The sequence below is a fragment of the Pongo abelii genome, chromosome 5 (assembly GCF_028885655.2).
Source record: "Pongo abelii isolate AG06213 chromosome 5, NHGRI_mPonAbe1-v2.0_pri, whole genome shotgun sequence".
Taxonomy (NCBI): Eukaryota; Metazoa; Chordata; class Mammalia; order Primates; family Hominidae; genus Pongo; species Pongo abelii.
Window position 1 is genome coordinate 622,441 of NC_071990.2, and position 72,089 is coordinate 694,529.

General features: G+C 42.0%; 1 long non-coding RNA gene across 2 annotated transcripts; it reads right to left on the reverse strand.

Moving 5' to 3' along the window:
• Positions 1–19,826: 19,826 nt before the first annotated feature.
• On the reverse strand, positions 19,827–36,617 carry LOC129059843 (uncharacterized). 2 transcript variants are annotated; one of them, XR_008525905.2, is made up of 3 exons: positions 36,219–36,607; positions 24,502–24,770; positions 19,827–20,122 (listed from the first exon to the last, which is right to left on the reverse strand). It is a non-coding gene; the product is annotated as an uncharacterized LOC129059843 (long non-coding RNA). The 2 variants fall into 2 exon arrangements; XR_008525906.2 differs by having other exon boundaries at positions 19,834–20,122; positions 36,201–36,617.
• Positions 36,618–72,089: the final 35,472 nt, after the last annotated feature.

Below are 72,089 nucleotides of genomic sequence, written 5' to 3' on the forward strand. Positions count from 1 at the left end.
CAGTCTTCCATGGTTGCTCACAAGGCCTTGAGCTTGCTGGAGTGTTGGGGCCGTTGTCTGGCCCAGTCAGGCATACTTCATTATAAGTTAATATCAGTTCAACAACTCACTCCAAAGCCAATTCTTTGTTATTTATTTTAACAACCTGCTGTTTTGAATTATCTCTCTCTCTAGTTTCTGTCATTAATGTAAATAACCATAGACTGCATGACTGACTACATTGATTGTGGAAGAATTGGCCATTAAAATAGCAAAATATAAAAGAAAGATGAAACTAAATCCTACCTTCTCCTCCTCCTAGATGTGCAAATTCTAAAACCAGTTCCTTACCCCAAATACTCAAGCTGTGGGGCTCTAGGTTCTGGGATAAGTGAAGTTTGGAAAACGCTGGTTAAAAAAGGTATTTAACTGGGGATCTCTTATGAGGCAAGTATGCTAACAACCCAAGAAGCTGCTAGGCTTACTTTGCAATGGAACCCTTTTGTTTAGAATGTATTTTAAAACATGTGTTCCTCCAAATGCAATCTGGGACAGGAGGTGAGGAAGAAGAGCGCTCCCCATGGCACTGGGAGGCCTCTTTTTCAGACCTGTTTATGGCTCCAAAAAGCTCAGTGACACGAGTGGGAGGCTTTGAGTTCTGCATCCTCAGTTTCTAGGCTCGGTGAAACTGATTCGTGACCCTTAACGCTGTGATTCTTTAAAATCCACTAGGAATGACCTTGTTTCACATATTAGTGGATACTCACCAATTATTGACTAATTAGTGATTAGGTTTTTCATCAGATTGTTTTGTAGTCAGTCGTGTTATTGCTGCATATGGTTGCTAAGTAATATTACGGCTATCCTAGAACTTGATGCCTAGAATGTGAATGTGGGGTATCTCAACAGGGAGGTTACCTTGGTGGTGGAAACTAGAGCTTGAGATGTCTTCCTATACAGATTCTAATCCTTCTAGCAAACTCAGGACGTTAGAATTGCAGGAAATGTGCCTAAATGACAGTGAGAGACCATAGTCTTGTGGAGATGAACATACTAGACTCACATAGCTAGTCGAGGTTTCTGTGTATAAATCTGCTGATCTTATTAAATCTTGCAACTTTGAATGAAAAATGAATTTTTATTTAATAGTCTGTGGACATCTGTTCTAGAATATGGGTTTTAATACACATTGGATGTTGTGAAGGATCTAATCTCTCCACAAATAAGTAAATTTACAAATAAGTAGAGATAATTGTTGGTGAGAAAAATGAGATCGCTAAACCAGAAATGTAAGGTTTCACGGTGTTTTGGATTATACGTGTGTGCATGTGTGTGTATACCCACATATATTTCTGGATTATATATGTATACATGTAAACATATACAGGCATCTTCAGCAAAGCATACTTGAAAAAATACATTAAAGCGTTAGGAAGGGCTATGTCTGAAGTGGAATTATAAATGATGTTTCTTCTCTTCTTCCTTGCCTTTCTCAAATTGTCTAAAGTAAGCACATTGTTTTTGTAACCAGGGGAAATAAAGATTTGTTTAAAAAGCCAAGTTAAAAAAAATCAGGCCGGGTGCGGTGGCTCATGCCCATAATCCCAGCACTTTCAGAGGCCAAAGCGGGCGGATCACGAGGTCAGGAGATAGAGACCATCCTGGCTAACAAGGTGAAACCCCATCTCTAAAAATACACACACACACACAAATTAGCTGGGCATGGTGGCGAGTGCCTGTAGTCCCAGCTACTTGGGAGGCTGAGGCAGGAGAATTGCTTGAACCCGGGAGGAGGCGGAGGTTGCAGTGAGCCAAGATCGCGCCACTGCACTCCAGCCTGGGTGACAGAGCGAGACCCCGTCTCAAAAAAAAAAAAAAAAAAAAAAACAAAGGTACTTTCCTGTATGTGTGACGCATGCTTTTTTGACTGAGGACAGTCTACCATTGCATATTGGAAAAGAGGGCCTTTCTCTTACCGCTCTTCAATCCACTTACCTATTGAGGCTATAGAAGCCAGGACAGGTTAGTTGTTTGTGTATGTACTATTCTGTTATTTCCATTGTATTTATCTCTGAACTTTGATAGGAAAAGTAATTCTGCTGCCCTGAAATTCACATAATAATTCCATTTTAGGCCAGTCGAATCTTAAAAATAAGTAAAATAATGATCAATAAAACCTAGACAAATGATTTTGATTCTTGGAGGTCTCATTAGATTGGGAATGTGTTGGTTTCATGTGTTAACTTGACTAGATGATAATACCCCATTATTTTATTAGATGCAAATCTAGGTATTGCTGTGAAGGCATTTTATAGATGTGGTTAACTTTTAAGATTCTCCTGGTTGTTGTGGGTAGACCTCACCCAATCAGTTGAAGACCTTGAGAGCAAAACCTGATGTTTCCTGGAGAAGAATTTCTGCATCAAGCCTGCAGCATCAACTCCTTGCTTGAGGTTCCAGCCTGCCAGCCTGTTCTATACATTTTAGATTTGCCAATCCCCACAATAATGTGAGCCAATTTGTTCAAATAAATATCTCCTTCTCTCTCTTTCTTTGTGGGAGTAGGTGTATGTATATTAATAAATAACATACAACACGGTATCCATCCATTTTCACACTGCTATGAAGAAATACTCAAGACTGGGTAATTTATACAGGAAAGAGGTTTAATTGACTCACAGTTCCCTATTGCTGAGGAGGCCTCAGGACATTTATGATCATGGCAGAAGCGGAAGCAGGCACCTTCTTCACAATGCAGCAGGAGAGAGAGCATATGAAGGAGGAACTGTCAAACACTTATAGAATCATCAGCTCTTGTGAGAACTCACTGATTATCACGAGAACAGCATGGAGAAAACTGCGCCCATGATCTAATCACCTCCCTCCCTTCACATGTGGGGATTACAGCTCCCTCCCTGGACAGGTGGGGATTACAGGTCCCTCCCTCCACATGTGCGGATTACAGGTCCCTCCCTGGACAAGCGGGGGTTATATTTTGAGATGAGATTTGAGTGGGGACACAGAGCCAAATGATATCAAACACACAACATATATAACATATAGCATATATAATATTTGGTAAGATTTTTACCTATATTATATACATGTGCATAGGTATCTATGTATACTCTTGATTGATTCTGTTTTTCTGAGAACCCTGACTAACACACATTTTGATACTGGGAAGTTGGGTTCTACTGTAGCAAATTTCTAAAAAGGCAGAAGTGGCTTTGGAATTGGGTAATGGGAAGTGACTGGAAGAAACTTGAGGTACATGCTTTTAAAAGCCTAGAAGAGACTTGGTAGAAGTACGGATATTAAAGGCAATGTTGGGGATAAGAAATTACCTGTTGGGGGCCGGGTGCGGTGGCTCACGCCTGTAATCCCAGCACTTTGGGAGGCCGAGAAGGGCGGATCACAAGGTCAGGAGATCGAGACCATCCTGGCTAACACGGTGAAACCCCGTCTCTACTAAAAATACAAAAAATTAGCCGGGCGTGGTGGCGGTTGCCGTAGTCCCAGCTACTCTGGAGGCTGAGGCGGGAGAATGGCGTGAACCCGGGAGGCGGAGCAGATTGGAGCGACGCATCTGCAAAGCAGGAAACATCGAGCAATGCTGGCAACACCACGAGAAAAGGCAAGGGAGAATTCTGCCCTAGCGCTTCAGAGGGCAGGCAGCCCTTCTGGCACTGTGACTTTGGACTTCTAGCTTCCAGAACCCCGAGAGAATATGCCTGTGGTTTGAGGTCACCCGCTCTGTGCTAGTTCCAGCAGCTCTAAGAAACCAGCCCAGCTGGTTATGCATTTTCCTGAAGCCCAGATCTTGGCTAACAGATAGGAAGCGGTGAGAAGAGAGGGAAAGGCCAGCTCTCTCTGTCTCTGGCCGGGATGGGTGTCTTCCCCCGTGGGGAAGGAGAGCTGCTCCTTCTGTCATTACTGCGCTGCTGATGAAAAGTGAAATGACAAGAGTGAGAAAATCCGATGGCCCCTGGTGGTCCCGCGCTGCAGGACTCGCGAGCTGGTGCAGGGAGCTGGGGAAGCTGTGACAGCGCTCCCCGGAGAGGACAGGGCTCTAGATTTTGAGAAAGGCACGTCTTCTCCAGTCTAGTTTCAGACCCAGAGAAAAGCCCGGTTCTTGGCTGGTATTGAAGCTCCTGATTTGTGTCCTGTGCTTTCTCACTTTAATTGTCTTGATCAAGTTTTCACCCTGTGAGATCCACACACAGGCGGAATGGGATGGAGCTCTCAGCCGTTCATAGATCCCAGCCCCACCTCGCTCTGCTCAGTGGACCTACTCCTGGCAACATGCAACGTCCTGTTCAGAGAAAAAGGACTTAAGAAGGATCGTAAAATGGGCTCCCAAGCCTCCTTGAATAGCAAATAGCTTTTAAAAGACAACACTTTAATGGCCTATGAGTAACCAACTCAAAAACAAAAGTATTGAATATCCTTTTAAATATATATGTGTTTAAAAAGCAAGATGGGAATAGATCTGGCAAAGTTTCTTCTGGATTTTATAGAATTCAAAATGCTCGAAAAATTTTTACCTATACGCCCACACACAACTGCAAAACTTTTATAAACGACGTGGGGAGATAACAAAAACGATACTGTGCAAATCCAAACAGTATGCAGCTTCCGCATTGCTGTGCCTGATGGAAATATTTCTCTCTTTTATGAGCTTCTCTTTGCAGATGGAGACGGAAGAAAGATGGGCGTATGAGGCAGGGAGGGGAGAAAGGGGGAAGAGACGCCTATTCTGGGGCTCCATGGCTGTTCGCAATACTCACTCGTGTTGCTCTCTAAATGGAACCATTTGCTGCACATTTTGAATTGTTAACATTTGGTAGAATAGGGGACAATGGATTTTCATGTAAACTATGAATTTTATGACAATGAATTAGCATGTTCATTGAACAGAAAGTAAACAAAGCTTAGTACCAAATTGGTTCAGTATATAACCTAACTCTTCTGCTGCTTAATGAAGTGATGGGATGAAACCAAAACAAATAGCTTGATGCTTTGTAAAGCACAGGGAAACATACTTCCGTGTGTAATTACCGTGTGCTTATCACAAGGCTGGTACCTGCCTGAACCATAAGTTACAAAGTTTGCAGCAACCCCTCCTGCTTTAGCAGACTGGGTGTTGAACTAACAAATTACAACACTGGCATTAGAACAGAGAGGAAAATATACATGCAAATATAGTCAGTTCTGACGAACCTCCAACATCTGTTAAGCACCTACTGTGTGTGTGCCAGGCACTGGGGATATGGCACAATGAGATGGGGGCATTTACATTGTCCAGAACTCTAGGGAGGGTAGGGAGGATGAGGCATGGTTGTCTTAGTTGTTTTGTGATTATTAATTTCGTGTCATCTTGACCGGACCAGGTTAGTTCAGATGTTTGGCTAACCTTTATTCTGGGTGTTTCTGTGAGGGTGTTTTGGATGAGATGGGCATTTAAACTGGTAGACTGTGTAAAACAGATGGCCCTCCCTTAACTGGGCGAGCACCATCCAATCTGAGGAGGCCCTGAACAGAACAAAAAGGCAGAGGAGGGGGAATTTGTTCTCTCTGCCTGACTCCTTGAGCTGGGGCATGGTTCTTTTCCTGCCATCTTTTTATGCCATCAGCTCTCCTGGTTCTCAGGCCTTCAGACTCAGACTGGACCCACACCACTGGCTCTGTTGGGCCTCCAGCTTTGCAGATGCCGTGGCTTCTACAATTGTGTGAGACAATTTCTTATCATCTCCCCACACGTCTCCCACCTGGGTTCTGATTCTCTGGAGAACCCTAATTAATACAGATTTCCAAGAAGGAGACACTGAGGCAAGAATCTGAGGACTACTAGTTGAATAAGAATGATCCAGGAAGGATGGGTAGGAAGGAGAGTGACAGATGTGAGACAGGGAAAGGAAGGAAGCCAGCCAAGGCTCACTGGCACTGTGGGCAACTGTCCATACTGGGAAATGGTATGGAACGGAAGCTGGTGTTAGTCTGCCTGAGGGTGAGGGAGAAGGGCTAGTCATCTTCCAGCTCTCTCCCCCTTCATTGCCTGAGAGCTGCTCCTGGGAGCATTAACTCCTCAGCCCTTCTGGCCTCTGCTGTGCAGATCATGAGAAGCCTTTAGAGGGAGCACAGCAGGTTCTTGTAGATGGATGCTCTCCGCAGGTCCTGGAAGCTGAGGACCGAGGGCATAAGGGTGAGCGTTGAATGGCATCCACTATCATGACTGAGGGGATGGAGACTGGGCTGGCAACAAGGGCAAAATGAGTTCAGGGGAGGAAGAGTATTATGGGATATAGTAAGAAGGGAGAAATTTATGGAGGAGTTGGGGCATTGACTCAGCCCCTGTAAGAGGGGAAGAGGCACGGTGAGTCAGGGTTGTGGAATGTGTAGTTTTGGAGGCTGTGGAAAGCCTGACCTGGTGATGAAAGCTGGATCGTTGAGTACCATCTGCTCTGGAATGGCTGCAGTGCAAGCGGATGTTGGCCCTAGTGTGCCACATGGACAGGACATTTTGAGCAGAGACACATGAAGTATTTTGGTATGGCAGAGACTCTCTCTTGCTCCCCAGCATCCATTCTTTTTTTAAAAAATTTTTTTAAATTTTTTTTTTTTTGAGTCTGAGTCTTGCTCTGTTGCCCAGGTTGGAGTGCAGTGGCACGAGCTTGGCTCACTGCAACCTCCGCCTCCTGGGTTCAAGTGATTCTCCTGCCTCAGTCTCCTGAGTAGCTGGGATTACAGGTGCCTGCCAACATGCCTGGCTAATTGTTGTATTTTTAGTAGAGATGGGGTTTCACTATAACGGCCAGGCTGGTCTCAAACTCCTGACCTCAAGCGATCCACATGCCTCAGCCTGCCAAAGTGCTGGGATTACAGGAGTGAGCTACCATGTCTGGCCCCCGGCATCCATTCTTTCAGCTTCCATAACAATAGAATTTTCATCTGGGCACATAGCTGAACAAAATGCAGACTTTATTCCCAGCCTCTCTTGTAGCAAGGTGTGACCATGTGACTAAGTTCCCTGGAAGTAACTGTGAACAGAAATGATGTGAGCACATCTATGCTTTGCCCTTAAAGAAATAGGACCGGCTCTCCAGATCCCCACCCTTCCTTCTGGTGGCTCAGATGTGCGGATGGTGCAGAGGGCTGTGAATGAAGCAGCACTTTGAAGGGGGCAGAAAATCAACACAGAAGGAATCTGAGTCCCTTGACACTTTATGGAGTAGAAGCGCAGGCTGTTGTCAACATAACTAAACCCATATTCTAACTAACAGATTAGGGAAATTAACCTGGCTGTGATATTCCGGGTAAGCTTGGAGCGGGAAGGATACAGAACTCATGTGGATGATTCTGTCATTGGCATTCTCCCTTACATAGAGCTTGTTCACGGTTCTAAGGCTTAGCTCTCAGATGGTCTTTCAGACCTCAATTCTGGTATTTACAAACTGGCTTATGGTGACTCAGTGGGGTTGCTGTTGATGGAGGGTATGGGGTGGAGGTGGCTTCAGCGAGGGGAAGACACTGAGATACTTCCTGGGAAAATTCTGAAGGAGGAATGGGGTGTGACCCTGAGCGAGCACATCGGAGGTTTGTGTGCTTATATTTCAATGAATGTTTGAACATCTGGTTATGGAGGGACATCTGGTTGGGAAAATGAATTGTGTTGGGGTGCCCTAGTAGAGTGGCAGTAGCAATCCAATATAGCTGATATTCTGCAAGTAAATTGTCATATTGTATTGACCATTTACAATCTAACCAGATAAAATAGTATTTGTGGCGTGTACCCAATCAGGGATTAAAATTGAATACACGTTTACTCTGAGTAACAGGGCAATGCTTATGCCAATGTGAGTTTACAACTTAGGACTGGGGGTACCAGCTGTGCTTGGGACTCACTTCTTGAACAGAGGCAACCAAAGGGTGTTATCTGTCTGGTTCCTAAGGTTGGTTCCAGGCCAGCAAACAACAGGGGGTGCCCCAAAAGGTGCCCCCAGAAACCTAGGCTCCTCTATTAGGGTGCATCGTGTGAGCAGCCCCCTCTTGTGCACACTTCTCTTGAATGTTCAGAGAAAGGGCGTTTGTGCTGAGAATTTGGCTACATTTCATCACAGCTTCCCAGGGACTGTGATGCTGGGCGTGTGCCTGGACCAGGGTCGGCGCTCAATAAGTGTGTGTGTGTGGAATAAACGCACAAGTAATTGACTTGGAGCTCGCCGTCAACACCTAAGTCATATATTGTTGACCATCCCAGAACTTTAGTAACCGTGTGCTTATTAAAAACCAGGTTCCCCCAGGAAGAAGTCGGTCCCTAATTTTGTTCGAGGTTTTATTTTTTAGCTTGAGCATTCAGAGATGGTCTGCGCTCTGTCCCTGGCCCTAGTCAGCCCCTCTCTGTAGATCAGTATGGACATTCGTATCTTTAGCTAATATTGGGCAGTGGTTTTGCAACCCATATGTAATTCATTAGTATGTAAAATGCTATCTGAGCCAAGATAATATGCAAGCTGTCTGAAAAGTCTGGAAACAGGATAAATTTATTTAAAAGGGCTTATTAGTTAACATTCAATAATATACTGATTCTATTTTTCCTCAACCTCCAGACACCTTTGTAGGTAAAGTAAGTCTAAACTTAAAGCAATACGTTCACTCTTTAGTCAGAAAAAGTACAATAAATACATGATATTTCCCTTGTTTCCAGAATATTTGGACACTATAATGTTCTTATTGTAATTTTGTTTTGGATTAATGATAGGATTATTGCTTTAAATTTAGTGATACTTCACCTGAAAAGCTATCTGGCTGTTCAAGAAAAACGTATTGAATATGTATTTTTTTGATGATGTAAATAACATAATATTTAAAAGTAAGATTTTCATGTGTTGAAAAGTTTCTGTACATCTTGAAATTGATAAGTGCCTTGGAAAGTTTATTTTAAATTCTTTGTTCTGGATTAGTTAAAAGAGAACAAGTGCTTTAAAATTTACTTTCAAGTGTCTACTTACAATATGTTCTGAAATAAAATATAAAGATTGAGGTTTTGGCTTAATCCAAACTTTACTCGGCAAAAAATATTTTAAAAGGAGAAAATAATAAATTTGAAGTATGAAATAGGGAAAAGTGCATAATGTTCTCCATCAGAAATCTGTCTTTGCAATATCCCAAGAAGCCAGCAAGTTCCACATGTTCCATAACCACTTTACAGGGGAACTTAATGGGCTGGATTTGCAGCAAGTTAAATGAGACTTCTTTTTTTTAAAACTGATGTAGTTTTCACAGGCTGATGCCCTTCACTGTTTGAGCGAAACCATCTTGGTTGAACACATGGGTACATATCACCATCAGCCTTGTGTCAAATAACCCTGGATTTGAAAATGAAAGCACCCTTCAGATCTTTGCTTTGGGGTGGTGTCATAAACAAATCTGGGTTTTGTTCTCACGGCTTGCCATGATCTCTTCCAAACCTTTGATGTATTTATGTCCAAGTTCAAGGATTATATGAGCAGCTCTGAACATTTAATTTTTCGTTCCTTTACAGATGGGGTGAGGCTGAGTCCCTGCCTCTAGTTACCATGCTGTATGCATAGCCATGATGGTTGAGAGCTAGATTCTTCCTCTGGGAGCCCTTTAGATAAAAGCTGTTGACTTCGCATGTGCAAACCTATCATAGGTACACAGAGATAGTGAGAATATACTGAGAGGGTGCACAGTTATTAACACGAAAGTCACATTTCTGAAAAGTATCAAGGTTGGCAAATCTGAGGTCTCAGCAAAAAGTGGAGATCAGAGAAAACTAATAGAAATGACAATAATCCACTAAAAAAGAAAGCCTGGGAGAAATTTGCTTCCCTAACAAATTAGGTTTGTTAATGGAAAAGTCTGCTGGCCCAGTTGATCCTCTCCCGAACCACTCTTTCCATTTTCGAAACACTGTTTTCTCCCAAGGCCGACTCACTTACCAGTTTCAGTTGTGCAGCCAGCACCTCTTTAAAAGTTTTGAGGCAAGCCTTACTGGCTTGAAATGTAATATATTTTATACTTGCATTTTTCTCTAGTTTTGTCTACATAAACCTCAGGGGGAAAAATGCTTATATGTCTTCTTGACCTTTTAATTAATTATTACTGGGCTTAGAGACACATTTTTCTCTGCACTTAGTTTCCCTACCCGATGTGTGGCAATTCTGGGGTTGAATTGCTTCTCTTTGTTTGCATTATCATAGACACCTGCCAACATGTGTGTGTGTTGGAGGGGGCTATGACAACAATGGGATTTTCCTATTTTAAGGGACTGATCTGTGTAAACCGAGAAGTGTCTTTCTTCAGATATGAAGCCTGATTATCTCAAAGTAATTGCCTGTGAGGATTACTTTAACTCTTCACACTGCTATAGAGCTTTATAATTTATAAACCAGTGTCATATACAGTGTAGCATTTCATGTGACTGACCGTAATTCCTTCTTTGGGATGGCATGCCCATTGTGACTGCTAATATCCCCCCTTTCTCCCTTCTTTTCTTCCTTCCCCCTTTCCTCCTTCCCTTTTTACTTTTCTTTCCTTCTTTTCTTCCTTCCTTCCATTTTTTGCCTGCCTGTCTTTCTTCCCTCCCTCCTTCCCTCTCTCTTTCCTTTCTCCTTCCTTTCCTCTTTCCTTCTCTTTCTGTACTTTCTTCCCTCCTTTTCTCCTTCCTTCCTGCCTCCCTTCTTCCTTCTTTCCCTCATTCTTTCCCTTTTTTTCTTTCCTTCCCTACTGTCCTCCTTTCTTCTTTCTTTCCCTCCCTCCCTTTATTCTTCCTTCTCTTCCTTTCTTCCTCCCTTTCTCCCTCCCTCTCCGTCTTCCCCCACCTTCTTTCTTTATAACACAAATATACTTTTATTACAAATGCAAATATTTGTAATATAAAGTACAGTTTTAAAGTACAGTTTATGAGAACTGCATTTTAAAGTGCAGTGTTTGAGAACTGGTACATTAATTCAGCAAACTTTCAGGATACACAATATATACAAATCAATAGCTCTGCTATATACCAACAGCAACGAAGCTGATAATCAAATCAAGAACTCAACCCCTTTTACTACAGCTGCAAAAAACATAAAATGCTTAGGAATATACCTAACCAAGGAGTTGGAAAACTTTTACAAGGAAAACTACAAAATGCTTCTGAAAGGAATCGTAGATGACACAAGCAAATGGAAACACATCCCATGCTCATGGATGGGTAGAATCAATATTGTGAAAATGACCATACTGCCAAAAGCAATCTATAAATTCAAGGTAATTCACATCAAAATACCACCATCATTCTTCATAGAACTAGAAAAAGCAATCTTAAAATTCATATGGAACCAAAAAAGAACCCGCATAGCCAAAGCAAGACTAAGCAAAAACAACAAATCTGGAGGCATCACATTACCTGACTTCAAACTATACTACGAGGCCATAGTCACCCAAACAGCATGGCACTGGTATAAAAATAGGCACATAGACCAGTGGAACTGGAACAGAATAGAGAACCCAGAAATAAAGCCAAATTCTTACAGCCAGCTGATCTTTGACAAAGCAAACAAAAACAAAGTGGAGAATGGATACCCTATTCAACAAACGATACTGGGACAATTGGCAAGCCACATGTAGCAGTGTAACTGGATCCTTATCGCTCATCTTGTACAAAAATCAACTCAAGATGGATCAAAGACTTAAATCTAAGACCTGAAACAATAAAAATTCTAGAAGATAACATCAGAAAAACCCTTCTAGACATTGTCTTAGGCAAAGACTTCGTGACCAAGAACCCAAAAGCAAACGCAATAAAAAGAAAAGATAAATAGATGAAACTCAATTAAACTAAAAAGCTTCTGCGCAGCAAAAGAAATAATCAGCAGAGTTAACAGACAACTCACAGAGTGGGAGAAAATCTTCATAATCTATATGTCCGACAAAGGACTAACATCCGCAGTCTACTAAGAACTCAAGCAAATCAGCAAGGAAAAACCAAACAATCCCATCAGAAAGTGGGCTAAAGACATGAATAGACAATTCTCAAAAGAAGATATACAAATGGCCAACAAGCATATGGAAGAATGCTCAGCATCACTAATTATCAGGGAAGTGCAAATCAAAACCATAATGCAATATCACCTTTCTCCTGCAAGAATGGCCATAATAAAAAAAATTTTTTTTAAATAGATGTTGGCGTGGATGTGGTGAAAAGGGAACACTTTTACATTGTTGGTGGAATGTAAACTAGTACAACGACTATGGAAAACAGTGTGGAGATTCCTTAAAGAACTAAAAGTAGGTCTACAGTTTTATCCAGCAATCCCACTACTGGGTATCTACCCAGAGGAAAAGAAGTCATTATACAAAAAAGATACTTGCACAGGCATGTTTATAGCAGCAAAATTTGCAATTGCAATTGCAAAATGTGGAATCAGACCAAATGGCTATCAATTAATGAGTGAATAAAGAACATGTGATATATATATACATATATATCATCTATATACATATGTATATACACATATACACATATGTATGCATATATATACATACATGTGTATATATACACATATACACATGTGTATATATACACATATACACATGTGTATATATACACATATACACATGTGTATATATACACATATACACATGTGTATATATACACATATACACATGTGTATATATACACATATACACGTGTATATATATACATACACATGTGTATGTATATATACACATATACACGTGTATATATATAGAAAGGAAAGGAAATATACCATATTCACATCCATGTACCATGGAATACCACTCCTCTATAAAAAGGAACAAAGTAATGGCATTCACAGCAACCTGGATGGAATTGGAGACTATTATTCTAAGTGAACTAACTCAGGAATAGAAAACCAAACATTGTATGTTCTTACTGATAAGTAGGAGCTAAGCTATGAGGATGCAAAAGCATAGGAATTACGCAATGGACTTTGGGGCTTGGGGAGAAAGGGTGGGAGAGGGGTGAGGAATAAAAGACTATACTTTGGGTACAGTGTACACTGCTTGGGTGATTGGTCCACCAAAATCTTAGAAATCACCACTGAAGAACTTAATTCATGTAACCAAACACCATCTGCTCCCTAAAAACCTATTAAAATAAAAAATAAATAAAAATAATAAAAAAGTGGTTACCTACAGCTTTGGCTTCCCCACATTTTGCTTTGTTAAGAAGAGCTCTTCAAACAAGCATAATTTCCTGACCAGAGGCAAGGTGATAAAATAAAATGAGTATCAGATTGAGTTGGGAATGCTGGGACTTAGTCTTGAGTCTGCTGCTTCCTGTAATCATCTCTGAGCTTTAGTTTTCTCATTTTAAGATTAGCCTCAAATGAACACCCTTTATTTGCTTCAGAGCAGTATTGTGAAGATTCAGTTAACACCAGTTATAAAATACCACCGCTATCACTCTCTATCCCCCTCACATAAGCTGTTAATTCTTATAGTTATTATTGTACCTGACCTTTTACTGGGTTATTCCGATTCTGAGGTACAGAGACTTTGTACATTTTGTTAACTTCTTTATTTCAAAAGCACATGGCAGTGCCTGACACAGAGTATGCACTAAATATAATTTAGTTAACAAAGAATGAAACTCTTTCTTTTTTCTCCTCCCTCCCTCCCTTCCTCCCTCCTTCCTTCCTTCCTTTCTCTCTTTCTCTCTCTCTCTCACTTACTCACTCACCTTTCTTGGGAGGCTTGTTACAGATTGAAAGTTAGGCCCAAAATTCTGGATTCAAGGAAGCCTTCTCATATTTGATTGATGATCTTTGTTTGTATCTTTCCCATTGCACCTCAGTTATTCCACATTATCTCAAGACAAGATCAGTTGCATTCTCCTAAAATTTTCATTCAAGCTACTTGCTGTAACTATTGCTTTAAATATGTATCTCAATGTCATGCATGCCTCGGTTATGTACATTTGCTAATATTGATGCCTCGTAGAGGAGTGTTTTCCTTATCAGTAAAGAAATGTGCAGAAATTTTTGCTTGAACCTAAGAGAGTCTAAATTTTACAACACAAGTCATAAATAAAGCTACATCTTAGTATTACTATTTTTTAAATTTTATTTTAAGTTGTAGGGTACATGTGAAGGATATGCAGGTTTGTTACATAGGTAAATGTGTGCCATGGTGGTTTTCTGCACCTATCAACCCATCACCTAGGTATTAAGCCCCACATGCATTAGCTCTTTATCCTGATGCTTTTCTTCCCTCACATCCATGACAGGCCCCAGTGTGCATTGTTCCCCTCCCTGTGTCCATGTGTTCTCATTGTTCAGCTCCCACTTATAAGTGAGAACATGCAGTGTTTGGTTTTCTGTTCCTGTGTTAGTTTTCTGAGGATAATGACTTCTGGCTCCATCCATGTCCCTGCAAAGGACATTATCTCATTCCTTTTTATGGCTGCATAGTATTCCATGGTATATATGTACCACATTTTCTTTATCCAGTCTTTTATTAATGGGCATTTGGGTTGATTCTCTGTCTTTGCTACTGTGAATAGTGCTGCAGTGAACATATGCATCATGTATTTTTGTAATGGAATGATTTATATTCCTTTGGATATATACCCAGTAATGGATTGCTGGGTCAAATGGTATTTCTGGTTCTAGGTCTTTGAGGAATTGCCATACTGTGTTCCACAATGGTTGAACTAATTTACATTCCCACCAACAGTATAGAAAGTGTTCCTATTTCTCCACAGCCTCACTAGCATCTGTTGTTTCTTGACTTTTTAATAATTGCCATTCTGACTGGCGTGAGATGGTACTTATTGTGGCTTTGATTTGCATTTCTCTAATGACAATGGTGTTGAGCTTTTTTTCATATGTTTGTTGGCCACATAAATATCTTCTCTTGAGAAGTGTCTGTTCATGTCCTTTGCCCACTTTTTAATGGAGTTGTTTGTTTTTCCTTGTAAATTTGTTTAAGTTCCTTGTAGATTCTGGATATTAGCCCTTTGTCAGGTGGATAGATTGCAAAAATTTTCTCCCATTCTGTAGGTCGTCTGTTCAGCCTGCTGATAGTTTCTTTTCCTGTGCAGAAGCTCTTTAGTTTAATAAGATCCCATTTGTCAATTTTTGCTTTCGTTGCAATTGCTTTTGACATTTTCTTCATGAAATCTTTGCCCGTGCCTATGCACTGAATGGTATTGCCTAGATTTTCTTCTAGGGTTTTTATAGTTTTGGGTTTTACATTTAAGTCTTTAATCCATCTTGAGTTAACTTTTGTATAAGGTATAAGGAAGGGGTCCATATTCAATTTTCTGCATATGACTAGCCAGTTCTCCCAGCACCATTTATTAAATAAGGAATCCTTTATCCATTGCTTGTTTTTGTCAGGTTTGTTGAAGATCAGATGGTTGTAGATGTACAGTCTTATTTCTGAGTTTTCTATTCTGTTCCATTAGTCTATGTGTCTGTTTTTATACTAGTACAGTGCTCTTTTGGTTACTGTAGCCTTGTAGTATAGTTTGAAGTTGGGTAACATGATGCCTCCAGCTTTGTTCTTTTTGCTTAGGATTGTCTTGGCTATATGGGCTCTTTGTTGGCTCCATATGAATTTTAAAATAGTTTTTTTCTAATTCTGTGAAGAATGTCATTGGTAGTTTAATGGGAATAGCATGAATCTATACATTACTTTGAGCAGTATGACCATTTTCACAATAATGATTCTTCCTGTCCATAAGCATGAGATGTTTTTCCATTTGTTTGTGTCCTGATTTCCTTGAGCAATCGTTTGTAGTCTCCTTGAAGAGGTCCCACACTTCCTTTGTTAGTTGTATTCCTACGTATTTTGTTCTCTTTGTAGCAATTGTGAATGGGAGTTCATTTATGATTTGGCTCTCTGCTTGTCTGTTGTTAGTGTATAGGAATGCTTGTGATTTTTGCACACTGATTTTGTATCCTGAGACTTTGCTGAAGTTGGTTATTAGCTTAAGAAGCTTTTGAGGCCAGGCACAGTGGCTCACACCTGTAATCCTAGCACTTTGGGAGGCTGGGGCAGGCGGAGTGCCTGAGCTCAGGAGTTCGAGACCAGCCTGGGCAACACAGTGAAACCCTGTCTCTACTAAATTACAAAAAATTAGCTGGGCGCGGCAGCATGTGCCTGTAGTCCCAGCTACTTGGGAGGCTGAGGCAGGAGAATTGCTTGAACCCAGGAGGCGGAGGTCGCAGTGAGCTGAGATTGCGCTGCTGCCCTCCAGCCTGGGTGACAGAGGGAGGCTCCATCTCAAAAAAAAAAAAAAAAAAAGCAGCTTTTGGGCTGAGATGATGAGGTTTTCTAGATATAGGATAATGTCATCTGCAAACAGAGACAATTTGACTTCCTCTCTTCCTATTTGAATACGCTTTATTTCTTTCTCTTGTCTGATTTTCCTGGCCAGAACTTCCAATACTGTGTTGAATAGAAGTGGTGAGAGAGGGCATCCTTGTCTTGTGCCGGTTTTCAAGGGGAATGCTTTCAGCTTGTGCCCATTCAATATGATATTGGCTGTGGGTTTGTCATAAATGGCTGTTATTATTTTGAGGTATGTTCCTTCAATACCTAGTTTATTGACAGAAAGCTACATCTTAAATAGAATCTTTATAAAAGTACGGTTGATGTCCTCTGTCGCCTAAGAAATGACTTAGGATGCTCTGAAATGTACCAACTCTCACAGAAGATAATAGTGCATGTGATAAGGCTGGTAAGAGTCCTAAGGACCATGGCCATTAGGTTCACCAGCCCCTGGAGGAAGACCAGGTCATTTCTGTTGGTGAGGAAGAGGAACGCCACACTGAGAAGGTAGGATTCAAGCTGGGCCTTCAAAGTTGAGCATGGGTATTATGTTTTTAATAGATGAAAGATGAGAGAATACATTGAAGGCAAGTAACGCTTGTTAGTTCAACCAGTAACTAGGTCAAAGAATAGAACAACAGGGAGGGGAAAATGAGTCTCACAGGAAAGCCTGACAAGTCAAGAAATGTGGGAGGAAGTCTGGGGACAGTGTGGTTAATGGCCTCTTCTGACACAAGTGCACGAAGCTAGCAGAAAGGGTCCTGGGGAAACTGAGGCACATCCTAATTACCTGCCTTGATAGGGACTCTATGCTTCTATGAATGAAGACTGAGCCCACCTGCACTTTTCCTTTTTAGTGCTCTTACAACTCATCTTCAAGACCTTTTTCTCAAAACCCACTCCCAAGCTAGATGTTATCTCTGCCAAAATTATGAAATTATTTGTGGGAATCTAAAATCAGAATTTCACATTTTAAAAAACTTTTGTTTTTAATGAATTGTTTGTATTTGCTTTTGTCTCTTCCTCTGGGCCTTGAAATCATCTTGAATATGGATTCTGTTGCGTGGTAGATGAACTGTCCCCACCAGCCGGGGCTCAGGGGACTTTCCTCCAGGTTAACAGCAGTGGACTCCTCAGCACCTTTTAGGTCACTGTTGTTTAATCAACTATCAATGTTTCCTTACACTTTAATTCCTCCCTCCTTTGTCAAGTCAAACACTTTGAGGAAATCACACTGCCTGTGTTCTTCTGATCTACAGGTCTCACGGCCCCATCAAAAATTCAATGAACTTGTTTGGTTGGATGCATCCTTCATTACTTTTAAAATACAACAAATCTGTCAATAAATTATTCCAACATCACTTTTCAAGGTATCCATATTAAATGTAGCAGTCTAGAACTCTAAATTCATTGCCTTGCCCTTTCTTATATAAAATACGGACATTTGTGTGTCTCCAGTGTTCAGGCATCCCTCTTTCTTTAGTAGAATTCCTCAGATATTACTAAAACTGGTGATTATATGAAATATATCAATTAAAGGTACCAGGTAAAGGATTTTCAGGTGTCCAAGCACACGAATGAGGTTGTGGGCACCTTGCAGTGCATCTGAGGTTTTGGCTCTCTGTGCCCACATTCCTGGGAGCAGCGCCCAGTGGCAGCAGTAAGATCCAAGCTGCCTCATGGTCGGTTCCCAGGATGTCCCTCTGCCTGCTCCTGGGGACTCGTGGCCGGTTCCCAGGATGTCCCTCTGCCTGCTCCTGGGGACTCGTGGCCGGTTCCCAGGATGTCCCTCTGCCTGCTCCTGGGGACTCGTGGCCGGTTCCCAGGATGTCCCTCTGCCTGCTCCTGGGGACTCGTGGCCGGTTCCCAGGATGTCCCTCTGCCTGCTCCTGGGGACTCGTGGCCGGTTCCCAGGATGTCCCTCTGCCTGCTCCTGGGGACTCGTGGCCGGTTCCCAGGATGTCCCTCTGCCTGCTCCTGGGGACTCGTGGCCGGTTCCCAGGATGTCCCTCTGCCTGCTCCTGGGGACTCGTGGCCGGTTCCCAGGATGTCCCTCTGCCTGCTCCTGGGGACTCGTGGCCGGTTCCCAGGATGTCCCTCTGCCTGCTCCTGGGGACTCGTGGCCGGTTCCCAGGATGTCCCTCTGCCTGCTCCTGGGGACTCGTGGCCGGTTCCCAGGATGTCCCTCTGCCTGCTCCTGGGGACTCGTGGCCGGTTCCCAGGATGTCCCTCTGCCTGCTCCTGGGGACTCGTGGCCGGTTCCCAGGATGTCCCTCTGCCTGCTCCTGGGGACTCGTGGCCGGTTCCCAGGATGTCCCTCTGCCTGCTCCTGGGGACTCGTGGTCGGTTCCCAGGATGTCCCTCTGCCTGCTCCTGGGGACTCGATCATGGGAAACGAAGGGCAATTGAAGGCGTCACACCCTGGTAGGAATTTTCCAATATAAATCCAGTAACTATTTCCATGATGTCCTAAAAAAGAAGAGTCTGGAATCAATTTGTCACTTTTTCTGTGCCTCCCCTACTCTGACTCATTTTTTTGATGGGTCGTTTTTCATGATTTATTGATGGAGGATTTGCCTTTGTAGGGCAGCGCTGCATTAGGCCAGTGTACCCTGAGGCAAATGTGTACCTGTAGAGAGATCAGTCCCTGCGTTTCAGGTGTACAAATTATGAAGTCAGGCCCCTCCCATGCTAACAAGGGTCTCATCCTCCTGTAAGCACTAGACTTTATTTATGATATGTATAGCTTTACCTGCATGGCGATTGTGTTTTGTAATTAGTATCGCTCCAAGTTTTAGCTAAATTTTTGAGGAACTGGGGACCTTACAGCATTATCTCATTACTAGGAGAAGCCCAAGGAATTTATACAAACACACCTACGTGGCAACCTTACTATACCCAAATAATGACATCATTTCTATTTTTTTCTCTGTCTGATTAAATGCCTCTTCTCTTTTGTCCAACTCTTCTGCACACACTTTAAGGGGCTTTCCCTGGTGTGTGTCTTCTTTTGTTTAGCCACCCGGAAATTGAAGTGCTTCAGGCCCTTTTCATTCTTACATAAAACCTTGGCTGCTTTTTCTCCCCAATATTTGGAAAAGTCAAGGTATCATGTGAGCTGCCAAGAGCACTGGGGTGGGAATTGGAAAGGATCCAAGGCCCTATTATTTCTTCCCACTCCTTCCCAGCTCACTGTGAACTTCTTGCACCAACTCCTAATATTTGTAGAAGTTCTCTGAGATGCTTTCCCTTTGTACCCTATCCCTTATACACTCAAAGAGTCGAATTCCAAAATTAATCACCAATATGGATTCAGATTAGCAAACAACTACCATAGACCGACCTCAGGGAAGCCTTTGGAAATACCACGTCCCTGGTTGGGCACTGGACATAGACACAGCTCTGCAGACCTTGGTCTCACACTGACTGGCTGTTAGGTGAAGGGCGGAGACCTACCTTCCTGTTTTGATTTACTGGGAACAGGTCAAAGGGCCCCTGAAAAGTACACAACACTTCCTGTTTAAAATAGATCTTGGAAGACATTGAAACAAGAAGGAAGAATGTGGGAATGCAATGGGACAGCTTTCTTTGATCCTAAACCCAGTCAGAATCTTAATTAGCTGTACATGGAAGACCACAAAGAGCACCCTCCACTAGAGCAGGCCTCTCCAAGTGAAATGCAAGTTCCAGGAAATGATTGAGTTGTCCCATGTCCAGCTGAGTCCATCATGAGGTTCAGGGAGATTCTGAATGAGGAGCCTCGTCTCTGTGTATTCTGAGTGAGTGAAATCGCTGGTAATTCAGAGCGTGTCTGTAACAGAGAGGATTTTTAGCTGTGAATGATATACCATGTGCTATATATATATATAATCGAATGGGAGAGACTGGCCTCCCTGCCTTCCCTTCTTGCTCTCCCCGTTTCCCACCCAAGAGGTCCAGATAGGATCACTGATGAGGATGGTGTAGATGAGGAGGGCACTCAGGAAAGAATCCAGGGACCTTCCAGCCTTGGTGGTTGAGCCAAGATAAAGGACTAGCAAAGAAGCATTGAGCAGCAGCTGCAAAGGGAGGGGAAACACGGAGAAAAGGAGTACAACCCAAGCCAGGCCATGAAAGCGTCTCTGATGGTCATTGCTGTCTAAACTATCGAGAAGTTGTGTGAGATGAAGATAGAAAATTAACTGCTGTGTTTGACCAGAGGCAGGTCCTTGCTGAATTTAACAAGAGTAATTTCTGTAACGCACTGGAAATCTCCATTTGACAGACATTACATGAAAGGCTCAGTTATTCAAAAAATAGGCATGCTCGTTTTTTGCAATGGTGAGAAATTTAGAAAAAATAAATCTGATGTGGCCTGCGAGTGCATGCTAGATCATGGGGCAGGATCTCTGGCTGCCATACCTGCCTCCCGCCCCCATGGACTTGGATAGAGCATGACCAAATGCCAGGGCAAACCCTGAGGCACCTAGGAGAGGAGACCACACAGAGTAAGGTGACCTGGGGCAGGAGAGTACGTCCAGGGGGTGCGATCCTGTCCCAGGCACGAAGCCAGGGTGTGTGGAGGGATGGGAGAGGGGACTTCCCCTGGGACACTGTGTGATAATTCCCTGGTGTGATTTGTCCCAATTCTTTCATTCCTTCTTTCATTCAAAGAGCATTTTGAAGCCCCCATTATTGATTACTGTTACAGATTCTGGGGATAAGGGGATAAATAAACCCACCAAAGCCCTTGCCTTAATCATAGTCACATCGAGCTCTCTGTGTATACCCATGTCGTGATGCAAATGAAGACACAGGAAGATGAAGGGGAACAGAGACTCATCTGGGTGCTGGAGTGGTGATTCTCCACCTGGGATGTGTATTAGAATTACTTGGGTGCTCAGCCCATGCTCTGACTGATCAAATCATTTTGTATTGGAGGCGGGACCCAGACATCAGCAATAATCCTCCCAGGTGATTTCAATGTGCACCCAAATTTGGGGACGGCATTAGAGCTGGGTTCTAGAAGTGTGCCCCTAACCAGAGCATCAGCGTCTGTTGGAACTGTTGGAAATGAGTTCTACCCCAGACCACCCCAGACCCGCTGAATTAGGAACTCTGAGGGTGAGGTCAGGCAGTTTGTGTTACCAAACTCCCCAGGTGATCTAATGTGCATGGAAGTTTGAGAATCCCTGCCTTAGGGAAGCCAACTTTCCAAAAGCCAGAAGGAGGGGAGGCTGGGCACGGAGGTGTCTGTGGCACCTCTGTATTTACGACACTGGGTAGAGTATTGATGACAGCCTGGTGCTGTGAAGAGCAAAAGAGAAATGTCTCTGCCCTCAGGGGATTTATAGTCCAGGTTTGGAAATAATAACATGCAGGACCACCAGAAAGCAAGAAGCAGTGCAGAATGATGTGTGAATGGTGTGATTCTCTGGTGACAGAGGAGATGCTACAGAGACGATTTTTAAAACTTCACTGCAGCTTTTAAACTATTCAGTGATGAGAATGTAATATTCCACAGCCACACTTTCTTTCCCACAAAGTTTTGCAGGCTTCCATTATTTTCTAGCATTGCCTGCTGTAAAAACCTGAGCCTAAAAGGAATTTTCCCCTTTGTAGGTGTCTTCCTTTTTCTGCTGCGATATTGGAAGAAAATGTTCATGATCCTCACAGTTTCAGTGAAGTGCAACAATCTAACCAGGATGTGTCTCAGTGACTGGCCTCTATTTTCTTTTCTGGGTAAAGGGATGCTGTTTTCATTTGCAGATACAATACTTTAGTCATTTCAGAGTAATTTCTGTATTGTATCACATCTCTGATTAAAAAAATAGAACTCAAAAATTCTTACGAGGGCTGGTCCTAGCCTTTTGTAACTATTAAAAGTTACTGGAGGTGTGGCCAGGCGCGGTGGCTCAGGCCTGTAATCCCAGCACTTTGGGAGGCTGAGGCGGGTGGATCACAAGGTCAGGAGATCGAGACAATCCTGGCTAACACGGGGAAACCTCGTCTCTACTAAAAACACAAAAAAATTAGCCGGGTGTGGTGGCGGGCGCCTGTAGTCCCAGCTACTCTGGAGGCTGAGGCAGGAGAATGGCGTGAACCCAGGAGGTGGAGCTTGCAGTGAGCAGAGATCACGCCACTGCACTCCAGCCTGGGCGACAGAGCGAGACTCCGTCTCATAAAAAAAATAAATAAATAAAAGTAAAAATAAAAAGTTACTGGAGGTATATAGAGTGGGAAATTACCACAGGCCGGAATTGGTTTCTTAGCTCTGACACCAAAAACACAAGCCGCCAAAGAAAACACAGATAAATTGGACTTGATCCAAATTGTAAAATTTTGTGTTTCAAAGTACACTATCAAGAAAGTGAAAAGACAGCCCGTAGAATGACAGGAATATTTGTAAATCGTATGTCTGATAAGGGTCTAATTCAGGATATATCCCTCTTGCAATTCAACAATAAAAACATGACCCAATTTAAAAATGGGCAAAGAATTTGAAGAGAAATTTCTTCTAAGAAGGTATACCAAAGGCCAGCAGTTACATGCAAAGATGCTCAACCTCATTAGCCATCTGGGAAATGCAATCATAACTACAGTAAGATAGAGTTTCACACCCACTGAGATGGTTATTATAAAAAAGATGGACAAAAATGTGTCAGTGAGGACGTGGAGAAATCAGAGCCCTCACAGACTGCTGATGGGGATGGGAAATGGTGCAGCCACTTTGGCAAACAGTCTGGCAGTTCTTCAAAGTTAAACACAGAATTACCATATGACCTGGCAAATTCTACTCCTAGGTCCATACCCAGGAAAATCAAAACATACGTCCCTACAAAAATGTGTGCTGGAATGATCACAACAGTCATGCAATAGTCAAAAAGTGGAGACAATCCAAATGTCCATGAACTGAGGAAAAGATAAACAAGTGTGGCATATCCATATCCATGTAATAGAGTGTTATCAGCTGTAAGGAGGAATGAAGTTCTGATAGATGCTACAACATGGACCAGCCTTGAAAACATTAGACTACGTGAAAGAAGCCAGATGCAAAGGCCACCTGTGTCATTCCACGCATATGAAGTTTCCGCGATAGGCAGATCTACGGACACAGCACATGGATTCCTGGTTGCCTAGGGCGGGGGCGGGGTGACTGGGGGGAAGTGAGGAGTGACTGCTATGAGTAGAGGGCGTTTCTGGGAGGTGAGAAAGGTCTCTGAAAATTGCTTGTGAAGGTGGTTGCACAACTTTGAGAATAAACTAAAATTCATTGAATTATATACACTAAATGGGTGAACTTTCTCGTTGAATTATATACACTAAATGGCTGAACTTTATGGCACATGGATTGTATCTCAATAAAGCTGTTGAAAACTTTAAAGGAGACTTCTGGTCTGTTTGTTTCCAGTCAGTTCCATGTGCCATTAACTACATCCAAAGGCTATTTCAAGAAAATTCCTCAAGTTGTTTAATTTCTCTACTTTCTTGTCCCATTGCCCCTAGCTTCCCCTGTCTGTGTGTCTGTCTGTCTGTCTGTTGTCTGTCTCTCCTTCTTGCTCTGGCTCTGGCTCGCACTCTCTGTTTCATCGCTGGCCTCCTGGCAATCACTGTGAAAGCCACATACCTCCCATCTGTTCTTTGCCCTTAGTGATTTTACCAAAGTGAAAGGTCTTATGTGCTTTTGCTCACATTGCTGCTTTTAGTCCCATCTGTTAAACCTTGGAATCTAGAAACAGTTCATGTTTCCTGTACTTTAAGACTTGGAAGTTTTGGACTTTCTCTGTTCATTTTTATGTCTGCTTGTTTCACACTGAATGACTCTTTCCTGAGACCATTTCTTCCTTGAAATACCTTGACCAGTGCAGCCAACACGCCCAAGTAACATCCAGTGACACCCAGTTCTCCTATGTCCTGCCCTAGAGCTACAAGGATAGGTGGCACTTGGCCTGCCTTCCATGTATTATAAGCAGTAGCTTTCCCAAACCTCCTCCTGCAGAGTATGGTAGTAGTTTGCCTTTCCTGCCTCCTCTAACAGATTCCTTGCCATAGGCTACTCAAAGCCACATATTTTAGATCTAGGTTAGGGCAGCTCCCCCCTTTTACGTCTCATTTCTGCATTAGTCAGGGCAATTACTGCAGCTGGTACACAAACCCTGAGATCTCAGCAGCTTAACACAACAAAGCTTTCTCCCTCACCCCAAATCCTACCTGGGCTGCCCAGGGCTCACATTCCGGCAGTGACTCAGGGATTCTGACTCCTTTCATGTCATCAAAGCTGTAGCCTCCCAGGTCACTCTGGGGGGGGAAGTGAGGAGTGCAGATGGAACTTATCTTAATTGGCTCAGCCTGGAAGGGTCACGCACCGCTTATGTTACCACTGGCCAGAACGTGTCTTGTGACTCCAGTGAGTGCTCGGTGTCCGCCACAGGTGAGTTGGAGTACACCGGGCCGAGAGCTTTCAGCAGAACACGAGGTACCTGTGGGAAGGAGAAGATGGAAATAGAGGCTTCTTGTTTAACCATAAGGATAGAGGAGGGTTGGACAGATCTGAGGAAGGAGAATGGAGGTGTCTCCATGACTCAGCACTCCCTGTGCCCTGCAGCTTGTGTGAGGAGTGAGTGCCAAAATTATTAGCATAGTTGAGGCGCAGCTGGTCCTGAGTGGACACTGGTCAGGTCAGCTCCACATCCCCCTTTGTCTCTTGTCTCAATAGGCAATATTTGGGCAGTTTTAATTACAAGTTCCAAATGAAGAGCTGTAAAGAAGCAAGTTAGCTAGAGGGAATGAGAAGAAACATGTTGCAAATCTTTTCCCATTGGAAGGACATCATTCTGAGGGTGTCAGAAGTTTGAGATGGGGATGGGATGAGCATGAGATCCTTCATGCTGTTTTGACCTAACAGTGGAAAGGACAGGGAGCAGAACGGAGCCGCCCGGTGTTTGCAGATTAGAAAAGGCAGGGAGGTTGCTGCAGGGAAAGTGATAAAATGCTTTTTTGTTTTCAGTCTTTTTTAAAGCCACGTTTCCTGACTGCTTCCTTATGTCATTAGCTATGCACTGCTTTTCAGTCCATCCTATGACTACACTACATTGACTGAGTCAAACTCCGATGGTCACACACTCTCATTGGTACCACCTATTTTTGTTTTTAAAGTGAGTTTTATTTGTCTTTAGAACACTTTTATTTGAGGGAAAGAAAGGCAAAAATTGCACAACCAATTCCTTTACCCTACAACTAGTCTTCACACTTCTTATCATTCTGTCCTATTTACTTCATAATTATATATTATGGCATTTTTGAAAGAAAAGGTCATAGTACAGATGGTTTCCAACTTACGATGGTTCGACTTAATTCTTCAACTTTATGATGGTGCAAAAGTGATACGCGTTCAGTAGAAACCAGCACTCCAAGTTTTGAATTTTGATCTTTTCCTGGGGAAGCCATGTGCAGTGTGATGTGCCCTCTGCATGTGGACAGGGCCGCCAGCCGCAGCTGCACCATCAGAAGGGCAGACAACCCATACGCTACAGTGTGCCCTGTTGCCAGCGTTTTCTGGATATTTTGTGTTTTTGCATCTCATCATGTCTGCAAAATGATATTTTCAACTTACAATGGGTTGATTGGGACATAACCCATTGTAATTTCTGTGCTAGGTAACCCCAGTAGCAACATCAATCTGCTAATCCACCAGTCACTTAACACAGCAGGTCCTCAAATGATGCCACTCTGTTCAATGTCATTTTTTTTTTTTTTTTTTTTTTGAGATGAAGTCTCACTCTGTCGCCAAGGCTGGAGTGCAATGGTTCCCTGCAACCTCTGCCCCCTGAGTTCAAGTGATTCTCCTGCCTCAGCCTCCCGAGTAGCTGGGACTACAGGCATGCACCACCACGCCCAGCTAATTTTTTGGTATTTTTAGTAGAGAAGGGGTTTCATCATGTTGGCCAGGCTGGTCTCGAGCTCCTGACCGCAGGTGATCCACCTGCCTTGGCCTCCCAAAGTACTGGGATTCCAGATGTGAGCCACCGCGCCTGGGCTGTTCAGTATCATTTCATCACAGTGTTGGCGAGGAGAAAGCTGATTCCCGTCAAGGGCCACCGTGTGTGGGGCTTGCACTTTCTCCCCATGACTCTGTGGGTTTTCTCCGGTGCTCTGGTTTTCTCCCGCATCTCAAAGATGTGCCTGTTCATGAATGGGTGTGTCTACAGGGCGTCCTGGGAGTGAGCGTGGGTGTGAGGATGAGGGGCCCTGCCGTGGCCTGAGGGCTGCTTCCCGCCTGGTGCCCAGAGCTGCTGCCAGGATGGGCTCTGATCACCTGTGACCCTGAACTGGAATAAGCGGGTTGGAAAACGAATACATAAAAACAAATTATTGTAAAATAACAATTTGTAAAGTCTACTATCCCCTATAAATGCATGGCAATGACCCGAGTGGTTGGAGAGGGCTCAGGGAGCCCACCCTCTTTGTTTGTTAACTTTGTAGGAGTAGAAGGTGCTCCTTCAATTTTTGCTTTGATTTCACCCCCCACCACAATGACTGCCATCACTCACTGATTCACCAGAAATTGGATAAATAATGATCTTACTTGTTTTAATTAATCTTTCTTAAATGTATGCACGGCTCATTTATTTCAGTGTTTAATATTAGAAATGTTTTGGGTCTATATTTAGAAGACTGGTGATGTTTTTGTGACCAGAAATATGTTGTTAGGAACTTAAGTCTTGTCTGTATCAACTGGCCTATGGTAAAGTTGGTTTCTGTATTTGTTGTTTCACTTAAAGTCACAGTTTCCAAGCACCTCTTGCTGACGTTAAGTGAGAACTTACCATACAGAGCCAGTTCCCATGTTGTGTTCAAGATTCTGGGGATACAAAAAGAAAATAAAGGCAGGCCCCTGTTCTCAGGAAGCACACTGTCTATGCAGAGGCCTCTGTACTGACTCACAGGGCACCGACAGCAAGTACGCAGAGACCTGAAAGCAATACAAGTTCATGGAAGGCTGAAAGAATTAAAGAATCACAGTTCAAAAACCATAGAAATCATCCTCTCTGACTCCCTTTTAATTCTTGAATCCTCTCTACATCATTTCTTGTGAGTGATCCTGTGGTATTGGTTAAAATATCTCCAGTGGTGAAGATAGTAACTGAATAGTGCGGCACACACTCAGCTAACAAGAGGTTCGCTCTCACACTCTCCTCGTGGTCTCTGCATAGCCCTGTAAGCCACATTTGGCTAATGCCGTAAGATATTCTTGGGTGGAGGTTGAATGCAAAAGGCTATAGCCTCTGGGGATGGGGCGGTACCCCAAGGTGTCACCCAACAACCCCTTGCTCCAGCTGCCTGAAACTTCTGGATTCTCCCTGTCATTTCTGAGACTTGATTTTTAACCAGAAGATAGTGGGCACTAGAGGAAGGCACAGGCCAGGTCTCTCCTGGAGAATGCTATGGGGGTTTCTAAATGCACAATGTCATCATTTTCTGGAGTGGATAGAACCTGCTGTGCTAAGCTCGCCCCGTCCCACCCTCCAGCCAGGTGGCATACCCATCTCCAGTTCACACAGACAGGTCTTACTGCAGGCAAGACCACCCTCATCCTGGGCCTCTCCACTTCCCTTGGCAACAGGAGTTAACATGAAGCCAGAAGTATTCAGGTGTTTCAGGGCTTAAGATGGAGTCCTGATAACCTGGATGCTGTAGCTAAAACCTCCCCTCACTACTTCTAGAACAAAAAGGTGGCCGGGCTCTGAGTACCATCCCTCTGTTGACAACTTCCCATGGCCCAAGTCCTATCCTGATGCTTGCCAGAGACCCCTAGGCTCTGCATCCTGGCTCACCTCCATCTCCACAAGAAGCCCAGGGCTTCAAGGTCACCACCCCCATTCCCACATGATTTTCCCCTTCCCTGTTCTGCTCCGGAAAGCAGAGGTGGATCTGCCACAGCACGGAGGAAGCTTAGGCTACGGGCCCCTCATGTTCACATGTGCCTGCCAAGGCCAGGCCTTTTCTCTTCCAGGGCACAAAAAAGGAAGAAGTTGTGTGGGTGCTGGAGGCTGCTGAGCCTCTCAACAGCGTGAAGTCTGTGCTCCACCATGACAATTCATCCTTTGCACACCCTCAGCTCCCTTCCCCTGCTCTTGTCATCAAAATCACTTGACTTAAGCCAACTCCAGCCTAATGTGTACCATCTAGCTGAAGATAGCTGGAGGACACTCAGCTAGTGGATGAGTCTTGCTTAGATGTATGACTGCTGCTCTCCAGCGGACCCCAGATAGCCTCATCCACCCCACTCCCTTAGTTCCACCCAAACTTTGCTCCAAAGTCACCTTGTCAGCGAGACCTTTCTTGATGGCCTTCCTGAAAATGCAGACCTCCCATCCTGGACATTCTCACCTTCTTACTGCCTTGCCTTTTTTCCCTGTGTTCAACATTTGCATCCTTTTTTCTTGTACTTATTCATTTTATTTCCCCCACTGAATTACAGGCCATAGTTTGTTTAATACTGTTTGCTCAGTGCCTGGACGGGTTCCTGCTACGTATTAGGTGCTCAAACAAAGGATTTTGGAGAAAATGGATGAATGACAGAATTGTGCTAAAGAGACCACCAGAGATGAAATGGCAAGCAAAGGCTCTGCAGTGCACCCTCCCGTTCAGACAGACAGAGGGACAGGAGTTGGCCTCGGATGCAGGCAGGGAGCCACTGGGCCACCTGAGCAGCAGATGACTGCAGGAGCCCCAGGACTTCAGGGAGGCAGGGTGTCCTCTAGACACGGGGAGGGAGGGCCTGAAGCCGTGTTAGGCCACAAGGGCAGTGATGTATTGTGAATGACATTTCAGCCTCTCTGACTGCTGAGATTCTTCTTCTCTCTCTTGCTTTCCTACATCTACTACATTTGATAGAACAAAAGATGCATTATTTTTCCCAGAAAGAACTATAACAGAGAATGACTTTGCATCCAGGGCCTGTGTGATGGGTGGCATGTTAAAAATTGAAGGCAGTTGGCTGGGCGCGGTGACTCACGCCTGTAATCCCAGCACTTTGGGAGGCCGAGGCGGGTGGATCACGAGGTCAAGATATCGAGACCATCCTGGCTAACACAGTGAAACCCTGTCTCTACTAAAAATACAAAAAATTAGCCGGGCGTGGTGGCAGGCGCTTGTAGTCCCAGCTCCTCAGGAGGCTGAGGCAGGAGAATGGTGTCAACCTGGGAGGCGGAGCTTGCAGTGAGCGGAGATCGCCACACTGCACTCTAGCCTGGGCGACAGAGCCAGATTCCGTCTCAAAAAAAAAAAAAAAAAAAAAAAATTGAAGGCAGTAAAGAATGGACTGACTTAAAGGCAGATGGAATTTCACATCCTCCCACTGTTGGTTGCTACTTAACGGCACACATAACTCGCATCAGAATAGGTTTTTGAATGATTTCCTTTGTTAATGCTAAGCAACACTTATGCATGGTGTGATAAGGAAGACACAAGGTTAAGGAAATGCTGGTAGAAAAGACCACACATCGGGTACAGTGTACATTGCTTGAGTGACGAGTGCATCAAAATCTCGGAAATTACCACTATCCATGTAACAACAAACCACCCGTTTCCCAAGAACTATTGAAAAGACAAGAAGAACAAGAAGGCAGGTCCCTAAGTCTACCATTGGCAAGAGTGGATTATAGGCGCAGCCATACTGCTGCCTTCTAGCGGTGGAGTGAAGAATCACACACAATTTAACAAAGATGGGGCCTTATATTTGTTGTGGCCTTTTTTTTTTTTTTTTTTTAAGAAAAAGAGCAAACCACTTGTTGATAGGTGGGACATTATATTTTAGTTTTAAGTTTATTGCTAACATAACCTATGGCTCGAAGTCAATGGAGATATTGGCATATTGGCATTATATTAGGCAGATGCCCCCTGTTAATGGATTCAGTAAAGGAAATCAGCAACCAGGCTGCTGAGTGGAATTGTGTCCCCGCCCACCTGAATACATAATAAAGATTCTAGAAATCAAAAAGAGAAGCAAAATGCTGGGAGCTATAATCAAACAAGACAAAGAATCTTCACACTGGCCACAACCACAACATTCTACACATGTGAATATGAGATAAGAGAAACCTGGAGAATCTAGTAACTGTCGAAATGAAAACGTATTGGAAACAATTGGTAGCAATTTACAGATGGAGCCACCCTTTTGTTGCTACAGATTAGTAAGGAGAATTGAGCTATACTGAGCACAAAATATGCCAGGTACATAGTAAGCTAAAATTATCAACTTTAACAACAAAAATATATGATGCTAGGACCTGCATTTTTGCCTTTCACAGATAGTAAACATGGCCAAAGTTCTTTTGCTGCTTACTTACATCCTAAAAGGAAGAAAGTGAAAAAAGTGAACTCCAAGAGACCCCAGTCTGTGCAGTTAAAAACTGCGGGGCATGAGGACGCACGCTGCAGAGGTGTGTTAGTGTGTTGTTCTGATTTCTTGAAAGACTATCATTTCTAATTATGAGAAGAAATATTGTACCAAAAAAGAACCTCACATGAAACATATGCTCATGCTCATGTGAAATGGGGGGAGAATGAGGATGGAATGAAATATTTAATAGACAAAGAGAGGCCCAGGCAACCTGTTGGGTTTTCTAAGACCTCAGCTCTGGTAGTCTGTGCCAAGTGTGTGGCGGATACACGATAATTCAGGACAAGCTGAAGCCAGTTGTAAGCATCAGATGTGATTCTCCAAATGCGATTTAAGGGACTCAGGAAGGAGTGGAACAAGTGGGTGCAAGCCTGGGCTTGTGGGGTGCCCCCGACAGGAAGAAGGAAGTGGCCGTCTTTGTCAGGCATGTGGGTGAGCGGTTACGACGTCATGGAATGCTGAAGATCTAGAGGTAGCGGTGAAATCCCTTCAACGTGTGGAATTAGCAACGTCCCCAGCTCTATGGAGAAAGATTTATTGTGAGAAGGTAGTGATGGCTAAGGATACAATCAAGAGAAGCCCATGATGATGAAAGGGAGTCATCTGGAGTCTCACAGCAAGAGCGGATTTCCAGGAGGGTGGGTCCCCTGCTTTTGAAGAGGACTGTTTTCCATTCTTTTGGCATAAAGATAGAAACTTGTACAACTTTAAGAAACACATTTATTCTGCATATTGCATACGCAGCTGTGATCGTAACTGAAATACCAGTTTCTGTTGGAATACAGGATTTTTTATTCTCTTTCCCCATTTTGTATTAATTTTAGGGTTGCATTTGCTTTCAGTCGTGCAGAAGCATGACATTATACTTCCTTCAAAACTGTTTTTTTCTTTTGCTGTTTTTTGTAATTTTTTTTTTTTTTTTTTTTTTTTTTTTTTTTGCTTTACATATACTGAATCCTGTCCAGGAATTTGTTCATTCAAAATTTTATTTTGGGGCTTGTTTGTAAAAGTTTTACTGCTATATTTGCCTTTCATGCTTCACACTAAAAGAGTCAAAGTTATTTTATCATATGACTTTTTAGTTCCCAGTATTTGCTAGATATGATGGTGTTGTTTGCTCTCGCAGTGTCAGTGCCTAGCATTAGACCTAATTTTCCAGCAAACATGCTCTATTTTGTTACTCAGTACATGCGAATATGAACCACTATACTTTAGCTTTGTGATTTGACATTTTCCTTTTAGAGTTAATAAATTATATCACATGTGCGGAACTTTAAAATCACTTGCAATACAGGTTGAATGTTTTCAAAAAACTTTCTTGTGCAATTGAAGGGCATTTGAATATGTCTGCACATTTTGTATAAAAGTTAATATGATGATAATAGCAAATAATTGTTAAACTATGAGTATTGATTTCCCTGCAACCTGAAATTATCTAACTAGTGCAAACATAAATCAATTGAATTATATTTATCTCAATGTGACATTATCTTGATGTAGTTGGTTTGGCAATAATGAGATTGACAATGGAGAATTTGAGGGATTACAGACATTTTGTAGCCATTATGGCTGATATGAAAAACCAAAGTATTAATTTATGAACACTACCTTGGGATTTCTGAATTCTTCCTTCTTTTTTCCAGGGAAATATTCACTTTATTGACAAATTTAGAAATGGAGAAAATAAAACACTTAGCTGATTTCAAATTTTCTAAGATTAAGTTTCTCAGGAAATCTTAAATTTCTTGTTTTAATATTGTGTGTTTGAGATCTCTCACTGGCCTTGTGCGGTGGCTCATGCCTGTAATCCCGGCACTTTGGGAGGCCAAGGTGGGCAGATCGCTTGAGCTCAGGAGTTTGAGACCAGCCTGGGCAACATGGCAAAACCCCATCTCTACAAAAAATACCAAAAATTAGCCAGGCGTGGTGATGCGCACTTGTAGTTTCAGCTACTTGGAAATCCGAGGTGGGAGGATTGCTTGATACGGGGAGGCGGAGGTTGCAGTAAGCTGAGATCACGCCTGGGTGACAGAGTGAGACCCCGCCTGAATGAATATTGCTGTCTTTTCTATTGGAAAATTTTTAAAGAATACAAATACTAAAAATAATAAAACCCAAAACTCAAGTGCTCACCTTTGAAGATTAACAAATGTGAATGTGTTAAAAATATTTTCTTCAGATCATTCTTTACATAAAATAAATAAAGCGTTGTCAGTAAAGTCAAAGTCTTTTTCGTATTTTTCCCCTGCTAACCTATTTTAATTGGAGAGGGAAAAGGGTGGAGGGGGAACAGCCCCTGATGCATTTGCAACTTCCAAATGTTCACGGAAGGTGCCGCAGACTGATGGTTATGTTAGAAACTGTCACTCATGTGCTGTCCACTTTAACTCTGCAGACTACTAGAAGAAAATCCGCAAGTGGACGAGTAAGGCCTGGGAACAGCTGAAACGTGGAGATGCTTCACATCTGAGCCAAGCATTTGGATCCAAACCATTTTTCCACTCACTCGCTCTACTTACGGTTTGCTCCGGAGCTGCTGGCAGCCCCACGTGGGTGTCAAACTTGGGCCTGGGATGTTGTTCATCGGAAATCATAAGATTCAGAAATTCAAGTATTGGGATCAACGTAGCAAACCACCTTCATTTTACAAATGAGGAAGCCAAGGGCAGCAGCGTAGAGGAAAATGTTTTCAGGACACACAGCTAACGCAGAAGTGAGCAAGACCTAATTCCATCTGCCCCCTTTTTTTTCCTCTCCTCATCAATTTACCTGTTTTTCAATCAATCTGAACCAGAGCCAGTGATTTTAGTATTCAGGCAGTTTCAAGACCATTCACTTCATAACCATTTTAAGATGGAAGTAAAACAAAAAATGTTTTATTCTGTCTGCTAATAGAACTGGTTCCTTCCAGTGGGTTCGTGGTCTCACTGACTTCAAGAATGGAGCCCCAAACCTTCAGGGTGAGTGATACAGCTCTTAAAAATAGCACGGATCCAAAATGTGAACAGCAACAAGAGTTATTGTGAAAAGAGAAAAGAACAAAGCTTCCACTGTGTAGAAGAGGACCCAGAGAATTGGAGCTGTTGGCTGGGAGTGGCAAGCTTTTATACCCTTATTGGTCCCTGCCCATGTTTTGTTTTTGTCCTATCAGAGTGCCCTTTTTTCAATCCTCCCTGTGATTGGCTACTTTTAGACTCCTGCTGATTGGTGCATTTTACAGAGTGCTGATTGGTGCATTTTACAGAGCGCTGATTGGTGCATTTTACAGAGCACTGATTGGTGCATTTTACAATCCTCTTGCTAGCTACAGAGCACTGATTGGTGTGTTTTTACAGAGCGCTGATTGGTGCATTTTACAATCCCCTTGCTAGCTACAGAACACTGATTGGTGCATTTTACAGTCCTAGCTATAGAGTGCTGATTGGTGCATTTTACAATCCTCTTGTAAGACAGAAAAGTTCTCCAAGTCCCCACTCCACCTAGTAAGTCCAGTTGGCTTCACCTCTCAGAACCTCAGTTCTAAAAGAAGAAGTTTCATAAAACAGCAGAAAGAAGTTATTGGATATGAAATATCTTTTTCCAAGCAAGTATTAGGTGATTAAATTGTTAACAGAGCAAAACTTTTCTGGATGTCATGGATGGCCTGAAAAATGCTCTTGGGGGCTGAAAAACAGTTATTTGTGTGGAAACTGGCTGAATGCTTAATGCTAGAAAAAGAGTTTGTGCGGCTGGGCGCAGTGGCTCACACCTGTAATCCCAGCACTTTGGGAGGCCAAGGCAGGCGGATCACCTGAGGTCGGAAGTTGGAGACCAGCCTGACCAACGTGGAGAAATCCCGTCTCTATCAAAAATACAAAAAATTAGCCAGGTGCAGTGGCGCATGCCTGTAATCCCAGCTACTCGGGAGGCTGAGGTAGGAGAATCTCTTGAACCCAGGAGGCGGAGGTTTTGGTGAGCCGAGATCATGCCACTGCACTCCAGCAGCCTGGCCAACGAGTGAAACTCCATCTCAAAAAAAAAAAAAAAAAGAGAGAAGAAAAACAATTTGTGCTGCTTGCTGATTCTAGAATGTCCCTATGCCCGTGGAAGAGGCTCCTCATGCCGGTCTTCTACGAGAATCCTATGTGCGTCTTCATGCATTTTTCATTGACTTTCTTATCATTAACGTAGCCTTAAAGCAGGCCCTCACAGGCCAGAGGGTGGCTCTTCTGGGTCCTGTCGATATCAGGAGGACACCTGCATTGTCTCACTTACTCTTCTCAACACCCTGAGTGTGTATACTATTTAACAGAGTGCAAGCATTTGACAGACAACAGTCCAAGGGGAGCATTCCTTCAACATTAAAAATGACTCCTGCTCACCCACAACAGGTTTTGCGGTCATGGGTGTGCTATACCCTCTGATTAGGGTTTGCGTGCTATGGATTTGAAACTACTTTATGCTATCGATCTGGGCTACTGCTTATAATTTCACCGCTGGACGATGCAACGTTGCTACAATAGACAGGCTGGGGTGAGCCAGAACTGGCACGATTGTGTGCAATTGAGAAGGCGACTGTCTCATCTGTAAAATGGGACAATGACATCTTGCTTATTGTAAAAATTAGAGTTATTGTATGAAAAGCGTCTAGCAGAGAGGCTGGTCTAAATTGCTGCCAAGACCTGGTAGCTGTTGCTACAATGCATAGAGGAATACAAAGTCTGCATAAAAAGATGTAGATTGTGTGTGTGGCGGAAATCCACAGGTGAGCTATCAACACCCTGCTCCGGAAAGTCTTGGCCTAGTTCTTCACAGGACTGCACTATATTCCACTGACTCCGTTTTCTGCTCAAGGTCTTCCATTGAATTGGACCTACTGATGAGACCTGCTTTTCCTTCGGGTTTTGCACTATTTCCTTGAGAACTACACGACTGCCAAAAATATGGTCATGCAGCTCTTCCCGGCCCTTGTCCTGCTTTGTCTTTCTCCGCTTCAGGCAGGTGCATTGATTTGCTTTCGCTGAGGGCTGACTTGGAAGTTTCAGCTCATTTCAGTTTCTCTCAGCAAATTGGTGGTAACAGAAAGGCTGAGGGTTACCATGGAAATGGTCACAGCCTCACTCAGAACCACCAGAAATACTGTAGTATTTGAAACAGTATGGATTTCACCCACAGGCTTTGGAGAGAAGACGCGTTCTGAAAGCTCTTGACAGAGGCTTAGTGATGGTACAATGAGGAGACACTAATTTGTTTTCATTTAGGAAGGAAGTGCGGCGCTCCTGAACAACGTACCCGCTTACGATATTTTATTTTCTTGGAAAGAAAAATAAGTTATGAGGAAAATCTGTTTTCATCCATTGCAGCACATTATCTCCTTAATTTCTTAACCAAGACAAAAAAAGAAATCACGGTAACAATCCAAAATAATTATGATCCCACACGTATTTATATTTGGCTTTTTGGGATTTGTTTCTGTACGTACATTTTAATAGGTACCTGAAGTTCTGTCTGAAATTTCACTTGTTACCAAATAAAGAAGGCTCACCAGGAAGCTAGGGAAGAACAGGAGAAGCTGAGGGGCCGTCGGACTCCTCTATCCTGCCTCCTTCCAAAGGCTCCCAGCCCCAAGCCGGCGCCGCAGCAGCATCTCCTTCCAGACCCGAACCGAGCACAGGTGCCTGACCTCACGCTCTTCTCTCGCCAATGTCCCAACTCTGCTTCAGAGGAGAACTGGAAGAATAAACAGACTGAGATGCAAGCAGAGAACTAATGTAAACCAAGGCAACGCTGCGAATAAAAACGCAAAAGCAAGATTCGCTGCAGCAATTTCATGCTACAGGATGGTCGACGGCTGGAAACAGGGGTTTTATTTTCCGACCGCCACATCCCGCTTGGAGCATCCCTGTGGGGCATTTTCGTACACGCCACACAGGCTTTAACGAGCGCCAGCACGTGTATAATAAACGGTAGCCCTTTGACATTCGATTTCAACTCGGCTGTTAAAATGGCATTAATGGCAACTGATGTAATTTCTTTCTCACTTCAGTTTTTTTTTTTTTTTGGATTTCATTTGTAAGTTTTACCACTTAAAAATGAGGCATTTATAGATCATAGAATCTAGGAGTTAATGCGAAGTTTGAAAGCCTTTTATGGGTAACATTTACTTAAATATTTCGCCCATTACTCATATTCCATTTTTTGTTCATGTATTTAGATTATTTAATAGAAAGAGTTTATTCAATGTTTACCTCCCATAGTTTACTTTAGAATATCTCAGGACCCTTACATCTGGTCCTATGCTGCTTATTTTCTTTAAAAATGGTATTTCTAACTTATTTTGTTACTTTTAACAAAACTGAAATGAATAAATTGCATCAGCTTTTGCATATATATGCTTATCAATATATATAGTTAGAGGATTATTTATCATATGCGTGGGAGGCATGCAGCAGGAATTTGTGAGGTGCATTCATGAGCTGGAGTGTGTAAACAGAATGTGATGATAGGGCTCTGGGTTTCTATGCCCCAATAACTGAACTTTTCCACAAATTAGTAGCAGATTTGATTAGATGCCTACTGAATGCAGGCAGTTGCCAAATGGTTTTTGGGATGGTGGCTTTATTTGTGTCCCTCTATGATAACCCTTCTTTCTTTGGCAAACTGTGTAGAATTGGGGGCGGGTGATCCACTGGACAGGTGCAGGGTTGGGGGCAGATCCGATTTTAGGAGATGATGGCTTAATCTCCCTGAGGATGACATCTTCACGGGAGCCTCTGCACCAGCCTCAAGGAGTTTTCTTTTTCAAAGGTCCTTTCCTTCACATGGTATTTATCTGTTAAGGGGACAGCAGGGAGGAGAAGTCTCTGAGCCCTGCATTGGACCTATTGCCTGAAGTATTGTCAGTCCCCAATCCTCTGGTGCCATAGAGAGGAAAGGGTAAGATAATGAAACTTTGAGGCTCGAACTTTGCATTTTGTAGGAAAAAATAGGTTTCTTAATATATGTGATTGTAATGGCATACAAGGCTTTTAAATTCATGTGCGTGTAAGATAAATTTTAAATATTCTTAGAGGGTTTTCATGAAATATCACCTTCACATATTTCATCAGTTCAGTACAAAATGCAAAAATGTCTATTGTATAAAATAGGAGATTTAATCATGACCAAGTTAGGAATCTTCCCAGTTACCCCTGGGAACACAGCCCCCCAGAGTGGAGACATGCTTAGACTGCCATCTGTTTCAGCATCCCTGTTTCAATGCTCCTAGTGATGGATTCCTCTCCAAGACATAGAAGCAAGTAACAAATCTAGACTGATAATAAATGGAAGCTGCAACCATAAAACCCCAGTGCAGATACAAGAGACTCTCACTGCGTCTGGCAGTGCCTCATTACCTTGTCAGTGTCAGGATGTGGCTCCAGATTTCCTGCTGCAATGAAATTATATTGGGGCTATCGCTGGAGCACACGGCTGGCCAGCTGCAGGAGAGTGGGGGCTTGAAGGGGGGCACATGCTGCCAGATGTTCCGCTGGAGTCTGTCTCTTTTAAACTTGCTTCACCAAAAACTCTCCCCTACCGATTTCTAACATCCCTACTGCTTTAAGGAAATACGCTTGGAAACTGCTCTTAATTTGGCTATGTTTGTTGCCAACAGTCTTTTGTCTTGTCTTCCTAACCTCTGCATAGGGGAGCTGATGAGCAGAAGGATCCGATTTCAGCCAAACATGTGTTTCACCGTATTGAAATGTGCGCTGCTTAATAAACACCAATATATCTGAGGGCCAGGAGACTGAATTAACTGATTAGTATCAAAGAGTGCTGGGGCCGTAAACGGTAATTGGCCACTTTCTCAGAAAAGGTAGAACTCCTTTAAGACCAGGTCTTCCATTCTCATTAGCCCCTTACAACTAGAAACCATCATTTAGCCTCACCAGGCCAAAAGAGTAAATGATTCTCCAATTTCGTATTCCTTTTCTTTGGATAGGAAAAATGGGTTGATCTAACTGCTTACAAATTGTAAAAAACAAGTAAGAAATGCTTATGACACATTTTGCCTATGTTTTATGTTTTTCTTTGAGTTCTCAACAAGATAAAAGTAGGATCCAATATCACAAAGAGAAAGGTCACCTACAATTAAGTGAATGTTTACAAAAATACAAAAAATGACGGAAGCTAATAGTCTCCATAGGTTTGAAATATATGAGAAATTAAAGCTGTTTTATTTAAGAAGCAAAGCTTGGATCAATCTTCCAGGTAATGATAAAGAAGAGGGACTCTTACTCAGAATTTTTTTTTAATATTAAAATGTGTGAATCTGTACATTCTGCAGAGGTACCTGCAATAGTGAGTATTAAAACATAGTAAATATGGGAGTAATAATCAATATGGGTCCTCCCTCATTTCAGTTTTCCATAGACCACATGAGTTCTGATAATCCTGAAAACGATTAGCTCTCTTCTCCCATGCTGGATGAAGACTGCCTCATCCCTTCCTTCTTGCTTCTAACAGCAGATCAGATCTCCAGGTTCGAAGTCCCTAGATGTGCTTTCTGATCCTGGTTATTCTTTGTCAGCTCTCAAAGCCAATGCCTTACTGACGTGCAGATCCAAGGAAAAGTTTCTTTCCTCACTGTGTGTTGCCTATGTTTATAACCACATACACACATAAACATATAAGCTCTGCATTTCCGAAAGCAATGATTTGTTATCCATATCTTATCTATACATTTCTGCTTTGACATTTTATTAAAAACATAAAAATGAGTACAGTAACCCAATTTGAATCTTTTAACTTAAAAAGTTTATTTATGTATACATAAACTGATTAAAAACCTTTTTTTTTTTGCCTTAGGAGGTACATGAATATGTTTTAAAATCTCCATAAAATAGCACAAGGTACTCTGTGCAAACTTACCCAGGACATACAAATAATTGTAAAATAACTGAAGGGCTAATAAAATAAACTCATTTATCTGCTGTAAATGTTATTTCTTCTTCTTTTTTCTTTTTTTAACCAGTAAATAAATTGACAGTAATGTGTGTTAAATCAAACATTCGCTTTTGAAGAGTTCTCAACGTTTCTGCAAGATAAAAACCATTTCTGGTGACAATGGTTTTAAAAAATAGTTAAATCTCTACGGATAATTTTAAGCATAGATTTTTTAAAGCACTAGTTCTAGGATTATGGAATTTTATTAACAAAGCAGAAATAATGTTAATGTTTATAAAACTGGAAGCACTAATCTGTTGTATTATGAAGGGCATAGAAAACTATTTATGAATTTATTTTCTTTTTCTGTCTCCTTTATTTTAAATTAAAAATAGGAAATTTAAGATTAGGAAAAAATATTTAGTAAATATCCAAGTTTCAATTTTAAACGCAGTTTAAAATTGAGAAATACTCAAAGAGCAATAAATATGTTAAATAATTGTATTAAAAATAATTTTCACAAGCCTCTAAGCCTCAGAGGGACTTTATTGTTATTTATACATGTTTTGTATTTTTATATTTCTTTTTTCTCTTAGTAGTCTTCACACATTGTTTTAATAAAATCTTTATCTCTTGTGTATTTTATTCTTCTAAACAGTAATAAAACAGCTTTCAGATTTTATGGTTTTGTTAGGATTGAGATGAAATGCTATCAGATTAAGCATTTTCCTTGTGAAAAATGGAAAGTGTTAAGTAAGCAGCACTTTGGACAGGGTTTTAATAACAGCTTTAGGAGCAGCCTGCAGCTTTATAATTTCTAGGAAAAGAACAGGATACATACACACAGCAACCAACTTTAATTACATTTTATACCCATTAATAGTCACGTGCTCTATTCATTATTTTAAAATTTAAGATAGGAAAAGAATTTCAAGGAACTGATTTTGAAAGCACACTATTACATCCTGCCAGCAGGGGTCACAAAAGCATACACAATGGCTGTGGAACAGTTCATTTCTTTTCAGAGAGAGCACCTTCCAGTACAGCCAAACGTTTATCCGCTCCGGAGGACAACATTACAACCACATCTTCAAAATTGGGAAACATGAAGTTTGAACTCATTGAAAAGTCAGCTAGATTACTGAAAAATAAAAAAGGAATATAGATTTGAATAAATGCTTGTTTTAGGTCTTTAAAAAATGACTTGAATCAGTTACAAAGGTCAAATATATTGTATGTTCCCATTTATACAAAATGTCCTGAAGAGGCAAGTCGATGGGGATGGGGGTAGTGGGTGCCCAGGGCTGGGGGCTATGGTGGAAAGGAGGTTTGAATGGAGGAGATGGCTGAGGGGGTTAGGGCTTCTTTTGGTTAATAAATATTCCAAAATTGATTGTGGTGATGGATGCACAACTCTGCCAATATACTAAAAGTCACTGAATTGTACGCTTTAAGTGAATTGCGTGTTATAAAAACAACATCTCACTAGAACTGTTTCAACAATGGCTTCACACATACAGCACTTTAGAAATCTGTATGTGGAAATCTCCAGGTTTATCTGCCTATGAGTGTTGATGGGTTTGGGGATAATAAATCACAATATGTCTTAATGATTTATGTTTTTTTCAATGATTTCACTTCAAGTAAAGATAGATTAATTTACCCCAAATAATTTATTGGGAGCTCTGGAAGGGAGAGCAGTCAACCAGGAGAAGAGCCTTGGAGAGGGAGGGGCCTCAGAAGGTGTGGAGCTCCAGGCTCCGACCCCGACCCCGCCAGGGGCCTGCAGGCTGCCACTGGGGAGACACTTCACCTTTCTCCATTCATTTTTCCTGTTTGTAAAATGCGGGGCTGAGCTTTCTCCCTAAGGTGCTGTTTTAGCTCTACAAATTCCATTGACTCTTCTCAGGCTGTTTGCTTATTTGTGACTTACTGGAAACCTAGGAGCCTTCCTGTTCATTTCCAGCAAGCTCTGTACATTTACATGGTATCTGAGTGAGGATGGAGAAACAATTTCATTGTCTAACTTTTGCTAAGCTTGCTTTGGAAGCAGATGTTTGAACCTTTTGCTAAATTACTTGAATTTGGAAGTCTGAATAAAACATTACTTACATTTTAAGGTTTTAATAAAATTAGTTTTTTATTAAAAAGAGCTAATTAAACTTATAAGAATTTCCCAAATTGGAACTTTATATGTTATTACATATAAATGATCTAGCAAGCAGTCAGATTCATATATATTTAATAAATACATAGCTTAACTATGCCCCTTTACTTTTTAAACCAGCATTTTTAAATTTAGAAAAGCAGTGATATGTATTTTTCAGACATAGGAACATTTTTAGAGAAACGTGTTTTGAATTAGAGAGAGAAAAATTCCAAATTGATTAACTTTCTACTCTTTTACCTCTCCCTTTATGAAGAAAGATTTTTTTGTGGTTCACTCTTGAATTCTCTCATTTCGCTGGATCTTTATACAGCCAAAAATTGTAACATACTAAGACATTTGTTTTCTTTTCCTCTTCAAGATGAATACTTTAAAGACATCAAAACAAAAAGTCATCTGTCTGGTTCTCCCAAACCTTGTACAATCCCACAATACTATCTAGCCCTCACAGCATGCTGGTAGGTGAAATTTGTCTTGACGTTTTTTACTTTGCTAGTTTTAACTCAGCTCCATGAAGCATTGATCTTTTCTTTTCGCTGTCTTATTGCTTACTATGGGTATCCAAAAATGCGAAAAGAGGGTTGAAAACCCCCGAAAGTATCACAGTAGAAAACGTGCAAGAGCGTTGGGGAAACAGTCTTCCTTGCTCACGTGTTTGCATATGTGTTGGTTTGCTTTTCTTTAATTCATAGAGTCTGACTGCAGCGGTCATGTCTGCCCATCTCTCTTGAGGCTTATTTCTTTGATGTTAAACATTTCAGCTCATTGAATGTGTGGGGCATCCTCTATTTGTAGGTAGAATCCTGAAACTGGTGAGGTAATTTGAGGCTATATGGTCATCTTCCCACCTAATAAGACAAGTGCTTTTATCACGCTGATTCTGCATGGAAGACATGGTCTCATTTTCCCAGGAACTAATGGCTGCTATACTGCTTTTGAGTGGCAAACTTGTTTCATGTTGTCACAGCTTGATGCCTCTTACAACACAGGGGTGCCTCTCTAGTTGTCCAGGGCCACCCATCCGGAGCTCAGGCCATTTAACTCCCTTACCAAGTGGCTGACATCTCAGAGCCAGGCTGTGTTGGCTTAGGCTGGAAGGGAAGGTCACCACCCAACACTTGTTCCCTGTCCAGGCTACAAACTGCTCATCTGTCTTGTCTAGAGACAAAGCACCCATATTTGCGGGCTCATGGAGAGCAGTGTCTCTGGAGATGGGAAGTCTGCTCTCATAGATCAGGAGGCATCATCTCCAGAGCTATACAACGGAAGCATTTTAGTACAAAGAACAGAGCCACAGGAGGCTGCTTCCTTTAATAATAAGGCCAACAGGATGGCATCTTAAACATATCCTGTTACTTTAGGGTTCCAAGCATATCTGCGTTAGGCACTTGCTGCCTGGGATTCCAGGATACCTTTGTCAGGAACAAGTAATCAAAATGCACTCTTTGAGCAGTTAAAAGCTTATGATGCTCTATGGGTTAAGAATTGAGAATATGCTTAGATTTGAGTTCTAACCTCTGATTCCTGATAGTTCATACAGGAAAGAGACTTGGATTTCTGTCATCATGATGAGGTGGCAAAATAAAAACTTGAAGTTGTGTCTGATTCGTTGGATAGGCATTTGTATAAAGCTCATCTTTGATATGAAGCAGTCTGAGTGGCGATTGATGGTTGCATCCTTTTGTCTTTTTTTTTGCTTTTTTTTTTTTTTTGAGATGGAGTCTCGCTCTTGTTGTCCAGGCTGGAGTGCAATGGTGCGATCTTGGCTTACTGCAACTTCCACCTCCCGGGTTCAAGGGATTCTCCTGCCTCAGCCTCCCAAGTAGCTGGGATTACAGGAGCTCACTACTACGCCTGGCTAATTTTTGTACTTCTAGTAGACATGGGGTTTCACCATGTTGGCCAGGCTGGTCTCAAACTCCTGACCTCAGGTGATCTGCCCACCTCGGCCTCCCAAAGTGCTGGGATTATAGGCGTGAGTCACCGTGCCTGGCTGCATCCTTTCGTCTTCTTATTCTGCCTTCCAGGTTTTGTGAAGTGAGTGGAGCCTAAACCATGAAGGAATGAATTGATGAGTGAATGAGTGAATGAAAGAAAATGTAGGCTGTACACATGCAGATCAATGTGTGCAGACACACGTACACACATACACATTCTACCTCCCATCATGCCTGGGTGGTGAGAGTTAGGGGAACATGCTTGTCTTGAGCCTGAAGTAGGCAAAGAAGCTCCACCCATGGAGCCTAATTGAAAAGGGGATTTAGGAAAAACGAAGTCACTGAGGCATTGGTGCAAGTCAGCTGACCTCTTTAGGCATCAGCCTGAGGTGTCCTTGTTGGCAGAAACAGGATCTATGCTCAGAGAGAGCAAAAAGAATAGACACACTGACATTTTGAAGCCAGGATTAGGAGAACCATTTAGAAGCAGAAATAGTTGAACTATGAATAAGTTCATGAAATAGAACTACAGAAACAATTTTTTCTCACAGGATGTTATGCAGTATGTTTATGTTACAAATTGTAAAACAATTGTGATTTTCAACACTGTCTAATCGTTCATAAGATTCCTCTCACAGTGGCATTCAGCCAGGGCGGTATTATCTGTTTTCTGTTTTATTTTTCAATTCTTAGGGCCACAACTTGCTATAATGTAACTTGGAAGTTGAGATACATACAATACCTGTAGGTGTGATTTTTTTTTTTAAAGGAAGAAAATTGAATTTTTTGGAGCTGCCAGGTGTCCAGTTTCGAACCAGCCTGTCTGGTATTTAGCTTTTATACTATAAAACAACTTGAGACAATTATGCATATACTGATGCCAAATATGTTCTAATTCAGCACTCTTCACCACTGCATATGACCTGGATAAATCTCTCATCCTCTAGGCCCAGTCGACGTCCTCATGTAAGGCCCCGGGTACCAAAACCGAGCTGTCCTGGGTCACACTGGGTGTAACCTGAATTCAAATTCTCTCTACCTTCCCCACCAGGAAACAGGAAGCCCTGAGAAAGAGAAATATATTCTCTTTCTAAAATCGTGATTCACTAGAGAACATTTTCATTTTTGTAGTATATGGCAAGAGTGTTTTTTGGTAAAGAATGAATGATTGCTTAATTTTTTTAAAAAGTTTCCATAAATCAAGTCTTTTTTCTTTTGCCAGAAATTTAAAGTGTTTTCTTTAATTTAAAAACATATTAATGCTCTTTTTAGTATTTTCTTGTAAATGTGAAATGTCTGCCAGTGCCTAGTTAAATTAAATATGCATGTACTCATTTACACAGCAGTTCTGCTCCTGGACTCCTATACCAAAGAAATCACACCTAACTCCATCAGAAACAGGTGTGAGGCTTTTTTTCTTGTGACACTGTTTGAGGAGGTAGGGGGTGGGGACTCAGACATCCGTTCCTGGGTGAGGGGACGGGTAACGTGCAGGGAGCACATGGGCAGTTAGTGGTAATCCACAAGCTGCAGGCATTGCAGTGTGGACAGCAGGAAGGCACAGTGCTGAGTTTGAAAGGCAGAAATTGAGTGTGTAACACAGTACCATTTACATAAACTAAAAACACATCAGCACGGCCGGGTGCGGTGGCTCACGCCTGTAATCCCAGCACTTTGGAAGGCCAAGGTGGGTGGATCACGAGGTCAGGAGATCGAGACCAGCCTGGCCAACATGGTGAAACCCTGTCTATACTAAAAATACAAAGAATAGCCGGGTGTGGTGGTGCACTCCTGTAATCCCAGCTGCTCGGGAGGTTGAGGCAGGAGAATCGCTTGAAACTGGGAGGTGGAGATTGCAGTAAGCAGAGATTGCAGTGAGCTGAAATTGCACCACTGCACTCCAGCCTCGCGATAGAGCAAGACTCTGTCTAAAAAAAAAAGAAAAAAAAAAAGCCAGCACGAGGATGGGTCTATTTTAAACACATTAGAAAAGCCGGCTATAGGGAAGGGTGAATGGGATGACAGACGGACGCAGAAGGCAGTCATGCGTCCATACATCCATGAAGTGAGAGATAAGCCGTACACGGACCAGTATCATCATATGCTATTGCAGGAGGATACTTAACTTTTGGAACTTTAGGCTGAAAAAGTTCAAACACACATGAAGGTATAAGTATATAAAGTTAATTGTGAACATGTTTTGTATACTGGCTTAATTCCAATTTCTAGAGGTAGCAACTGTTCGCAGTTTGAAACCATTTGTTGTATATTGTTCCAGACTCATTTCTGTGCACATAGAAAGTCTAATTTTGTTTTTACAGAAATGATGTCATGCTATGCCTATTGCCCTGCACTTTGTCTTTTTCACTTACAATTTCGTATCTATCCACCTATCTATCCATTATCTATCTATCTATCTGTCATCTACCCATTCATCTTCCATCATCTATGCACCTATGTATCTACATATCTATCACCTAACCATTCATCTTCTATCTATCATCTTTCCATCCATCTTCTATATATTATCTATGTATCTATCCATCCATCATCTATTATCTATCTATCTAATACCTATCTCTTATTGTTGTCCTTCCATTCCTGTAGATATGGACCAACTTCTTCCCTCCTTTTTCTTCTACTTCTTTCTTTCTTTCTTCTTTCTTCCTTCCTTTCTTTCTTTCTTTCCCTCTTTCTTTTTTCTTTCTCTCTCTCTTTCTTTCTCTCTCTCACTCTCTCTTTCTTTCTTTCCTTTTGACCCTGTTTATTGATAATTCAACAGAACCAGTTTGAAATATGGAGAAATTAGGTCAACTCTACACTTTCACGTGGCTTATTTTCAGCTTCCAGTCTTAGCTAGTGACATGACTCTTTCGTCCAAGTTGAGGCCTTGCAGCACTTGCCTTCACTCCCGGAGCTGTAGTTAGACAGCACCTTAGGCTCGGGTCGACCCTCGGTGAACTCTATGCTGCGTCCCACTGCACCACAGCACAGCTTTCTCCTCATTGTCTTCTGGCTCTGACTGTAGATATGGAAAAAGCAGAGTCAACCTGAATCTCCTCCCTTGCATGAGGGTAGCTGCTGCCTGAATCATCATAGGATTCTTTACTTTCTTCTGAAGATAAACAACTTCACCAGAAAATGTCCAAGTATTGATCAGCTATTGAGAGTTTCTTTTGCTGTATTTGTTTTCATCACTTTTACTTCGTACTTTCTTTTTCATTTAATTTTGTGCAGTTTTTCTCAAGGCTGACACGTCACAAACTCTGTTTTCAACAGTCCATATTCCACATTCATTGCTTCCAACATGGAGCTAACTTCTGCAATGATGTGACCACCACTGGAACAGGAAGCTTGCTGTCAGAATCCGGAGAAATTCACGGGAAGTTTAATGCTGCCAGTGAGAGAAACACTCTGTGAGCTGTTCTTAGGGTCTGCTGGTGAGATGGCTCAGGAATGGCAAACATTGGAGGCATGAGAATACCATCGAAGGGACAGACTGCAGTGCTGGGCATTGTGTAGGCCAAAGCCACCAGTGCCTCCATGTTTCGGACCAAATGCTTCAGTGCCGTTTAGTGAGTGTGTCGCAGACGAGGCATTTTTGTATGAGATCCAGGGTTCATACCATGGTGATTCTTAGCCTTCATATTCATAACGCACTGGAAGGGGCGCTGCATGCCAGGTGTTCCAGCCGGCCATCTGCGGGGGAAGGAGGACCATGGCCTGGAGATGCAGAGCTTCTGGGCAGCATGGCGCTGAAGTGCTGCTAGCTAAAAATTACTAAACAACTCAGGTTCAGCCAACTCTAATTTGTGTTTTATTTTCACTAAGCTTTTTGCTTACTTTAGTATAGGCATCCTTGGAGACCCAGCGAGAGGGTTGGTTAGAGGTGCTCACCATGGTGCCAGGACAGATGAGAGGAGTCCTAGGAGTACTGGGCCTGATCAGTCTCCTGAGGCTGAGACTGTTCGTCCACTCCACAGCCAGCCTTCCTCCTTCTTTGTTAACAGAAGTGAACTGTCACAGGGAAGGCAGCACGCCTGGCACCAAGGCATAAGCTATGATTGCTCTATCCTGGCAACTCGGTTTCTCTTTGCCAGCCATGGCTGGGCATTGACCCAGTCCTGCCACCGAGCTCTAGGAGAAGTTGGCTTGGAGAAGGATTTTCCTCAGCGACCCATAGCTGCATGAGAAGAAGCCCTTTGACTCCTCCTGTCTGCCAACGTTGAGTGCTCCATGACACGTCTGGCTCTGTGCCGCATTCAACGCACTGCATTTGCCCCGATTAGCTTCCCTCATGGCGTCAAGATGGCCACCAGTCACAACTGGGCAACAAGTCTCCTTGCTCGTATTAAGAAGAAGTATTGCTTTCTCCTTCCCTGAAGGACCCTCTCAAAGCTTTCCCGTGCATTCATTGGTCCAGATGGAAATATAGGAAGAATATTACCCAAACTGAGTTAGATTATATAGGGGAGAAAGTATGTTCAAAAGTCAAACACATTATCGATTCAACACAAAACTGCCTAAGATTAGCCGGGCGCAGTGGCTCACCCCTGTAATCCCAGCACTTTGGGAGGCCGAGGCGGGTGGATCACAAGGTCGAGAGATCGAGACCATCCTGGCTAACCCCGTGAAACCCTGTCTCTACTAAAAATACAAAAAATCTGCCGGGGGTGGTGACGGGCACCTGTAGTCCCAGCTACTTGGGAGGCTGAGGCAGGAGAATGGCGTGAACCTGGGAGATGGAGCTTGCGGTAAGCAGAGATAGCGCCACTGTACTCCAGCCTGGGCGACAGAGTGAGACTCAGTCTCAAAAAAAAAAAAAAAAAAAAACTGCCTAAGATTTTGGAAGGGCACAGCTTGCAGAAGGAAGGGACTGGGGAGATACTTTTTCTTTCTCTTCTAATCAGAAAAAGAATCTAGAGAGCAAGAGATGGGAATTCCTTGCTGACCTGTTTACTTTTAGGAGAGTGTAAGCCTCAGAATGAGTTTTCTAGAAGAAACATTGACAAAATCAGTCAGTCTTCTCCATGGATTTTGGAGATATAAAATATTTCTTTACATGTTTGAAAGTTATGCATTTTATGTCTTTTTATTTTTAGTGGTCACTTGTACAAACAGTCTTCAATGTATGTTTTTCCAGCAAAGGAAAGGAAACAGTTTTAGATTCTGTTAGAAAAATATCTATTGATGATTTTAAGTTAAAAATATGCTGGTAACCACTACACAGAACCACTGAGTGCCCTGCAAAGCCACATTCTTGAGGTTCTCTTGTGCCACCCAATGATCCAGCAGCCAAAGGGATAACGGCAATCACTGCAGGGGCCCTTCCCAGTGCTAAGATGCTGTCCATTCTGTTGGTCCACACTTGAGTTATGCCTAGTTTAATATATTTGAATTACCACTCCCACACCTCGGTGCATTTTGTTGTTTCTGCTGCTAATGAAGATGGTGGTTATCTTAAAATGTTGTTGTTGTTGTACAGAAATATAGTTGATTTTTTTGTGTAGCAATCTCAGAGCCAGGAATCTGGCTAGTATTCACTTACGTTCTTTTGGCTTTTCCGTGAAAGTAATGTATGATCTACATATGATGACAGTTTTGTTTCCTCCACTCCAGTTGTAAATAGTGTGATAAAATGTATGATTGCTAACAAATATTGATTCCTCCCCACCCAGTGGAACATGAGTGGGCTGGCATTGGCCATGTCCAAGGAGGTGTTACCTCCACTTGCATTGCTGGGCTGAGCTTCTTGAGATCATCAGAGAACCACAGGTCCTCACTGGTGCTACCTCCTTCAGCCTGTGTCCCAGAACCAGGAGACACATGGAGTAGAAACCCTGGGCCCAACTTTCAGCCTGCATCAAACCCAGATGTGCCCAGCTCTACAGATTGGCTTAAAGATTTTTATACTCAACCTGGGATGTTTATTGTTGAGAGTGGGTAAGGGGGATGTAAACATGTGGTCTCTCTGCCATTTTGGTGCCCAGAACCAGATTCATAATCGACCTACAGCCACGGACAAGGGTTGAGCAGTACTAGGGCTTAGAAATAACAGACATTAATTGACATATGATGGTTTTAGACTTGTTCATGCATAAAATAAAACTTAGAGATAAAGGAAATGTATGGATGAAAGTGTGACAAGTGAGAGAGAGTAAGCAGCTGCCTCTCAAGTCTGGCACTGCTACTGAGCCCGGAACAGAACCGGAATAAGAATGAGAGAAAACAAGGCAAAGAGAATTGCATTCTAGGTGAAAGGGAAAAGCATTCAGCAGCCTAAGAACAGATGTATTTGCCGCATCAGAGCATGAAGCATCTCAGAGAAATGGAATAACTATCAGTGAAACCATCCAAGCTCTTGCCAAAAAGCCAGATGTTCTTTATGGAAATATTTACCTACCATAATTGGGCCTTTTGGATACATTAATGCTATTTGTATGGAAGAAATAATATCTAAATGTAGTGAATAAATGTCACACCATACCCTTTTTTGCAAAAATACTTTTGTGATTTAGGAACGGGGCTTTAAAAGGACATTCATAAGCATCTCTCAATTTTTAAAAGCACAGATGTATCTTATTATGGTTTTCGAACTTAAGCTTTGATTTGGCCATTGCTTGAGAGCTGGGAATTTTCATAAGAAAATTAGTGACTAATACCAAAAAATCTTCTTCAGCTCTACAGAATAAAGTTATAAAGGAGTCAGAGTGGATGGTCATACATATTCAATGTTGTGCTTTAAAGTCAAAAGGACAAACTTACTGAAAACTTTAGTTTGACAGGACATACGTAGACTCTGAGAGCTCGATGTGGTGGTCAGATGATTATTGAATCTACTTAGTTTCTTTTTCAGATGATGAACAGAGACCCTAGGGGATTAGGTGATTTATGTAAAGTTATGTAGTCAGTTCGTGTAAACATTTATTACTAGAAATCAAGATCTTCTGTTTACAGATAACCTTATATTAATATAACTTTATATTAATCTATTTTTTCCAGTCTTATCTATTATCCCAGCATCAATTTATCTGATTCTAGGAATGCTGCACATTAATTTTAAAATAATTCTATAAGCGAGAGAGTCCTGAGACTCATTGTCAATGTTTTCGTTTATTTGAAGCATTGAAAGTGCTGTCTTTCCTACCTGAAGCTCTCTTGCCCTTGGGTTCTGGGAAGCCATATGTTCTTACTTCTTCATTTCCGGCCACTTCTTGTGTTTCAGTTGGTGCCTCTGCCTGAGCTACTCTAAATCACAGGCACTGCCCAGCCTTGTGTCGAGTGGATTATCTTTCTGCTCCCCCAGTTTCTCCTCAGGGGAGCACTCACTGCCATCTCCTAATTACCAGCCCTCTGCACTTCCAGCCCCAGCACTGGCCGAGCCTCAGTCTCAGTGCGTCCGCGAGTGATGCCATTATCCTTTAGGATGATTCCTGTTCTCTGGCCTTGATTAACACCACCATCGGCAAGCAAGAAACCCCTGCCTCATCTTCAACTCTTCCCTCTCTCTACACAGAAACCCCTGCCTCATCTTCAACTCTCCCCTCTCTCTACACAAGAAACCCCTGCCTCATCTTCAACTCTTCCCTCTCTCTACACAAGAAACCCCTGCCTCATCTTCAACTCTTCCCTCTCTCTACACAAGAAACTCCTGCCTCATCTTCAACTCTTCCCTCTCTCTACACAAGAAACCCCTGCCTCATCTTCAACTCTTCCCTCTCTCTACACAAGAAACCCCTGCCTCATCTTCAACTCTTCCCTCTCTCTACACAAGAAACCCCTGCCTCATCTTCAACTCTTCCCTCTCTCTACACAAGAAACCCCTGCCTCATCTTCAACTCTTCCCTCTCTCTTTATATAACTAGCTGATGTCTTTAGCTATGTCAATTCTGTATCTTAAATGTATCTTATATCATATCTTCTTTTTAAAAATCTATACTACCAGCCTAGTTTAATGAATGTCTCAGCCTGATGATAGGAACATAATCTTCAGCCAATTCCTTTCCCTATTCATGTCCTTCATTGTCATCAGTGCTCTTTCTAAGATGCAGGATGAAATATGATTTTCCTTGCTCAAAATCTTGGAATGGTATCCCATTGCCTGAAGATGGAAGAACAAACACCTTACCAGGACTTTCATTTGCTCTCTATGAGCAGACCACAACCTCTCATTTCAATTCAACCTCCATTATTTGGCTATCCTACAACCTCCTTGTACTAGAATTAGATACTTCCTTCCCTTCATCCTTCAGGGATTCATGTATTTTACAATAAACATTTACTAATTCCCTAGGCTGGGTGCGGTGGCTCACTCCTGTAATCCCAGCACTTTAGGAGGCTGAGGCGGGCAGATCACAAGGTCAGGAGATCGAGACCATCCTGGCCAACATGGAGAAACCTTGTCTCTACTAAAAATACAAAAATTAGCTGGGCATTGTGGTGTGCACCTGTAGTCCCAGCCACTTGGGAGGCTGAGGCAGGAGAATCGCTTGAACCCAGGAGGCGGAGGTTGCAGTGAGCTGAGGTCACCCCACTGCACTCCAGCCTGGAGACAGAGTAAGACTCTGTCCCAAAACAAAAACAAAAACAAAAAACAGAAAAACAAAATGAAACATTTACTAAGCTCCTATCATTTTCTAGATAATTTGGTAGATACTATCAGTTCGGAGCTTACTCTCTACCGAATATTCTTAATTTTCTCTGAACATGTATTGATGAAAGAATCATGAAAAAAACAGATTAAAACCTACATGTAATATTGAACACAAGCAAGAAGACAGACAATGAGGATAAGGTATGCTAAGTGTTAAGACAAGTTAAGCATAGGATACTGTGGATGATTTCCCACCTGTGTAGGAAACCAGATGCAGACTGAGAATCAGGCAGCTGTTGACAGGTCAGTGTAGACTTTCAGGAAGAGATGGTGACTGATGACACTCAAATGCAAGCGTGGAGGAACCAGTCCAGGGAGAGATGGCAACTGATGGAGAAATGGCCCAAGAAGGTAAGAAGAGAGTGGGCCGGCACATGGAAGCAGGGGCAAGACTCCCCTGCCAGCATGGCAGATGTGAAGGAGGAAGCGGAAAGGCTTAAGTACCAATGACGTTTAATTAATTGTCTCATATATTGCAAATTCTAGAGATAGGCAGTTCAAAGGCTGGAATGGGAGCTTAGCAGTGTCACTAGGGAGCCACACTTCTTCTGCCTCTGAGCTTCTGTCCTTACTGTGTGGGCTCCTCATCTTCAGCCTCATTGCTTTGTATCCAGTCATCCCCCTTTATCCGTGAGGGATACACTCCAAGACCCCCAGTGAATGCCTGAGACCAACAACGCATCAAACCCTGTGTAGACTATGTTTTTTCCTGTACATACATACCTATGATAAAGTTTAGTTTATAAATTAGGCACGCTAAGAAACGAACAGCAACAGCTAAAGATAAAGTAGAACAATTAGGATGGTACATTGTAATAAAAGTTATGTGAATGTTGTATCTCTCTCTCAAAATATCTTTATTTTACTGTACTCACCCTTTGTTTATCTTGGGTAACTGAAGCAACAAAAAGCGAAACTTTGAATAAGAGTGGACTACCATATTAAACTTCTTTAGTTTATTCTGCAGTTAACAATAATATCTAAATTTCAGTGGCTTAAGACAACGAAGATTTATTTCTCACTCACATTACATGTTGTCTGAAGGTTTTCATTCCAGGATGTAAGTTTGGGGAATAGCTTCACTGGAAACATACCATTCTCATGAGAGAAGAAAAGACAGGCAGAGGGGAATCATAGAGCAGTTCTTAGAGTTCACCTCGGATACGATGTATGCCATGCTCTGTTGCCTAAAGCAAATCCTGGGCCATGCCTAAGCATCAAAGGCCACAGGGACGTCCTTCTCTCATAGGAAGGCATCACAAGTTACATGACAGTCACTAAGGATCTATTATTCTCTAATAGGAGGGCCATAAATAATTGGGTGCAAACTATAACTATTACATCTTTCGAGATTGCAGAATTACTGCACACAGTTACCTTTCACAAATGAGATTGGAGTCAGAATAAGGAGCAACTTTTCTCCCCATCCTCTTTATGTCAAGGAGCAATATGTATTTGCAATGAGTGAATGAATGTCACCATAGTTTGATGTAATACCCATTAGCAAATCAACAGATGTTTCTCAAAAAATGCATCAGGAAATACAATACGATTTTGATGCATCAAATTTCTAAGAAAATACAAAAGATAAAGAAATATAAAATTTCACCATTGTAATAGTAGTTATTGCCTAAATTTATTTATAATTTGTATGTGCCAATTTCCAAAGCGGAGAAATCATTGCATTCTCCTAGGGCCTATTCAACTTTCAGCATGCCATTCTTCCCTATAGTCAGCCATTGTTGAGTACTCTGGAAAAACGAAATTCATTTTCATCTTAAGCATGAGGTAACTCTTTCTAAAATGTTGGGCATTGACTAACTTTCAAATTGGTTGTGTTGGTCCATGCTGGAGAATATAAAATCACCCAACATCCATCTTTATTGTGCATACATTTGCTTATTGATGGTTAATAAAGAAGTCTACAGAATAGGTGTAGCATAAATTGGTAGAGACTTTCTCTGGCTACCAGGAAGTTCAACAATGGCCTCTATGACTTTAAAATTTTAAAGTAATTGTAGGCTAATTTGTGAATCTTACTCTATGCAATATGAAGGTATCAGGTGATGGTGTGTTACTTCCTGTAAATATTCTGATGTTACACAACTTCCCAAGTCAAATCACACTCTCCACTCCATGAAGGCCTGAATCCTTGAAATGGAGAAACTTCATGATGACTTTAAGCCATTCCACATGGGAATACTTTGTAGATATATCATTGGTATTTTGGAAAGCAGTCGTCATGTGATTTTGATTACAGCATATGCAGTGTATCTGAGGATTGTTCACGTAAGCATTAAATATAAAACTGTCTTGGAGTGTGTCATGGATTTTGAATCTGAAAAAGTGCGACTGTGTATACCACACATACTGGGCTATTGGACAGCACTTGCCAAATGCCTTTCATTCCACCTTCACCTTTAACTGAGGAAGGCAGCACTTGAATATACTATCTGGTTGGTGTGAGAGCCTGTTTGATCAGGTGTTGATGGCCAGTATCTGAGGCTAGGGTCAAGATTCAAGCCCTTTAATAGAGAAGGGGGTAGGATACCCAAAAGATGAGATGCATAAAAACGCACAACAATTTTCTCCTAGGGGAAGAATTTTAAAGCACCTATTAAGGTGATTTGAAATACATCAAAACAATGGTTTGTATTGTTTGTATTGAAATTCTTCTGTTTGTGTTGAACTCCTCCTCTCCCCTAAATCTGTAGCAACCTGGACACAATCTAGAATTGCACAGCAGATAATGAAGACCTTTTCCGTTTGTGATTCTTGGGTCCTCTGGACTGCTCAGCAGCACTCTGAATGGACTCTGCTACTTCTTAGCATATGAGCCAGAATAGTTAAATTTTTATCCTCCAGGAACAGATGCCAAGAGTTTCAAGCAAAGCATATTAGTGATATTTTTTAAAAGATTGTTGTGAAGTACTTCCAAGTGGGGAAGATTTAAAATCTTATAACCAAACCCAGGTGTGCACTTATACAACCAATTTCATTTTTATTACAATGAAAGGAAATAAGAATCACTGAAATCCATAATTGACCATGAAATCTCTAATTTTAGTTTTTATTTAATTATCTTGCCTTCCAATATTTTGCAAGAAGTGCTGAATACCAGTAAGCCAGAATCTGATGGATTTTATATTTTTTCTTTGACCCTACATACCTTCTATTTACAGCCAATGATGAAATGACCAAATTTCAGAGGTCTGAAGGAGGAGGCCTCTAGATGACTCCGAGGCTCTACATTACTAGAGTGTTTATCTATGGGTCTATACATCAGCCTATTCTCTACCTATCTATCTTTGTTGTTGTTGTTTGTTTGTTTGTTTGTGAGATGAAGTGTCCCTCTGTTGCCAGGCTGGAGTGCAATGGCATGATCTCGGCTCACTGCAACCTCTGCCTCCCAGGTTCAAGCGATTCTCCTGCCTCAGCCTCCCAAGTAGCTGGGACTACAGGCACATGCCACCACATCTAGCTAATTTTTGTATTTTTAGTAGACATGGGGTTTCACCATGTTGACCAGGGTGGTCTTGATCTTTTGACCTTGTGATCTGCCTGCCTAGGCGTCCCAAAATGCTGGGATTACAGGCATGAACCACCACACCTGGCCCCTGTCTATCTTTTTATTTAGGGAGCTTAGACCTCAAGCTTGAGATAAAATCTGTCTTTAAGTTTGGTTTGGGTGGAACACCAAATAGACGATGCCTATTCAGTGCCATTTCTGACATTTCTGATCTCCTTTGTGATCAATTATATAGATGGTCATCATACCTAATAGATTATATATTAAGAATGAGGCAAGCCATTCATCTTTATTGTTACTATCTGAATATTCACTTTCATATATATGTACCATTCAGACAGGTAACTTGAAGTAAAGCAATCTCCTTATGTGTCCTCTGGGTTGAAATTGTAACAGTCGCTAAGGTGTAAATTCATATTTATAATGATAAAAGTAAAATGCTTTAATAAGTAATGATGATTATATTAGCAAGGCCATTTGGCCCCATATGCAAACAGTAGCTTCTGATCCAGCTTTTGTCCAATATGAAAATAGTCATTTTATCTCTGCATCTCTTCAGGTTAGCTATGAACCTGGGTATGTGTTGAAATTTTTCATCGAGTAAAGACTAACAAGCAGATTTATTTGTTGAGTGCCTTCAGCCCCTAAAATCCATGAACTCCTAAAGCTGAGATCCCTGTGGCTATCCTGATTTAGTTCCATTTTCCCCTTACATTATGTGAAGTTGTGCACATAAAATAAACTGCCACTTATCTGAGCTCATTGAATTAGGTTTCTGTTCCTTGCACCTAAATTTGACACACTAAGCCAAACACCTTTTATTTAACACAGCGACTTGTAGCCCTTCAAGAGCCTGTAGAGCTGTTCTGTTGGTCCATGTTGGTCCATGCTGGTCCATGTTGGTCCATGTCGGAGCTCTTGAAGGGCTGCAAGTTGCTTTGTTAAATAAAAGGTACTTGGCTAAGTGTCTCATTGGTGATGAGAACTGTGATTTCTGATGAAGTGACATGAAAAGCAGAAACCTGGCCAGGCGTGGTGACTCACGCCTGTAATCCCAGCACTTTGGGAGGCCAAGGAGGGCAGATCACTTGATGCCAGGAGCTCGAGACCAGCCTGGCCAATATGGTGAAACCCCAGCTCTACTAAAGATACACAAAGTTAGCTGGGCGTGGTGGCACGTGCCTGAAGTCCCAACTACTCCAGAGGCTGAGGCAAGAGAATAGCTTGAACTGGGGAGGTGGAGGTTGCAGTAAGCCAAGATCGCGCCATTGTACTCCAGCCTGGGCAACAGAGGGAAACTCTGTCTCAAAAAAAAGAGTCTGAAAGAGGTGTATTTTGCTGTCTGTCTCTGGCTTTGTATGAAGATTCACCTCTTGCAAATAGGCAGAGGCCAGGGTGCAATGAAGGGTACCAGCCACTGTTGCCTTTGATCGAGCAGCCTGCGGTGTTTAAGGATCATAGGAACAGGGCTCAGCTGGGGATTTTTAGGCATAGTAACTTAATTTCTTTCACTTAGTTTTAAAAATTCTAATATATTTTATACTTGTAGGAATTAAAAAACTTAAATAGGGGCTTTAAAGCTAACTTTGTTACTCCAGATGTCTCTACTTCAAATGGTGGAGAACTGGCAACTTCTAAAATTAACTTCTATTTATTTAAATCAGACAGCCTAAGATTCCTATTTGAAAGTATTATATGATAATGTTACTATTACTGTAGCCATTCAGTCCTGTAAAGGGAAAATGCCAAGAGTAAGGTATTGACTATGTTTTTCTTGACTTGGTTATAACTATTGAGATTTTGGGGAAGGCCAAAAAAAAGCCACTTTTTAAAAATAATTTTCCTTCCTGTGCTTGAAACCAACTGAGAAATAAGACACAGAGACACCAGGTGGAAATTAAAAGGTCAGAAATGTTACTGAAGGAGTGGACAGAGACTGATCTGTGGCCAAATGGGCTTGATAGTGAATGTATCCACCCACGGCTAGGCGCTGCTGGCCAACTGCTGACCTCCTCAACCAACCGTATGGTCAAGACCTCCCCCGATCTGCAGGCAGAAAGATCTGAAAACAGAGGGGAATGCTGAGCTGAGCCAGCTCCATTCTTCTTCCCCAAACTCATCAATCTGACCATTCAGCTTCCCTCCCAAGGCAGGAAGGGTTAGGGCCGCAGGTGGAGAGCAGGCTGCGGTTCTCAGCCTTGGCTGGATATTACAACTGCTGAGAAGCTTGGCAAATCCTGTCGCGCAGGTCGCCTAAAGGAATTACACAGAGGTTTTTGAGGGAAGGCATTTGTATTTTTAAAACTGTCCAAGTGAACCATTTTCCAGTCTAGGTTGAGAACACGAGCTGCAGTGGGAATTCTCCACACGGAAATGTGAGGCTGGGCAGGGAGCTTCCTTCATCTGCCACTGCTTCCTGGAGGGAAGTTGATCTGGGGTTTTGGGTGTTGTCTTGGGTAGTGTTGGGAGAGAGTACAAATGATGATGTCTCTATCTTTTGAGGCTGTGCTGATGTGTTCCTCAGGACTGGGTAAATAAATGTTCCATGAGAGTATTTTGCTGTTGAAGGGAAGTAATCCTGTGGAAATGTGTGAATACCCTGTACAGGCGTTGTTTAGGTAAATGAGGGTTCAAATTTTCTAAGACTAAATCCATATAGAATAGTAAAGATTTGAAACTATCCTCAGAACAAACTAAGCCTAAACCACCAGGCCAATAATTTCTGTGCATGTGTGCGGCCTGAGGGCTTAATGACGGAGCTCACACTGGTCACACACAGCCACTGTGCTGACCAGGAGGGAGTGTCCAGCAGCACCCCCAGCAGTCTGCACTTGCTACCTCATGGGTATTTGTAGAACACAACAGATATGTTGGTGTGCAAATGGAGCAATGTTGTCACAGTTTGACAGCAATTTGGATGGATGATGGAAAGAACATTTCCCTCCCCATTTTGTCTCTTGTCCATACATTTGAGCCATTCTCCTCTGAACATAAATCTCCCACTAGTTACTATCCTATTCCCAGTTGCCTAAGATAATCAATAATTGCTTGAACTTGTGTCGTTGGATTGGAGCAAACTCACTGCAACTTCTAGGGAAAGGAAAAGTCCTTCGAGTGATCTATCCTAATGTTTGCAGGTCATCAATAATCCCACAGTTAGTGAGACATCGTTGTGGGGGTTTGTACGGTTCTAATCACTTTATAAAAATAATGGAGAGAGTTTGGGCCCATGAAACGTACTAGCTGAGCAGGACGATAACACACACACACACACACACACACACACACACACACACAGACTTAAACATCTAGGCTGGGCGTAGTGGCTCATGCCTATAATATCAGCGCTTTGGGAGGTTGAGATGGGTGGATCACGAGATCAAGAGATGGAGACCATCCTGGCCAACATGGTGAAACCTTGTCTCTACTAAAAATACAAAAATTAGCTGGGCGTGATGGCATATGCCTGTAATCCCAGCTACTCGGGAGGCTGAGGTAGGAGAATCGCTTGAAGCCAGGAGGCGGAGGTGGCAGTGAAATGAGATCGAGCCACTGCACTACAGCCTGGTGACAGAGCAAGACTCCGTCTAAAAAAAAAAAAGATTTAAATATCTGTGTAAGATCTTAGCATTAAAAAAAAATCAGGTGCTACGAGCTATAAGTTCTGTAGTGCAGAAGAAGAAATGTTCTCTGGGAACCTCAGGAAGGCTTCTCATTCCAATATTTCGTCCTGCCTGGTTAACGTGTGAAAGCCAGCCAATGAAAGGAGGTCTGCTCCTCATCAGTGTCGGCCAACAATGCTTCCTATCAAGCACGTCTTTTCATTCTGATGCTTTGACATCCGGGGCCTTGCTGACCCTGGAAGGGATGGTCTCTCCCAGGGTGCACCTTTTAATTGCAAACCGACCAGCCCAGAGTCCACATTCCAGCCACCTCCTTTATAGGCTCTCACACTCCAGGCCACTATCCCTGTGCCCTAATCATCCCAGGGCCAGGTAACAAGCAACTGGGGACAGCCGTGTGCCCAAGCCCACTGAGATTATGCAAACTGCCCAGTCCTAAAGCTGCTTACCCCGCCTCTTCTGTTCCTTCCTGCTGATACCACAATAGCTGCTCATGCCACAATTTCCCCTCACTCCGCCTCCTGCGCTCCCCTATGTGGCCCGTGTGCCGTGTAGCATGTGATATGTGCTGCCCTCTCCCCTTCGGAAGTGTGAATAACAAACTCTCTTCTCAGTGATAGTCATCGAGTCATCTTCTGATCTGCTGGCCTCACCATACCTGAATAAGAAGAAAACCTACATTTTAAAACCTACTTTTTCCTGCTGCCTTCGAACACAGTCTCTCTCTCTCTCTCTCTGTGTGTGTGTGTGTGTGTGTGTGTGTGTGTGTGTATTTCAGCTCCCAGCAAGCTTTCTAATGTATTAAAGGGAGGGTGGGGTATTGTAAAGTGTTTTTAGGTAGCTTTGATATTTTTTGGCCATCTACTTTTCTCTCACAGACTTTTCCATTTTGCTTTTAACATCTTGTCTTTATAAAGTATTTTTTAAAAACTTTATTTTGAGATAACTGTACATGCAGTTGTAAGAAATAATGCAGACAGGTCCCACATATCCTTCATCCAGTTTCCCCCAGTGGTAACATTTTGAAAAACTACGTTCAATATCACAACCAGGAAAATGACATTGTTGCAATCTGCCAACCCCACTCAGATTTCCCTGGCTCTAAGTGTGTGTGTGTGTGTGTGTGTGTGTGTGTGTGTGTGTGTATGTCCATCACATGGGCAGATCCTGTGGGCACCACAGTCCAGATGCAAAGCAGAGAGCAGCTCCCCACAGGGATTCCGTGTGCTGCCCTTTTATAGCCACCACCAACTTCTACCCCACCCCTCCCTAGTCCTTGGCAGCCACTAACCTGTTCCCCTTCTCCATAATTTTCTCATTCAAACGTGTCATATAAGCTGTTATATAAGTGGAATCATACAATATGCCACCTTTTTGTGTTTTTCTCCCACTCAGGATGCTTCCCTTAAGATGCCTCCAAAGTGCTGTGTATATCAGAATGTTGTTCCTTTTTATTGCTGAGTAGCGTTCCATAGTGTGGATATGCCAGAGTTTGGACACTATAACAGGACACTATAACAACAAATATATGGTTGTTTAAACCATATACTTGGCACCTGTATTAGTCCCAAGACTCCACATTCATTAACTCAAATATTCTTATCTCCTGTGTCTGCCATGTGATATCCCCCTTTTCCTACCGCATCAAAGCTCTCCTGTCACTTTCAAAGAGAATCTTTTTCTAAAATCAGAGGACAAACCTCTCTGTAACCTCAGGATAGTTAGTCATTTTCTGTGCACATCTTTCCTGGAGATAATTACTCATTTTCTCTTTGCTTCATTTTCCCCTTCTATATATGGAACTAGCAAGTGTTTCTATTTCTAATGTTGAACAGGTTAATGTGATCACTTGTGTTTACACAGCCTGAGACAGGTTATATAAATTATTCAGACTATGCATGTGTGAGTCACCTCTCTCCCTCAACTAGACCTAAAGCAACAGGTAATCAAAAATAGCTTCATCAGCGGAACGCCACCTTTTCCCAACCAGGCCCTGTTCCCTGTAGCACTCAGTTCTCAGAATCCTGCCTTTCCAGGGGTCCAGGGCTTAGACTTTGTCCAGGAACAAACCACTTGAAGTTGGCAGATAATTATTCATTATCAGCTCCTGAAGAAGGAATTAACGGACCTGCACAGGATCGGACTTGTAACTCAATTAAGACATTAATTTAAAAGGTGACTTGATAAAGGCCAGGCAAAGGCCACATGAATTCTCTTTTCGGGCTAAAATTTTGCCTGTATCCTGGACTCCGTGCTTACCACGTCTTATTTTTATTCATCTAAGTACCAAAAAAGAATGCTTATGCATTATATAGTCATCATCATAGAATTATCAGAATCTTAGACTTGTTGGAATTTCAACCAGACCAACCTCTGGATGTCCCAAGCTGAACTATTGCTCTCTGAACACTGCAGTTCCTTAGCCACAGCTTCGGGGCAATTGCATCCCTTCTGCTGGGCTCAGGGTCTCTGTACCCAGTACGACTGACCCTGCTGCCTGGGTTGTAGCAGGAATATGATTTTGAAACTTTTCCCATTGATTTTGATGATCATGCAGGTAGGGGAACTCTGTCCTAGGGGGCACTGCAGGAAAGCCCCTTCCAAGTCTTTGCCTCCTTCTTAAAACATGCAGGGTCAGGAAACTATGCAGAGATTGAGGTTGCTTGGAGGAGCCTGGGAATGAGCTGGAGACCTCACAGTAGAAGTTGAATGCCTCAGCGGACAGGCACTATGTGGCCCAGCTGGCTCCTAGGCAGGACAAGCGTGAACTTGGCAATTGTTTAGCCTCTGATGGGGGGACGGTTGGGCTCTTTTAGGTCACTAGGAGGGTGTATTCAACTAACAAACAGAAAATCCTGCAAACCGGATGTTCCAAAGAGCTGATGCTATGTCCTGTCCAAGGCCGGTGCATACCTTGGAGTGTCAAATATGAGATAATATACTCCAGCTGAAAGGAGTATTTGTTACTCATTAAACAACATAGAAGTTCTGAGTAACCAGCTTGCTTCCCTGTAGGGACTTAGTACAGGGAGACTGCCTGTAGAAAATCAGAGCAAGATGACCGCCTTTTGCAGTAATGGCTATAGCAAATTACCACGGGTTTGAATGACACTAGTGGAGTGCTGATTTCTAAAAACAAGGAAAGGGAATGCTATTATAAAAGAGGAAAAGTTTTGTGGACGTTGAAGTAGAAGTAATGCTAATTTGTAAAGCTCTCTAGTCTGCTTGTTATTTGGTGCCATATTCCATACACCTGGTTTGTTTCTAAAAATCACACAGCAGGTAAATGTAAATGTGAAGTTTCTCACATAATGACAAACATGCTAATTTAATATACTTTTGAAGTTCCCTTACTTTTAAGTAAGTAAAGCTGCCAGACTTTTGCATTTTCCGCAATATCTGAAAATCACGTTTCCGACAGGATGGAGCTGTAACAGGGTGGCTTATTTGTAATGAAGTCGAATTGCATGTGATTTTACCACCAGCATTTCCAGTCTTGAACTTCTTAAGTGCCAACTACATATTTCTGAGCAAATAAGTAAATGAATAAGGTTGCCTGTTAGCAAGAAAAGAATGCTACTTTGTATTATATTGACTTGCATTGCCTTGAAGAGAAAAGAATTGCCCAATACAAATATAAATTACTTTATAAATCCAGTGGCAAAAAGAAGTACTTAATGGTTCCAAGTGTCTGCTCATATAGTCTGGACAAGTCCAAGTGAACAATGTGTGTTTGATCAGTTAAGGTCCTCATGTTTTCTAATCATTCTTTATTCACTCCTTAAGGCTTTATTTTTTAAATTCCACAGATGGGAAAAGTGAGAACAATGATACAGGATCATAGCTGCCTTTTTGAAGTAGATTTCTTCAGCATGCAGGAAACATAATATTTTGTTTTTCTTAATTTTTATCATTCTATCAATTCTTTTACCAGAACTCTCTTCTTCCATATCTGGAATATTCCTGATGGGAAGCTGGACATTTAGGATGAAGCAGCAGGACTGTGTTAAGAGCTATTCCTCCCAACAAGCCATGTCTTCTTCAGTAATGCTAGGTGACAGTTGTTTTTCAAAAATCATCTATCTATCTATCATCTATCTATCTAATCTATTTCTCTATCATCTCTCTATCAATTTTCTATCTGTCTATCTATCTTAGGAAAACTATATATTTATGGAATTTTTCTTACTAAAATGTGACAGTCTTCCTTCTAGAAGCCAGAGGAATGCATGCTATCCCTTCCATGCCCTGGTGTATAAGCAGCACCTAGCAACTAGCTGTGAAACTTGCTGCTGTGACTCCTCTAGAGTTTCTGGGCAGCAGAAGGTATTTGATCTTGAATTTTGTAACCCAGATGTCTGCTGAGGCTTATAAGGCTCTAGCAGCAATGGCCCACTCTGTAGATAAAGCTGTCCCTTTTTAGGGTTTCTACCCCCAAATCCTTTCACGCCAAGCACGCCTGAGTTCTGTAGGGTTTATAAAGGTCTGGGTGTTTCAGGGAAGAACCAGCTGCCATCTCCCTAGGATCACGTTTCTTCCTTTCTCCTCCTGCATCTCCTTTGAATACCCTCCAACCCAGAGTGCCGACCCCCTCTTCCCCAGAAACTCCAAATGCCTATTTCTTCTCTATCATGCCCTGAACTTCTCAAGGCAGTCCTTATAACACACACAGACACAAAACACAACTCTTCTCAAGGCAGTCCTTATAACACACACAGACACAAAACACAACTCTTCTCAAGGCAGTCCTTATAACACACACAGACAGAAAACACAACTCTTCTCAAGGCAGTCCTTATAACACACACAGACACAAAACACTGCTCTTCTCAAGGCAGTCCTTATAACACACACAGACACAAAACACAACTCTTCCTAAGAGAAATTTTCATTAATTTTTCTCCACCCTATTTTGTTCATATTATTCAGCATTGTAAGTTAAACATTTATCATGTTAAAATCTGCCATTCATCGGGGATCTGAAGCTGCTTGGAGAAATGTTTCAATATAAAAGAGGGCCCTGAAGTGCACAGACAGTGCTTGAAAAAGTCAAGACAAAAAGCAGGCATGCTTTGAATATTTCCAAAAGAAGATGGACAACCAAAGTCTCTAACTTTCATAATATTTGAAAATATTCAAGATAAAACAATAACTGAATAACTTAACTGATGCAAATAATACAAAATATTGTTTTGCATCGCTGTGTGTATAAAACCAGACATTTATTAAACAGTGCATCAAAAATAAACTATGTAAATCATTTGCTGTTTCAGCTGACCTGAGGAGCCGGTTCAGTACCTCGTGCCCAAGGTGATGCAGTTGTGTAATTAAAAGACTCAAAAACTGTTTCTCATAAGAATATTTGCATTTGCATATGCCTCATATTTTAAGAGTAATTCAAAGTGAAATAATCTCACTTACTCTTACATGGTTAATTCTTAATAAAGTAGAAATAATGTAATAGTTACATTTTTTATGAAATATAAGTAATGAATAATAAAATTTTGAGTACATCTTGAAGCAATTACTTTGTATTTCAATTTTTTTTTCTCTGCTATTTATTTTAATCTCAGCAGCATTATAATTTAAGCTCTTATTTTCTTTAAAATTATGTTATAATTTGTAAAGTGTTTTGTAGTCAGATACTTTGGGGACGTGTTAGCTAAAATTGTTTTGGACACTGGGGTATAAGGCTGAATCAGGATGTCTCTGTGCCCCAATATCACACACTCACAGCCTCGCTTTGTTATTCTGCATTTGCCCTACCAGGTCCACTCCCCCTGCTCTGCCCTGCTCTGGGCCCCTTTACATTCAGCATCTAGCTGGTCCCCTCGCCCTCTGGCCTCAGCTTGGGTTCATACAATGGGGGCATTGGCGTGAAATCAGAAGGCTGGAGTAGAAGGGGTTGGGTGTGTCTTCCCCCATATCCTACTTCCCGACTGGTTTCGCAATGGCTATGCCCCTTATGTATGATCCCAGCTCCCAGCTCCTCCCTATCCTAGGCCACAGCTCTGCTGGGTTTTGGAATCCCTCCTCTCTCTCCGTTTCCCTAAGGCCTAAGGCACTAAACAACAACTAAAAGAAAATGAAATTAGAAGTTAGACAAGGAAGAAAACATTCACATAAAGCAGAGGCTACAGGAGCTGAAAGGAGACATAGCTGGAAAGCCTCTGACAAGAGGGGACTTTAATATGCAGCTCTCAGTAGGAGGGGGAACAGGTGAACGAAAACACACAATGAGAAACAAGATCCAAACAACATAGCCTTTGAGACAGATGTTATGGGTGTACAGTTTTATACTGTGATAATGACCCTCACTTTATCTCAGGCACCTGATTATTCACAAAAGTTGATGATATATTAGGTCACAAATAAAACATCAATAAATGTCATAAAGAAGAAGTATTTCAGACTACACTATCTAGGCAGAATGCAATAAAAGTAAAAATTATTAACAAAACAAAAATGTCCTACCACATGAAAAATGGAAAACATTCTATTAAACAACTCTTAGGCAAAGGGAAGTACAAATAGAAATTACAGAATTGTAAATAAATTAATGATAATGAAAATATCACATGTCAGAATCTATGGACTATGCTTAAATAAGAGATCAGAGGCACACTAAGTTCCTTCTTGACCTGTATAAGTGGGGAATGTCTAAGTGTGGTGGTGGCAGAAACCTGACTCAAATCGCTATAGGGGCACTCGCTCTCTCTTATCCAGGTAACAGCTCCAGAGCACCTTATTTGAAGTTTCCCATAAGTAAGGACACTGGATTTATTTCACATATGTATGTGGTTAAACTTTCTTTAAGCCATCCACAGATTATCCTCAGCCATCGTGACTGTTTCCTGAGAAACAAAAATAGCTGTTTTCAGGGGTTATTAATGCTGGCTCTGAGTTTGGTGCTATTCCAGGAAACTAAAAACGCCTCTATAATTAAAAGTGGGGCCTTATGAAAGTCAGGTGATGCAACCTGAGTCTTTCTTATAATGGATCCAGAATGACCACAAGCCACAAATCCTGGTCAGTCCCAGTCCCGAAATGCACAGACAGAACAGATACCTTTCTCACTGGCAGACCGCTGGTTACTGATCCATGCAGCAATGGCTCTCAGAGTAAAAATGGTCAAGTGGAAGCCCCTACAATTGCCCGGTTCCCATCACCTCTCACCAAAATAGTAAACAAAAAGCAGTGCTTCATTACTGGGGGAGTTGCAGAGATTTATGTCACCATAAAAGATGTGAAAGATGCACAGTAGTGACTTTTACTGCATTTTCACTTAACTCACCTATGAGCCTTATGCAAAATGAGATGGGTCTCGCAGAATGACTCTGGATTATCATAAACTTAATGCCCACAGCTACAATTTTCTGGTTGTTGCGTCTTTACTAGAGGAAATGCTTCTTTGTAATGATATGTATAATCCTCTAATGAGCAAAGGTAAAGATAAACAGATTACTTTTTTTTTTTTTTTGACAGTCTCGCTGTGTTGCCCAGGCTGGATGCCCAGGCTGGAGTGCAGTGGCGTGATCTCAGCTCACTGCAAGCTCCGCCTCCCGGGTTCACGCCATTCTTCTGCCTCAGCCTCCCGAGTAGCTGGGACTACAGGTGCCTGCTATCACACCTGGCTATTTATTTTATTTTATTTTATTTTATTATACTTTAAGTTCTGGGGTACATGTGCACAACGTGCAGGTCTGTTACATATGTATACATGTGCCATGTTGGTGTGCTGCACCCATTAACTCGTCATTTACATTAGGTATATCTCCTAATGCTATCCCTCTCCCCTCCCCCCACTGCACGACAGGACCCGGTGTGTGACGTTCCGCACCCTGTGTCCAAGTGTTGGTCTCATTGTTCAATTCCCACCATTGAGTGAGAACATGCGGTGTTTGGTTTTCTGTCCTTGTGATAGTTTGCTCAGAATGATGGTTTCTAACTTCATCCATGTCCCTGCAAAGGACGTGAACTCATCCTTTTTTATGGCTGCATAGTATTCCATGGTATATATGTGCCACATTTTCTTAATCCAGTCTATCATTGATGGACATTTGGGTTGGTTCCAAGTCTTTGCTATTGTGAATAGTGCCGCAATAAACATACGTGTGCATGTGTCTTTATAGCAGCATGTTTTATAATCCTTTGGGTATATACCCAGTAATGGGATGGCTGGGTCAAATGGTATTTCTAGTTCTAGATCCTTGAGGAATCGCCACGCTGTCTTCCACAATGGTTGAACTAGTTTACAGTCCCATCAACAGTGTAAAAGTATTCCTATTTCTCCACATCCTCTCCAACACCTGTTGTTTCCTGACTTTTTAATGATCGCCATTCTAACTGGTGTGAGATGGTATCTCATTGTGGTTTTGATTTACATTTCTCTGATGGCCAGTGATGATGAACATTTTTTCATGTGTCTGTTGGCTGCATAAATGTCTTCTTTTGAGAAGTGTCTGTTCATATCCTTTGCCCACTTTTTGATGGGGTTGTTTGATTTTTTCTTGTAAACTTGTTGAAGTTCTTTGTAGACTCTGAATATTAGCCCTTTGTCAGATGGGTAGATTGTAAAAATTTTCTCCCATTCTGTAGGTTGCCTGTTCACTCTGATGGTAGTTTCTTTTGCTGTGCAGAAGCTCTTTAGTTTAATTAGATCTCATTTGTCAATTTGGGCTTTTGTTGCCATTGCTCTTGGTGTTTTAGTCATGAAGTCCTTGCCCATGCCTATGTCCTGAATGGTATTGCCTAGGTTTTCTTCTAGGGTTTTTATGGTTTTAGGTCTAACATTTAAGTCTTTAATCCATCTTGAATTAATTTTTGTATAAGGTGTAAGGAAGGGATCCAGTTTCAGCTTTCCACATATGGCTAGCCAGTTTTCCCAGCACCATTTATTAAATAGGGAATCCTTTCCCCATTTCTTGTTTTTGTCAGGTTTGTCAAAGATCAGGTGGTTGCAGATATGTGGTATTATTTCCGAGGGCTCTATTCTGTTCCATTGGTCTATATCTCTGTTTTAGTACCAGGACCATTCTGTTTTGATTACTGTAGCCTTGTAGTATAGTTTGAAGTCAGGTAGCATGATGCCTCCAGCTTTGTTCTTTTTGCTTAGGATTGTCTTGGCTATGCGGGCTCTTTTTTGGTTCCATATGAACTTTAAAGTAGTTTTTTCCAGTTGTGTGAAGAAACTCATTGGTAGCTTGATGGGGATGGCATTAAATCTATAAATTACCTTGGGCAGTATGGCCATTTTCACAATATTGATTCTTCTTATCCATGAGCATGGAATGTTCTTCCATTTGTTTGCATCCTCTTTTATTTTGTTGAGCAGTGGCTTGTAGTTCTCCTTGAAGAGGTCCTTCACATCCCTTGTAAGTTGTACTCCTAGGTATTTTATTCTCTTTGAAGCAATTGAGAATGGGAGTTCACTCATTATTTGGCTCTCTGTTTCTCTGTTACTGGTGTATAGGAATGCTTGTGATTTTTGCACATTGATTTTGTATGCTGAGACTTTGCTGAAGTTGCTTATCAGCTTAAGGAGATTTTGGGCTGAGACAATGGGGTTTTCTAAGTATACAATCATGTCATCTGCAAACAGGGACAATTTGACTTCCTCTTTTCCTAATTGAATACCATTTATTTCTTTCTCTTGCCTGATTGCCCTGGCCAGAACTTCCAACACTATGTTGAATAGGAGTGGTGAGAGAGGGCATCCCTGTCTTCTGCCAGTTTTCAAAGGGAATGTTTCCAGTTTTTGCCCATTCAGTATGATATTGGCTGTGGGTTTGTCATAAATAGCTCTTATTATTTTGAGATGCATCCCATCAATCCTAGTTTATTGAGAGTTTTTAGCATGAAGGGCTGTTGAATTTTGTTGAAGGCTTTTTCTGCATCTATTGAGATAATCATGTGGTTTTTGTCTTTGGTTCTGTTTATATGATGGATTACGTTTATTGATTTGTGTGTGTTGAACCAGCCTTGCATCCCAGAGATGAAGCCAACTTGATCGTAGTGAATAAGCTTTTTGATGTGCTGCTTGATTTGGTTTGCCAGTATTTTATTGAGGATTTTTGCATCGATGTTCATCAGGGATATTGGTCTAAAATTCCCTTTTTTTGTTGTGTCTCTGCCAGGCTTTGGTATCGGGATGAGGTTGGCCTCATAAAATGAATTAGGGAGGATTCCTCTTTTTCTATTGATTGGAATAGTTTCAGAAGGAATGGTACCAGCTCCTTTTTGTATCTCTGGTAGAATTCGACTGTGAATCCATCTGGTCCTGGACTTTTTTTGGTTGGTAGGCTCACACCTGGCTATTTTTTTTTTGTATTTTTAGTAGAGATGTGGTTTTGCCATGTTAGCCAGGATGGTCTCGATCTCCTGACGTCACGGTCTGCCTGCCTTGGCCTCCCAAAGTGCTGGGATTACAGGCATGAGCCACCGAGCCCGGCCCAGATCAGTTTCATTTGGATGGAGCAGCAGTACACACTTGCTGCCCCATATCAGGATTCTATCAGTTCTGCTCTCTGTTATATTTAAGTCACATTAATTATCTTGATTTCCCATACAGCATTATGTTTGTCTGTATGATTACTGGGCATAGAAATCAAGAAACATGAAGTGTCCCAGATGCTTTTGTAAAACAGAGGGATGGAAACAAACCCTGAGAAAGTTCTTTGGCCTTAGTGAAGTTTCTAGGAGTAGAGTGGTTGGAACATGTTGGATATTTCCATTAAAGTGGGAGACAAGATTGGTGAGAGCTGATGTCAGTGAAAATGGAAGAATAAGAACCTCTAGGGCCCATCCACCCCATGGCACTGAGAAAAAAATAAAAAAAGAAGATTTGCAACAACCAAGTAAATGTTTAGCCAAGAGAAAGGCCACTGAAAAAGCGTAAGAGGGCTTCATGGCATTTTACCTTACCCTGACCCCAACATCCCCTTTCCTGCTGCAGTGGCCCTCTTGAAGACTGCAGTCTGCACTCCCAGCATGGTTACCTGATTCAAGGGGAGAAGCGTGGGCCTTTTCCCCGAGGAATGTGTCTGTCTGTTTTGACCTGACTGTGCTTTCTCCAGAGGACTGCGTCAAGGGCTTCCTTTTTTAAGCCTAATCTGTACCTTGTGAGACTGAAACAGCTATGTGGTTCTCAAAAACAATAAAAGCCAAAAGTTGGGCAAACAATAGGCATGCAAAAAGCTGGGTGGGAATACTTAGGAAGTATGATTTGTTGGGGGTGGAACAGAGGTTTTGAAAAGCTACTGCATGTATGGGGAACTTAAAAAGCCACACACATGCTCAGGGAAGGACACATGCTCGGAAGGGAACTGAGAGGACCGTAAACTTTCACCTTTGGCTGGTCTTGAGGTAAACACAGACAGGAAGTGAAGGCTAAGGCAGAGCTGTAAATGGCCTGGCTAAGTGGAGTGTCTTAACACAGAGCCAATCTCAAAATACCTGGGAACATTTCCATTCCTTTCCTTTTCTTCCTTCATTTCTCCTTTTTCATATTGTAATATTAAAAATATCAAATTTCCAGCAAATTCATTCAAAAGTCACTTGACAATGGATACTTTAAAATTCAAAAATATTCAACTTCAATAAGAAATATTATGAAGTATGCAAAGAAGCCAGAAATTATGATGCCTTTACAGGGAAAAACTATAAATTAACAGAAACTCTCCCCGAGGAAGCGAAGACATTGGATTTACTAGACAAAAACTTTAAGTCTGCTGTCTAAAACATGCTTAATGATCTAAAGAACACCATGGACAAAGAACAAAAGGCACAAGAAGAATAATATCTCAATATGTAAAAAATTATAAGAAGAGAATGAAATTATGAAAATGAGTCAAATATAAATTAGGGAATTGAAAAGTATTACTAAAATGAAAAATGTATTGGGGGTTCAATAGCAGATTTCAGCTGACAGAGAAAAGAGCCAATAGGTCAAATGAAACAATCTAGTCTAAGAAGCAGAAAAAAGAAAGAAATGGAGAAAAATGAAGCGGGCCTAAAAGACTCAAGCAACAACATCAAGTGCATCAAACAAGGCATAATGGAAGTCCCAGAGGCAAGGAGAGAGAGAACGGGGCAGAGAGAATATTTGATGAGATAATAGTTAAAACTTCCCAATTTGACAAAATACATGAACCTATACATTCAAGAAGCTCAATGAATTTCTTTTCGGTTAGAATAAACTCAAAGAGATACACAAGAAGACACCTTATAGTCAAAGTCAAAAGCCAAAATCAAATCTTGAAAGCAGCAAGATAACAGACTCAGCACATACAAAGGACTGTCAGTTATATTAACAGCAGAAACCATGGGATCAGAGGCAGTGGGATGACACATTTAAAGTGCTGAAAGAAAGAAATGCTTTTCATATTCAGCAAAAATATTCTTCAAGATCGAAGGATAGATTAAGGCATTCTCTGCTAAACAAAAGCTGAGGAAGTTCATTCCTGACAGGCTTGCCCTATAAGAAATGCTAAATGGGGCCGGGTGCAGTGGCTCACACCTGTAATCCCAGCACTTTGGGAGGCCGAGGCGGGTGAATCACGAGGTCAGGAGATCGAGACC